This window comes from Pinus tabuliformis, chromosome 1_2, assembly GCF_031772625.1.
Source record: "Pinus tabuliformis cultivar Carrire ecotype Pingquan chromosome 1_2, CPIR1, whole genome shotgun sequence".
Taxonomy (NCBI): domain Eukaryota; kingdom Viridiplantae; phylum Streptophyta; class Pinopsida; order Pinales; family Pinaceae; genus Pinus; species Pinus tabuliformis.
The window spans coordinates 1,320,413,482-1,320,485,570 of NC_142298.1; the positions used below are offsets into that span (position 1 = coordinate 1,320,413,482).

The 72,089-nt window shown below is 40.2% G+C and overlaps 1 protein-coding gene across 1 annotated transcript; it reads left to right on the forward strand.

Annotated features, from left to right (window-relative positions):
* The first annotated feature begins 21,638 nt into the window (after window positions 1–21,638).
* Window positions 21,639–54,494, forward strand: LOC149211086 (uncharacterized). The gene is made up of 7 exons (XM_089399181.1): window positions 21,639–22,149; window positions 48,862–49,898; window positions 50,049–50,162; window positions 52,358–52,668; window positions 52,823–52,992; window positions 53,098–54,119; window positions 54,228–54,494. Exons 1-7 carry the CDS (start codon window positions 21,639–21,641, stop codon window positions 54,492–54,494), a joined length of 3,432 nt encoding a protein of 1,143 aa, XP_089255307.1.
* Window positions 54,495–72,089: the final 17,595 nt, after the last annotated feature.

Genomic DNA, 72,089 nt, shown 5'->3' on the forward strand with positions numbered 1-72,089 from the left:
CACACCATTCACCTTCGTCTATTTCGATGGACAAAGCAAAGGAAGAGTTTTTTGTCTGCCGACAGAAACAATCCTGCCTAACCACAGGGACTTCCATTTGGTAACCTGGAAACTCTCCTTTTACTGAAACACCTGGGGGCATGAAAATCTTTGTATGCAAGTGAAAAAAGACCTTTGATTTTCTTAGTTTGTAGGTTCTCAACCCTTTAACCTCATAGCTCGGTCATTTCTAGCCTGCATAGAAAGGCAATGAGCACATGTTATAGTAGTGTTCAAGCTCATTAAAATATAAATCTACTAAGAGACATCATCAAAAGAATGGTAAGAGAAATGTTCCCGTAAGGTTCAAGCTCGTTAAAAAATAAACCTGATACTGAGCATAGTTTCTCCTGATTCAAGCTCATTAAAAAATGAAAACACCTTTGGTAAATAACCTATGTGATCGCCATGCTATCAGCCCTCTTGAACCTTGGTTGTGTTCCTACCATCACCTCCATTCATTTGGCTGACCATACGCTTCCACTTGCTTGTTTACCCTTTTGAGGAACAACTGCGATGAATGATTCTGATTGCCACCCTCTTCACACTACCATGTTTTGAGAAGTTCCAAACTTACCTGGAACCGGTTGCTACCCGAAATACCACTCATTCCTAAAAAAACAAGTCCCTTTTAAACTCTTTTTAGACTCGTTAAATATAAAAATATTATCGAGCCATTGGCCTTTCCAGCTCGTTAAAGTAAAGGGAATGCCATCCCTCTCATATATTTTAATCTTTTTGGACCTGAGGGATTATTAAACAAAAAGATCGAGTGTTTGTCTTTGTTGGCTCGTTAAAATGATCGAAAAGTCATCCCTTTCATATCATTTTATACTTTTTTGGACTTAAGGGATTATGCCACAAAAAGGACTGTTGGAGTTTTCTTTTCGTCCCTTTTCAAACTCTCTAAACATGAAAAGGACCGAGTTATCTTTGTCATTAAACTCGTTAAAACAATAGTGACAAACTTGTCCACCCAGGCAAGAACGAGTCTCACTGACGCTAGGCTTGCTAAAAACAGAGAGATAGGTTTTCCCGAAGGGAAAATTATAGACCAAGTATATGTTATCCTCCTCAAGCTTGACAAAAATAAAGAGGTACTGGTCAGCAATGACTAGGGAAAAAGGGAAGGAAACTTGAAGAACTTTATTGGTAGCAGGTCGCTCTTGAACATGACACTTTCACTCCATCACCATGATTGAGTTGGGTTGGGTTTTTCCATTCACCGTCACCATTGGTCCTCCGTACCATCCATGGGGTTAATGCTACCAGTCCATATCAGTGTCGTCGACATGTTCAAGAGAAGTCATTCAGAGAATTCACCATCCAACAAATGCCTCATCCACTGTAATACCTACACCCTTAATTTTTCATGGCCGTCATTCCTGAATCTTATATCATCAGATCATTTTCACCTCCACAAAAATTATTTGCTCCGTTTCGCATCATAGATGTGGGATACATCAAGGCCCTCCTACGACAGGTCACTTCTTGTTGACATCAGCTCATTATCCGAGAAGTTGACTTAGAAACAACCCTTTTAGTACTTTGAAGCTTGCATGCCTCAATGGCAAGTTTCTCACTTCCGGCGACAGGTTTACATCAATGACCTTCGACCGAAAGATTTTGTGTTGTGTTTGACATCGGCTCATATATTCACACCACGTGAATTGCACTGTAGTACCTTTAGGGTCATCATCATTATCGGTGACTCCTCTCGTGTTTGTTAACAGCTTACATTATTGGCTGGTAATCAAGCGATGTCTTTCCATGTTCATCTTCAGAACATCTTTTCACATGGATCGACTTGTACATCGGGCGAAGACTGAACGAGTTTTGAATACCCCAGATCTAGTTTCATCCATCCGGGCTACGATATATTTAGGAACATAAAGACATCAAATGTGCACAAAATCTACACAGATAGTCATCTAAGCAAAAGAAGATGACTCTTCATGCGAAGAATCACCAGTCTGCAACAACAAACAATTGTCTGTCCTATGTACATGAAATTGAATTTATAAAGCTGAGCATGGGAATGCCCGCCTCATCTAGATCATGAAAAGAATATGATGATGATGTATTGTATTGTATCTTATACAGGTTACCTTCCAGTACAAATACCTCGGATCCTCATGATCAAGCATTTCACCTGACATCAGAAGATTTATGACCTCATGCTTTAGGGGGTAGCTGTTATAGAAATATATGGGCACTACAGCCCCAAACTCATATGTCCATAAATGAAGGGCTCTTTAGTCCCTAAAAGTGTTGTTTCATACCCTAAAAGATCATGGTCAACTGATTACATCATTTCCCAGAAGTTCCACCTGAAAAACTACTCAGAACTGGTCAAAATTGGACCATATTGACTGCTCCATGGTCAAGGTGCGATGCATACTGGCTGCAACACTAGCCAGGTGCGATACATACTGGAATGGCCTTTTGTGGGGTGCGATGAGAAAGAATAGACAAATGGCAGAGACAGTTTGCTAAGTGGATGATCATGGAATCTTCCAGAAACTTCTCCTGTGACACTTGCCTCTCTGAATTCGCCCAGGGATGAGTAAGAGATCAATGAAATCTCCAGGTGGAACCAAGAACTATCAGTGGAATGACACTAATCAAAAACCCAGAGCTGACTCACACCCTTTCAAGACATCTAGAAATGGATCCCTCATCTGAGAGATCTAAAGGCTGGAATTTTGTATTTTGTAAGGAAGTGCTATTGCTTTGTTGGTGAGAAGAGACATTGCATTGTTGGGTGATTTGCTTATTCATGAGGTGAAAAGGGCTTCTACACTTGGATGATGATGCTAGATCAGACAGCTGGGTTGTAATCCTCTCTTTCACTATTAATAAAGTTCTTTGAGTTTTCCTCCCTATAATCGCCTGTTTATGAATCTTATTGTTTATGAATGCAATTGTATGGTCAATGTGTTTCTAATTCCGCATTGTTTATGATGTTTTAGATGGAGATGCTTTGATGGTTTTCTATTACTTTGACTCTATAGGTACTCATTGAAACGGGACAAGTAGGAGAGGAGTGGCAAATTCTATCAAGGAAAGGAGAAATCAAGCTAGGATCAAAGCAGAAGATCCAGGCTGGTCCTCTTTTCTTCCCTCTAATCTTTCACACTTAAAGGAACTCTCGAAAGGCTTTCATTGTTTGTTTCTAAGATAGCTACCCATATTAGTGGGACTAGCAATTTGAATCGACACTAGTTTTCCCTAAAACACCTAGTTAGGGCTATGCGAAAGACAATTATAGCAGATCACGAAGGTATCGTAGGTCAGAACGGTGCACGAAGGTAGGCACATTTGGACTAAATCGACCCCTCAGACATCTCAAGGGTGCGGAAACTTGGTTCCAGCATCCCCCCATACTACTTTTGGTGAGACTTCAGTCCGCGCTCCGCGGCCTGATGTCGAAAGGGCCAGTAGTGTAGGGATTTGTTTGGCTAATTAACTCCGAACCTAGGTCAAGCCCCCTCAAGCCAACAAATGGTTCCGTTGTCGGGACTGGAATCTGAATAGAGATGTCTGATGTTGTATCATTGGAATCCTACTAAGAAGGAAATTGAAGGCTGGTTGGATAAAATAATTCACAAGTTTGCGGTGCAGGAGAACAAGAACTCACGACTGACAAAAGAAGAGTGGTTAGACTGCTACCTGTACATAGAGATCCACGAAATCTTCTTCGCGTCTTTCCCTACTGAGTTGTACGAGTGGATCACGAAGCTAGAAGATAGCCAAGGAAGGTGGAAACTTGAAAATCCTATTGTGTGGACACCAGAATTAGTACGAAGGTTGGAAGCCTCAGAGGATGAGATCGTGCATCCCATTGATCATTGGCTCGATCGAATTATAGGAGGATTCATTACTGAGTTCGCGGTTGACACCTCAGTTAGCTAGAGTGAGGCACACTGACGCTTTCTCAAGGGACCGTGGGGTAAGTACGTAAAGTCTCTGAATACTTGGATTAAAATGTTATTGTGCGAAAAGAGGATTATGCAATTACCTTGATGTTTAGGGCTATGCAAAGTGGAAAAACTTACAGGAACAAAGGAAATAAGGGACCATAAACTAGCCCCTTGATTCTACCTCCGCAAGGGGACAAGGAAGAGCTCGTGAAGGTCTCTCCGCGATGTGCGATCCATTTGATAAGACAAATAATTCCACAAATACCACCCCCACCCACATCGCCACCAGCGTCATCACCTTCACCGCCATCTTCACTCGTACCACCTCTGCCACCACCGCGAATCAATATGGCAAGCATGATAAAGTTGCCTGTGTTCAAAGGAGTGGGAAATGAGGATCCAAACCAATTTTGGTTCGCCGTACGAGCCGTATTAGAAGCACAGGGAGTTATAGATGACAATATAAAGAAAGAGACATTGGTTAACACCCTGCAGGACTGCGCAATGACCTGGTATATTAGGCACTCCAATGATAATCCAAATGTGGGAATCGTTGATATCCAAACAGCGCTAAACAGAGAATTTAGCAGGCCAAAGTCTGAAGCACATTCGATCACTGGATTCAAAGAAATCATGATGCTACCAGGTGAAACTCCTTGGGAGTTGGATTAGAGGTTGAAGTGTACGATTCGTGAAGCTAATATGAATTTGACGGATGGACAACATCGCGAATGGTTTGTAGCATCACTAACGCCACATTTAAGGAGTGCGCTATCGCAGCAGAAGTTAACGACTCAGGAAGAGGCCTTAGAGATTGCGATGAGGCTGCATGAGACCCCAATGCAGGATCCTAACTTAGGGGTTCAATAGATCCATGCGCAGCTGAAGAATTTATGCCTGGAAATGCAGAGTCTGAAACAGGATAGGACAACTCGACCAGAAGTGCATGAAGAAGTGTGGTGTGTAAAATGCAAAGGTCAAGGTCATGACAAGGACCATTGCCCAGTGTTTGAAAATTACCTCACGGGAGGAGGAATGATGCTGTTAAGGCCAGAAGCACAAGTAGGACCTAGCGTGGCACCTGCTTTGTGGTGTGCGATTTGTCAAATAGGTGGAAAACACGCTATGAACAACTGCCATTTGTTACAAAAGTATACACAAAATTTGCAGCAATTTTTCTATAACTTTTGTAGGTCAGTGGAACATGATGAGCGCACTTATAAAAGCTATGAGTTGATGATGGATATAACTCCCACCTATAGAGTTTAGGCTGAATCGCGGCCCCTAGACCAGAATACAGGAGTGGCACGAACATGATTTCAGGGGCATAGACAAGACTGAGGCGAAGGAGGAGCTCGAAGAGGTCGCACTCAGTTGATATGCTAAAATTGTGGAGGGCCAGGACATTATGCCCGTGATTGTACGAATCCAACACGATCGTCCTGTTTATATTGAACCTTGTTTGATCATGAGACGGAAGATTGTCCTACGTTGATAGCTAGGATACATGACAAAGGAGTGTTGCTGCCTCTGCCGACTCAAAACTTGCAAATGATGAGGTTTGAGCCGCACAAGGAAGATCCAAATGTGAACGTTGAGCTCCGAAGTGGAATCGCGATGGGAAATGATAAAGGCAAACAACCGGAAGATAGTACTTGGGTTTGCAAAGCCCCGGCAAAAGAAGCAGAGTTTGACATGGAGCGCGCTTGGGAAACCTTCATGGAAGCCAAGAAGAGCTTCACTGAGGCCCCCACTTCAAGAAGAAAAGATAGACCAGAGCCAGAGATGGACCCATCTATGCTCACAACATTCCTGGAAACATGCATGAAGTTATTACACGACAGTAAAGCTATAAAATGGTTACAGGAACTCATTAACAGATGCGTTGGGACCGCACTAGGAGAACCGCATGTGGTCAGAAAGATTGGAAAGCATAAGACAAGGACGAGAAGAGAAATGAGGTTAACCGCACAAATTGGAGAATATGAAATGGACCAAGTAATTTTGGATTTAGGATCAGATGTGAATGTTCTATCGAAGCAGACATGGGAGCATGTTGTTGGGAAAAGTATCCAATACGGAATGACCCTATCCCACTCTAAGGGTGATAGTACCTCAGCAACAATCAAAGCAAAGTTATTCGAAATTACTTCTTTATGAGATGTAAGAGAGAGGAGAAAGAGATCCACTAACCGTTGTCTTCTGCTAATGATTGATCCAATCTTCTCTCTTTGTTGCTTGCTCCCAGCTCCTTGCTCTTTCACTGGCCCAGCTACACCAAGATCCTGCAAAATCACAAGAGAGGGAAACTACAAGAAGCATACATTCATAATTGATTCAAGGATTAGAATAAATCAAATATACAAGAATCAATACGCCATTGAGACACATGCATATAGAAGAACCTCAAATGCTTTATTAATGGAAGAAGTAAAGTTCAGGAAGTAATACAACCATAAAAGGCCCAATCCAGCATCACCTCCCAGCAGAAAGAAATCTCCTCTTCACGTCCTTCAAGCAAATCACCCAATAGTTCTATACTCAAACCAACAGCACTTCCTTACATACACAAGATTCCAGCCTCCTTAGACCTCATGAGAGAGCTCTATATATAGGAGTTTTGGAGAAAGGATGAGTCAGCTTGAGGCTGGCATGAAGCTGACTAGTGTCCTCTCCCACTTCAGTTATTCTTCAGTTCTTGAGTCCACTTGGAGGTTCTTGCTTGCACTTGGAGATCTAGACCCTCTTACTCATCACTAGGCGAATTTCCTGATCCAAGTGTCATTTTGGAAGCTTCCTGGGCATTGACACCTTGAGGAATGACTGTGCCACTTGGCCAATCTCGCCCAGCGCAGGTAGCCTTCATTGGAGTTGACATTCAGCGCAGGTACCGAGTGGAGCAGTTGACATTCAGCGCAGATGCTCAGTGGAGCAGTTGACATGATCCAGAAATAGCTTGTTTTTGAGTGTTTTCAGGTGGAGAACTGATTTTCAGTGTTGTGGTTTGCTGACCTTGTTCCTCTAGGGGTAGGAACAACATGTTTAGGGACTTTGGATCCCTTAGATTATTGACATTTCATGCTCCATGCTGTAAGGCACAAAAATGTCTATAACATTTGCCCCCTAAAGTATGAGGTCGTTTATCGGGTGAAATGCTTTATCAGGAGGATCCGAAGTTCATTCAATCGCTGAGAGGTGACCTGTAATAAAATACATTATTTTTCATTCTGCTTTCATGATCTAGCTGAGGCGGGCATTCCCATGCTCAGCTTTATAAATTCATTTTGGTACATAGAACAGACGATCGTCTGATGGTAGACTGATAATTCTCTGCTGAAATTATCATCCTTTGAGTAGGATGATCATCTGCTGCAATGATGTACATGTCAAATGTCTTTATGCTTCCTGAATATATATCGCAGCCCGGATGGATGAAACTATATCCGGGGTCTTCAAACTCGTTCGATCTTCACTCTAAGTACAAGTCGATCCATGTGAGAATTGCGCTGAAGTCGAACATGGAAAGACATCGCTTGATTACCGGTCAATGATGTAAACCGTTAACAAGCGCGAGAGGAATCACCGATAATGATAATGACCCTCAAGGTACTGCAGTACAATTCACGTGGTGTGAATATAGGACTTGGCGTCGAACACCACGCAAAATCTTCTGGTCGAAGGTCATTGATGTATACCTGTCGCCGGAAGTGAGAAACTTGCCATTGAGGCATGTAAGCTTCAAAGTACTGAGGGGGGTGTTCCTAGATCAACTTCTTGGATAATGAGCTGAAGTCGACAAGAAGCGATCCGTCAAAGGAGGGCCTTAATGAATCCCACATCAGTGACACGGAACGGAGCTAATGACTTTAGTGGAGGTGAAAACAATCTGTGAAATATGATTCAGGGTGGCGATCATGGGTGGATGAAAGATGATGTATGGCAGTGGATGGGACACGGTTGACTCTTTCTGAACAACATCTCTTGAACATATAACGACACTGATGCGATGGATCGGTAGCATTACCCCAAATGTGGATGGTTTGGCGAAGACCATGGTGATGAGACCGGTGAATGAAACAACCCAACCCGATGTGATACGGAGGAAAAGTGTCATGTTCAAGAGTGACTTGCTACCATTAAAGCTTTGAGGTTCTCCCAATTTTTCCCCAGTCATTTCTGACCAGTACCTCTTTATTTTTGTCAAGCTTGAGGAGGATAACATATGCTTGTTCTATAACCTGCCCTTCGGGCAAGCCCATCGCTATGTTTTAACGAGCCTAGCGATAGGGAAACTCGTTCTCGTCTAAAGACAAGTTTGTCGCTATTTAATCATTTTAAGGAGTCTAACGTCAAGGAAAACTCGGTCCTTTTCATTTTTAGAGAGTCTGAAAAGGTACAGAAAGTTAACTCCAAAATTCCTTTTTCGTCATCTAATCCCTTAAGTCCGAAAAAGTATAAAACAATACAGAAGGGATGAGTTTTCGATAATTTTAACGAGCCGAATAAAACAAGCGCTCGACCTTTTTGTGTAATAATCCCTCAGGTCCAAAAAGATTAAAATCTAGAGGAGGGATAGCTCTTCCGGTCACTTTAACGAGCTAGAAGGCCAAAACTCGGCAAACTTTTCATATTTTATGAGTCAGTTGAAAAGAGCTCAAAGAAGACTCGTCTTTTGAGGAACGAGTGATAAACAGGGATAGCAGCAGATTCCAGGTACAGGTTGGAATTTTCCAATCACGGCAGTGTCACAAGGATGGCTAGGTGAAATCACTCTTCGCAGCTGTTCCTCAAAATGGGTAAACAATCATATGGAGGTGAACGATTGGCCAAATGGAATGGAGGTGGCAGGTGCAGAACACGACCAAGGCTTTTTATGGCTAATAAATTTACGATCACAATGGTTATTTACCGGAATAGGTTCATTTTTTAATGAGCTTAAACTCTGGAGGAAACTTTTGCTCACGCTTTTCTATTTTTTAACGAGCATAAATTCCACGGTAAAACTGCTCGATCTTATGTTTATTTTTTAACGAGCATGAACTATGTATAAAACTGCTCGGATCTCGCTTTTCTATTTTTTAACGAGCATAAATTCCGCGGTAAAACTGCTCGATATACCAGTCATAAGATAAGAAATGTCTCCTGTAAGACTCCAATTTTTATAGAGCTTGCGCCTCACATAAGCTATGCTCCCTCTCCTCCTTTCTTTATGCAAGTTCGGAAACGGCTAATCCCAAAAACAGATAAATAACCGCTCCTAGCTTGCACTCCAAAAGGTTTGCATGCCCCCAGGTATAAAGTACAATTTCAAGGCTGCCCCTACTTATCCGATAAAACATTTGTTTTAAAGGGTGAGGCTTGCCTCTTCCTGGTTACCCAAAGATTGTTTTGTTAACACCATCAAACGAAAACATTTCCTCGGCACTGTCTACCGAAGTAGACAATGGTGAATGACCTTTGTCAAACAAGTAACCTTATCAAAAGAATCATGTTCTAGAACAACCCCTCTTCCATCCACGGACGGGGTAAGGACTAGTCATATTCTTTCGCGGAAATTCTACCTTATACCCAAGGTTTCCTCTGCCCAAAGCAGACCAGGATGCATGCCCCCTGGGTTCCAGTCCCATCTTTCTGAATCACTCGCACTCATCGGGAAGGAGGACTGGGGGTGGAGACATTTCTTGAGTGAATAGACCATTGAGGGTTGGTATGTGACTATTTGCAATGCGTGATCCCGGAAATGAAAGTTGGTCTACGAGCTTGACCATTCTTCCTTCGTGTGGAAAACACATTACTCTAAAGAGTGAGGAGACTATAGCTCCCATGCAATATATATAGTCTCGTCCAAGGAGTAGGTTATAATCCAAGGGTCCTTGAACGACCATCACGTTCATTTGAACAGTCTTCCCTTTCAATGTAACAGGTACATTGGGGAGGATCCCTAATGGTCGACTGGTTCCTTTATCAAAACTCGAGAGATTTCTTATCTCAGGCAAAAGCGTCGGGGAACCCAGTGCTTTCCAAGCAATAGAGGAAAGGATACTCACAGATGCCCCTTCATCAATGATAGTGCCAGCCATTACCATTCTATAAATTTGGACTATGATTCTGAATGGTATACTGGCTGGCAACCGGGGTCTGCCTAGTTGGTTCCAATCAAAGGACACAACCAGGTTGCTTGGCGGTGGGACCGAATACACGGCCGGATATGATCCTGACGATGTTCCTTCCTGCGATAAAGGAATGGGCGCATTGCCCTGATGCTCATCAGAATCTGTGTTGATGAAAAGAATCTGGATGGTGTCATCCTTATTCTCTTCAGTGAGGGTGTCATTTGAAGATGAATCTTCAGTGACGGTGTCATTTGACGATGAAACCTCTGAAGGAAGAACCGGGTCAACTGCCGTATCGACCTTTAGACTTTCATCTGGTCTGGATTCAGTAGGTTCATTTTCAATGACTGACGCTTCAGCTAACCACTTGAGCGGGCCAGCTGTATTTTCAACCAACGAAGGACTTGGCACGAGTTTTTTGTATCCAGGAGGAAGTCTCAACAGTGAAACCGGGCGATCTTCCAAAACTCTCTTCACTTCGTCTAAGAAGGGACAACGGTGGATGGCGTGATCGCCTTCACACAGTCTACAGGGGGATCTTTCTCCCCCTCTTTGTCTTGAACCTTCACTTTCGCTGGTTGACGGTAAGCATTCAACATGGCTATCAGAGGTTGATGCTCCCGAATTGTGCAACCGAGGGGACCAGTCCCTTAGTATCCGGGGAATACAGGGACAATCTCTATGGAAGTGGTCTCCTCTACATATGACACATGGCGATTAAGGCCCGGTCTGTGCTGTGTGTGGATTTTTTTTAGATGTCTTTTGCTTGCCCCCAGTCGCCTTAGGCTCCTTCTTCTTCCTTTCTCTCTTCATCTTCTCCTTCTTCTCCATGGGAGCTTGGCTTTTGCCGGCTCTACCTTGCGAAGATGAAGGATTGGATGAAGAGTTATAGGAAGTAGAAGGCTGGTGGGTAGCTCTAGACTGATCTAACTGTTGACTCGACTGTTCAGGAACCATGGTGTTCTGAACTACATTGGTTGAGAATAGCCAAATAGGCAGGCCAATTGTCAGTCCTGGAAGCGACAATGTGGCCATGTGGGGCGCACCAACTTCTCCCCAAGAGGAGAAAGGACTAGGATTTCCATCATGTGGAATTCCTTGGTTGGGGCGTTCCATGTTCTCAACCTACAGATCAACGCGGGAATAGGAGGTGATTATGTTCTGTTTAAAATAAATTTTATAACGACGCTTTAGACACAACTTGCTTTTTCACTTTTTAAGAGTCGAGAAAAAGCTAAAGATGACTCTAGTCTCCTTCGATGTATTAATGAGCCCGAAGTGACAAATGCTCGGTTGGACTTTTTCAGTTATAGAGTTTGAAAAAGGCCAAAAGAAACTGCTCTGGAGATCTAGGCAGAGGGTGTACCAAACCTTTTGCAAAACCACAGAATACGTTTTACGGTACGAGTGGTCGATCTTCGTGAATGCTGTGTTCACTGCATTGCGATCAGTAGGGCGGCCGACACGGTTTCCTATGGATAAAGGCTTTGTTCCTATAGGGGTCTCCCAATATATACGCGACTGTACGTGGGAGCACAAGTCCGTATTGATACTTATCGCTTCACCGTGGAGGAATCACCCAACCACTCAATGCTAAGATATCACGTTTAACGATGCCGGAACACGTCTCTAGCTTAGACCTCTATGTGTTTGCGTTATGTTTCAATGCGTTGTTATGTAAATTCAATTTATTTTAAGGTTGATCTTGTTTAGCAGTTTGCCTTTATGGATCACCACGAGATGTATAGTAACACTCCTAAATGCAGTCTAAGATGATAAGCAAGCTTTTTGATCTTTCAACTTTGAAAATCTTAACTACTGAGGGAAAAGAAAGACATCATCTTTTCACACAGATCATAGAGCACACACTAATGCACTTTTTCCCTAAATCAACATGCAAGTTGTCAAAATGCACATGCACAATGCAAGTATTTCTTTTCTCTTTCTTAATGTTGGCGTGATACAAAAAGAAAGTTGTTGTATAACTTTGAATTCAATTTCAAGTGAAAGCAAACAAGCTTGTCCAAAATCAAAAGACACCTTAAGATTTACTTGTTTCGACACTAGAAATATATAAATTCAAACCATATGACGAAAGCAAAAGCTCAATCAGCTATGAACAGCAAACAAACTAACTCTTAAGATCAAAACGACACTTTATCACAGGTCTAGATCTAAGAGGCCACAGCAAGACTAGTTCACTTTCGTTATGGGAAACTGTAAATGATACAAGAAATACACAAAGAACAAACATAGTTTCCTTATACAACCGAGGCGGAATAGTGGCAAGGAAAGTTGGTTTCAGATAGGTACATTGACTGGTAACAGGCTGCAAAAACAAGAGTGAAAACAGGGCAATAAACAGGAGGGAACCCCAGTAGCACTAGGCAAAACTGGTCCAGCGCAGGTAGTACACTGGCAATTTGACCTTCAGCGTAGGTAGCCCCTTCGGGAACTGCGCTGAAATGCAGACTGCCTTCACAGTGCCTGCACTGAAGATTCAAACTTTCGTTTTTCTCAGTTTTCGGGTCACAGATTGCTAAAAAATTCACAGTTTTTGGCCAAATCAGAAGCTATCAGTCAAGTACACACTAAGGGATGAAAAGGAGGATGAAAAGCTATCACTAAGAGCTATTAAGAGTCCTTGTGAATAAGCTCTTCAAATCATAAACATGCCTAGAAACTGACCTAGAGTAGCTGCCCTCTACTTTGCATTTGAAAGATCCAAATGCAGTTCGATTCGGTACTCCCTGTGTTTATGAAATGAATAGCAAAAACACAAACAACCAACAAGATACGATCCCCAGTGGAGTCGCCAATTTGTTGTTGGGAAAAGTATCCAATACGGAATGACCCTATCCCACTCTAAGGGTGATAGTACCTCAGCAACAATCAAAGCAAAGCTATTCGAAATTACTTCTTTATGAGATGTAAGAGAGAGGAGAAAGAGATCCACTAACCGTTGTCTTCCCCTAATGATTGATCCAATCTTCTCTCTTTGCTTCTTGCTCCCAGCTCCTTGCTCTTTCACTGGCCCAGCTACACCAAGATCCTGCAAAATCACAAGAGAGGGAAACTACAAGAAGCATACATTCATAATTGATTCAAGGATTAGAATAAATCAAATATACAAGCATCAATACGCCATTGAGACACATGCATATAGAAGAACCTCAAATGCTTTATTAATGGAAGAAGTAAAGTTCAGGAAGTAATACAACCATAAAAGGCCCAATCCAGCATCACCTCCCAGCAGAAAGAAATCTCCTCTTCACCTCCTTCAAGCAAATCACCCAATAGTTCTATACTCAAACCAACAGCACTTCCTTACATACACAAGATTCCAGCCTCCTTAGACCTCATGAGAGAGCTCTATATATAGGAGTTTTGGAGAAAGGATGAGTCAGCTTGAGGCTGGCATGAAGCTGACTAGTGTCCTCTCCCACTTCAGTTATTCTTCAGTTCTTGAGTCCACTTGGAGGTTCTTGCTTCCACTTGGAGATCTAGACCCTCTTACTCATCACTAGGCGAATTTCCTGATCCAAGTGTCATTTTGGAAGCTTCCTGGGCATTGACACCTTGAGGAATGACTGTGCCACTTGGCCAATATCGCCCAGCGCAGGTAGCCTTCATTGGAGTTGACATTCAGCGCAGGTACCGAGTGGAGCAGTTGACATTCAGTGCAGATGCTCAGTGGAGCAGTTGACATGATCCAGAAATAGCTTGTTTTTAAGTGTTTTCAGGTGGAGAACTGATTTTCAGTGCTGTGGTTTGCTGACCTTGTTCCTCTAGGGGTAGGAACAACATGTTTAGGGACTTTGGATCCCTTAGATTATTGACATTTCATGCTCCATGCTGTAAGGCACAAAAATGTCTATAACAGAGCGAATGGGGAGACCTATGCTACAATGGTCTCCTATTCAGCTGTGAATGGCGAACCAACATAAGATAATACCCATGGGGTGACTGCAGGGAATCACTGTGGATATTGAGGGAGCGAGCACGCTAGCAGACTTTGAAGTGATAGAGATTGTTGATAACAATCCCTATCCCGCGCTCTTAGAAATTGATTGGGCCATTGACATGAACGAGGTGATTAATCTGAAGAAGAGCAAGATGACTTTTGAAAAGAAGTTTCTACGCGTAGTTATACCTCTAGATCCTGATGAAGGATCACACTATACAGAGCCGGTGCATGACTATGAAAGCGATGATGATTTGGACTGCATCTATAAGATAACAACACAAAACCAGGACGGGTGAATCCCAATGTGAATGGACGACTTGCATGGGAGCGCGAGAGCTCCTGTACTTCAGATTCAGATGAGGAAACGGAGCGATGGTAGAATTGGTTACATGAGGTGACTACACTGAATTGTAATATGATGACAAGGTCGCTGCACTGTGTATCGACAGAAGTAAGAGACCTGCCTACTTATGATGGCCTAAGTGAGGTAGATACCTTCTTGAATAAATTCGAAAGGGAGGTGCTGGAAATGCAACACTTCCAAGCCTCGGATTGGGTTCTGCGTGCTACGCTCGCGAGGTGGTGGGGTGCGTACAAAGTGAGCGTTGACAACTGGCGCGAATGTAGAAGGTTGATGTGCACACGATTTGGGAAGCCTAGGGTGTGATTGACAGCCAAATACAATGGACGAAATGATCCACATGCAAGTCTTGCCCGGTGGATGCAGGCATAAGGAAAACAACCTACACGAATGCACATGAACTTCGCGTTGAAAGGGATGGTCAATAAGTATGTGTTGGGAGGACAAATGTGCAAATGGCTCTTTAGGCTGGAAAAACAATATGTAGGAAGAAAAATCGAGCAGAAGGTTATCCACATGGAAGCGTTCAATAAGGTATGCAAGGTGTTGAACAAGGTATGTAACGTGCAACAAAGTAATTGGGACCTACGTATAACTGCGGTATTAAGGGATTATAAGACGATATGCGAGAAACTGACGGGACAAACACCTTTTAGGCTTATCTATGGAATGGAAGCCGTAATTTCGATGGAATATATCGTGCCTAGTTTGCGCATAGCAGTGCTCATAGGTATGACGGGCCGCGGAGCCCTGGAGGAGAGGCTCGCGCAGTTGGAAGAGCTCAAAGAAGAATGGTTGGGACTCGATGAAGAGATCTAGCAGGGTGATCTTAGGCTCCAAGAACTCATGGATGAAAGAGTTCGGTTGAGGGAGAAAAGCACCATGGCGGAAGTAGAAGTCAAGAAGCTTGAGGAAGGAATAAAGAAGGACTTTCTTGGTAGAAAGACCATGGTGATAGAGCAGGATGAGCTCGATTCCATTAATAGACTTGGGGACTACCGTCGAGAGTTTACCAGTGTGATGCATTGGTTGGGACCGTATGTTATTAAGGAGATCACAGATGGTGGCACAATGCAGTTGGTAAAATTAAATGGCAAACTCTTCCCAGGAAAAGTAAATGGCAGCCATTTGAAGCTATACACAGGCGGTCTGGCCATCTGACTAGCCATAGGAAGTACAATCTTAGTGCTCCGGGCAGCTGAAAGGATGTGTGGGACTAAAAACTACTTTGCCTGGGAGCTACACAGTGACAGGACTTTGCGCAGTAGCGAAGTATCACAAGGTCCGCGAAAGCGCGAGGTTAGTTGCGCTTCCATGTGGGTTGATTGGAAAGTGACCGTTACAGTCACTATTCACAATATGATGCCTGGTTTGAGTCCAAATGGAGTGGGCAACAAGCATTTAAGGCGAACTTTATGGGCTAGATTTGGGAAAATATACCGCCAAAGGAGCATTAATGGACCGAAAGTGGGGGGAACGATTGAATTAAAATTCAAAAGGCGCTATGGAGTGCAAAGGGTTGCCCAGCAAACAACACTTGGCAATTTGAGAATTGAGCTATTGCGCGCCCATAGATTCATGAGCCTCGATTTATTTGATATTTTGAAGTCGAAGGCATTGTTTGAGCACTTACCTAAGCCATTGAGAGAATTGTGGAATAGCAGTATGGCCGCACTAGAGGAAGCCATGGATATTGGAGAGATGACCGTTGAGGAGGCCGCACAGGCCATAACAGTAGGAGAAGCCCCAGAAAGCATTGGGATAGTCACAGAAATCCCTAAATCGTTGCACACCGAGACCCAAGAAAGATAAGCAGCCTATGGTACTGGTGTGCGTGTCCCCTAGGAATCCGTTAAGGACGAGGCTCACCATGGAAGAAAAGGGGAAGGCGATCAATTTGGAAGCCAATGAGGAGGAAGAAGACTTTGAAGAAATCCTAGTAGAGGAGGAGGACGAAGAAATGGAGGAAGAAACCCAGGGTGTGGACCCTCTGACCAGGCTGCCCGCGTATGTTCCTCTGCAGAAGGGGAAAGCAAGGGTGCCCAAGGACCTAGATGAGAGCAAGAGCTCTCTGCAGACTCCACTGCTCCCCGATGACATCATTTTTTACAGAGTGCACTTGGGATGGGTACCGGTTCTAAAATTTGAAGACTGGGATCTCGCAAACCATGAGAAATTCCCACATCTGGCAACTGCGCAGCTAATGCACCAGAAGAAAAACACACCAGCGGGAGTCATAGAGTTGGAACTGCACAAGTGGTTGCGAGGAGTAGAGAAAGCAGGATTGTTAAACCTACTCTGGGTGTCACATTACCATTGTGCCCCAGTGACTATTTTTGTCATTAGGCAGCTGCTCTGCCTGGTGCATGATGGGTGTTTGTGGTTGGAGGAGCCCATCCCCATCACGGATCATCTGATTCACAGAATTACCCGGCTCCCTTGCAAAGGGGAGGATCCAGCAAACATATCCGAGGGTAAAAGTGATGATTTGGCCATCGTGGAGGCCATGAAGAAGAAGTTCAAGCTGGAGAAGAAAAAGAGAGGGTACGCGATCTCCAGTATCAATAATGATGTGGTCAAAGTTGCAACGCATATATTGGCCGAGAAAGTTATGCAGAAGTGCCGCGTGGATGAGGAGCCCGCACCAATGGTTGCACCTGCCGCACAATGTGCAGAATGGGTCTAGTATAACTGGGCGGATTACTTGTGCAGAGAATTCCTAGAAAACTGTCGTGAGGCGCAGGAGCAGGGGAAGACTTTCCACTATGCATGCCTTCTGCTATCCATAGTGTTGATGGCTTGGGAATTACCTGAGGACAACCAGTTCCCAACGATTGCACGGGATCTTCTAGAGGCAGTGAAGTACGCTTCACTGTGGGAAACTAAATATGCGTAGTGGATCAGAGACAACAAAATATTCTGGGTGTTCATGGAGATGAACATCAGAATGGCGATTAACCACAAGCCGCAATTATCGCCCACTGTATATAATAGTATGCAGAGCTTCCCGGAGTTCAAGGCGGACTTTCATCACGTGTACATCGAGGCGAGGAAGGAACTCGTGAAGGCATGGAAGGAGCTACCTTATCTGGTGACAGATGATGTCATATTCGTTGTCCTTGAGTCGTGGCTGGTGGAGTGGCACGCTCCAGCTAGCTCCGCGATGGAAGTGGAGAAGTCTGCTGCACAAAGGAAAAAGGAGGAGGCAAAACTACGGATGGTGCAGTTGGCAGAGAAGAGAAGGAACAAAGCGATAATAACCAAGGTGCAAGAGGTGCGATGCTGCAAAGGCAACATAAGAGTAGCAGAAGGCAGCTAAGAAGGACTTTCAAGGGAGAAAAGTCACCTTCGCCCGCATAGGAGATAGATCCAGAGGAAGGTGGCATAGACCCGCAAACAGCGTTCACACAACTCAAATGACAGTGCCCGAGAGAGCAAGTGGGGCCACAGAAGAAGTCAAAGGCCTCAAAGACTTCTTACGATTGGATCACCCTCACTGAGGGGGATCTCCATGAAATTGGGGAGATGGTGCGCGACGTCACCGCGGAGGCCCTCCAACAGTTCATGAAGGAAAATCAGATAGTGTTGGGGGCCCTCCAGGCATAGATACAGGAGTTGCAGGTGCACACTCCTCAGGCTGGTACTTTGTCAACCAGCCTCGCAGTAGGCATGGCCGCGACTGAGGAAATGTTGCACGCCCGCATGACCAACACTATAGTGCTACCAGAGGGAGCACTGGTTACAGAAAATGAGGCTGACAAGCCTATGGTCAGTGCACTGAAGGGAGTTGGAATAAACATGGTTGCGCTCCCTCGGGAGACACTCTATGTTCTGCAGAGTTGTGAGCCAGGGAGGGTTACGTGCTCCAGGTCATAAGCGAGTAGCAAATCAATATGGAATAGTTGAGCTTACAGCTTGATGAGGTAGTGGTGCAGAACCAACAGATTATGCAGATGGTCTAGGACGCCTGCTAGACAGTCTTGGAGTTGGCTATCCTAGTAGAATACCCAGTGGAGACGTGCATCCGGAAACTCACATCAAGGGTACGCAAGGCAATGGAAGAGATGGCCAAGGTTCAGCTGGAGTTGAACCTTTAGATTGCCGAACTCCAATTGAAGGTGCAACCTTCAACTTCGCCAAAGGTGAAGGAACAGCGCGCCAGCTCCATTACAGCAGGAATAGTGGAGATCAACAATGCAGTGAAAGACAGCACCTGGTAATTTGAGGAGTCATTAGAGGTTCTCACTACTCTACAGGATGACAAGAACATACAGTGCTTAGAAATAGAGGCACGTGAGCTGCAGCAAAAGTAAGACGAAGTCAAAGGGACTGCGCAGACAGTGACCCTTACAGAGAGGCTCGTGCAGATGCAGCAGGAAAAAGCACTCAAGGAACAGGTAGACATTGCGTGACATAAGGAAGTCGTTTTGAAGGTGCACATACAATCGTGGATTGATGAGGCATTTGTCATTACTGCCTCGATTGAAGCAAAGCTCGCGTAGATGTAGGGAACGCAGGAACATATTGAGGGAAGTAGTTCAAATACAACGGTTTCTGAACAATGCATCCAGGAAGTGCAGCAGGCAGCTGCTCAGTGCATTACCGACCTTGTAACAGTCTAGGTAGAGTTGGGAGGTCTGCGTGCAAAGATCTCTGCACCGATAGAGTGACTTGAGGACAAGTCACGATATTTGTGTTGGGGCCCTGTTGGGCACGGGATCCCCCAAGGAAAGTTTTGGGGCTTAGAGCCAAGATTTTGGTCATAAATTATATCTTTGATGTAAAGACTTTGCATTTTGTGGGCGCAGAGTGCGTAGCTTGTAAATGAGTCATAGGGTTTTCCACCCTCACTTTTGTAATGTAATGTCAGCTATAGAGATCTACCCATGGTCCATGGACCATGGGATTGTATAAATAGAGCGAGGCTCTAAGTTATAAAGGAATAGAATTAGAATGACCATGGAATAGAAGCATAGCAGAAGATCTAAGGGTAAGGTTGAGTCTTTGGGTCGTAGAGTAGGAGAAGGCTTTGCAGCTGAGTGCGTAGAGGCCTAGTAGTCCGCAGTTGAGTGCACGGACCCCTGCAACTGAGTGTGCAGGGTGAGTCGAGTCTGTAACTATTGAAGCATTAATAAAGAGAAGTTTTACCTCAATTTTTTGTATTTATTTCCTGTTTTCTGTATCGAATATATTGGTTATAAATTGCATTTTTGTTGTCTATATGGTGTGCGAACATATATAACTGTGTAGATTAAGTGAATGGGAGTTGAAGTATCTGGCTACGTGAAGTTGACTAACATCTATAAGAGGATAATTAAGATACGCGGTGTAACTTAGGGAAATAGCTCGGATCACTACCATAGCAGCGCGAAATCACCTCAACCCCCTGGTTAGGGCTGCGCGAAGGGCAATTATAGTAGACCACAAAGGTACCACAGGTCAAAACGGTGCGCGAAGTAACCTGCGTGAAGGTAGTCATAGTTGGACTAAATCGACCCCTCATACATCTCAAGGGTGCAGAAACTTGGTTGCAGCATACCCCCATATTGCTTCTTCAGTCCGCGCTCCGCAAGCTAATGCCGAAAGGGCCAGTAGCATAGGGATATGTTTGGCTAATTAACTCTGAACCTGGGTCAGGCCCCCTCGAGCCAAAAATAACCCTCTTCATAATACACCAACAGAAAAACTGGTCTGGATGAAATTGCCCGGACTACCAATTGAATTATGGACCAAACATGCTTTAATTGATATTGGAAATTCCATCGGAAAATTTGTATATGTTGATCCGTACTGTTTGGGGGCATAGGAAAAGAGAGTCTCCTAGATTCTCATCGAAAAGGAGTATCGTGGGGGGTTTCCAGATCACATTAAACTTCACTGGGGTGACACCAATCTTCACCAAAGGCTATACTACAGGGGGGTTCCCTTCCTTAGCTATCTCTATCATCGGACGAGTCCTCTGCAGGGTCAGTGTCCTCTTTGACCGGGTGGTCGAAGCCTCAATGGACATCAGGCTGCGCCACATAAGCAATATTAACAGCATTTAGGTATGCTTCGGGACCCAAATTCTAATTTCCCTCATGCATTTGGCTCTTTTGTTTCATCTCCTATTTCTATTCCGTCATCCCCGAATGCCTCTGCCAAATCAGATTTCCCACTCTCTGACAGTCCTGCCCCATTCAAATGTCATCCCCCACCGGAATCGACTCCTTGTCAGGAAATACCTACCCCTTTTTCGGCTCCACACCCCTATCATGACATTCCATCTACCTTTCATTTTTCATATGTACCCTCCCCGTTACCACTGTGTCGTCAATTCAAGGACAAAGATCCTAGTCTTAGCGATACTCCCCCTAATTCACCTATTGCCTCGCCTACGAACTCTGTTAGTTTTGACCAGGACTTCCTCTTACAAAGAAAGACATTGGACCTACGTACTCTCACTATCCACAAATCGAGGGGTTCTACCTCCCCCCACATCAGCCCTACCTCGGCAGGAAACATTACCGTCTGACGGAAACAAAACCGAGGTAACCAACATTTTCAAGGACGTCCCAAGACAAACCCATTAACCTCCCCCATGGATCTTTTTTTGGTTTATGTCCCTATTTCTGACCTCCCTCCCTCACGGGCCCTTAGAGCACAATTTCCTGACAATGATCTCTCATGACTTGCATTATCTCACTTAATATCCGGGGTCCGGGGGCTGCCCCTAAATACTTGGCTCTCAAACGTCTTTTATCCTCTCTGCATCCTTACATCATCCTCATTCAAGAATCCATGCATAGTGTTTCACAAGCTATTCTATGTTTTCGGAAAATGTTTCTGAACTGATACATATCTGTTATTGTTGTTGCGGGTCTCTTTGGACGTTTGGTGGCCTTATGGGACCCTAGTTGGATCAAAATAAAAAGGCCTACAAGTGTTTTGTGGGTATCTTGCTTGAAGGCAGCATAAGAAACATGTCTAGCCATGTACACATCCTCAACATATATGCACCATACAGATATAGATACATCTTCTGGCACAAATTTATTTCTTCTGGGATGATGGAACTCGATTCACTCATCATCGCTTGGGACCAAAATTGTACTATCGGTCTGGATGAATTTTGGGGCTACCACAGGAAAATCGACCGCCTCACTAGGATGATACAAGATGTTATTCTTGTTCATAACTTTGTGGATATTTTCCCTAAAAATATTTCCCCCACATGGGACAATGGTTGTACTAGCATGACATATGTTACTAAGAGACTGGATCGTTTTCTGATCCACGAACAACTGTTGGTTCATCTTGGTAATATCCATGCTGACATCATTAGCAATTTTATATCTGATCACAGGCCGATCACATGGAAATGGAGGAAAATGGACATTCGCACAAGCATCCCCTTCAAATTCAACAGATCCTGGTTGGAGGATCCTGAATTTAACAAACTGGTGTTGGAGACTTGGGGTCGTAATTGTGTTCCCGGCCCTTCCCCCATGGTTAACATTCTTGATAAACTTGACTCCCTCCGTGGGAATGTAAAATACTGGCAGAAGCAGAAGCTGAGGGACCTTAGAAGTGAAATCATTGACATTCAACATGAACTGGACTCGATTCTGCCCATGATGTCCTCCCATTGTCTTTCTGCTACCATTCGGTCTTGTATTCATACCCTTGAACTTAGGAAGAATAATCTCATTTTTATTGAGGAATCCACATGGAGATTGAAAAGCAGGGCGTTATGGATTAAGGAAGGTGATCGCAACACCAGATTCTTCCATTGTTATGAAAATAATTGTCACAATATCAACACCATATGGTAGATTAATGATGTTGACAACCATATTCTCCGGTCACAAGAAGGGATTAGGAATGTTGTTGTACAATATTTTCAAAAGGCATATGACCATAATGAAAATATTATTGCTAAGGACCTAATTTGGGGGATTGATCCTTATCTGATTATGTTTGACACGGAGAAAAATGATGAATTTTATAAGGAAGTCACCGAGGATGAATTATTGGGCGTCCTTAAATCATTTAAGGGAGACAAAAGTCTGGGTCTTGATGGATGGACGGTTGAACTTTTCACCCACTTTTTTGAACTCTTCAAAGGAGATTTATTGGGCATGGTGGAGGAGTCGAGGACCATGGGCTTTATACATCATCATATCACCTCCACATATATCGCTCTCATTCCCAAACACAACTCTTCAAAGTGCTTCTCTGACTACAAGCCCATATCACTCTGCAATCTCATATACAAAATCATATCAAAGACCAATACTGGCCACATGCACAAAACTCTTTCTCGCTATATCACTCTTAAACAGCATGGTTTTCTCCAGGACAGACTTACACACGACATTGTTGCAAATGCACAGGAGGGCATGCACATGATCCACACTGTTATCACTCAGGTTGTTCCCCAAAAGCTGTGAGAAAAGGGAATACGGCCGAGGTAACCACTAACCAATCTTTTAGATGCAGATTCTAGCCAATCTACAACCAGAGAGGGCTCTCTCTTTATGATTTAGCTTTGTTTTGCTATATGTTAGGCTAGTTATGAAGCATAAGTATTTGTTTGATTTTGGGATGGTGACATTTGATAGAACAGGGCTATAAAGTATGAGAAGTTCAGACCATTGGGTTAATGGAGTCAATGAAAATAAATTTCTGGCTATGGTTTCTTTGATAAAAGGAGGGACTACAGAGCAAGGTAATTGCCCATGGAACAATTTTCAAGCTGGAATCAGGTGAAATGGATTCAAGGGATGAAAGGCAATTAAGAATCTTTCATCATGCTAACAGAGGGAAAGTGGGTAAATATTACCAAGGAGCAGCTAAGAATTCCTTAATTATATTCAGGGTGTAAGAACTAGGGAGACAGGAGCAGTCAAGAATTCCTGCCTATGCTAGTCCTAAAGAAAACATAAAAATGACAGGAATTGAACACAGAGTACAGCGAAGTAAATTCTGAGCTATTCTTTTTTCCTGCAATTTAGAACATGATATTTAGATGATATATAAAACACAGAAATAGTAAAACAAGAGTTAAAAAGACTTATTGATCCATGAAATAATTCAAGAATTCTACAACATGGGCTTTTGCCATCAATTCCATAACCAGAGAGTTCATCAGCAAAGCATTCCAGCAATCTTTATTCAGAAGAGTTCTAAAATTTACAGCGCAATTCCAAAATGATATTCACCAACCCCTTATACTTAGCTTGGGGAGGTATTTGTACAAAATGTTTACAAAATATCTTCAAGGAGATAAGATCTTGCAATAACTTCTTTCACCTACTCTACAGAAGGAGTAAATGCTCTTGGGAACAGAGAGAAATGAATGCAAAGTAAGAAAATGTTGTGTTGGCCATTTTGCTGGTGAGATGCATTGATTGTTTGCCCAGTAAGTCGGCTGATGGATATTTAGTGAAATCCCGCGCTACTGGCATTGCTTTCCTGGGTGCTTTTTCCTGCGCTTCAATTAACTGTTGTCCAGCGTGATTTTATCCGCTCTTTTTTACACTTTATGGCATCTGTTATGTTCTGTAAAAATAAACAAAACTTTGAAATCCGCCTACAGGATTTCCAACATACTCTACCACCATTAATCATCTAGTAATTGGTGCCTGCGCATTTTAATTAGAGTTTCATCTGCATCTATGTACCTGAAAAAAGTGGGCTGGACTGTGAAAAGATGCCTCACTTCATGTTCAATAAAAAACAAATTCTCCAAATTGTCATATAGGCTCTGTCCAGATGGGAGTGCTTTCTCTCCTGTAGAACTTGATGATGTTGTAGCTTGACTATCCACATATGTATTTAATTTGTGTACATAGGCTGCATGTGACATTAGTCTGTAGTCATCAGTTAACAAACTGGGTAGACCCTTTTCCTCCAAAACTCTAAATTTCTGTGTGAAAGCATTTATTTCCATTTGCATTTCCTGGCACTTCCTTTCCAGATTTTGTATGAAATTCCTCATGGTCAGGACCCTTTTAATTATTAAAATAGTGCTTGTCCTGTCCCTGATATCCAATTTTGCCAGATCTTCTTTGGTGTGGGTGTTCAAGAAATGTATTAGCCTATTGGCCTGTTCGGGCATGTTTCCCAATGAATCCCTGGCCTTTTGAATTTCTTCTTGAGCTGCTGCCACCAAATCAATCTGCTCATGAATTATCTGTATTGATTTCCACATATCAGTGATGGATTGGCTAATGTTGGCCCACAGAATGCTCCTGATTTCTGCCAGAGGTTTGTCTAATAAGAGGTCCTTTTCCAATGCCTTTACTTTGTTTTCCAATGCTTTCACCTCCCTTGTTTTTTCTGCTACAGTCATCTTGGATTTATCATAACTTACTTCCAATTTTTCCAATTTCTCTTTGGCACCTTTTAACTCTAACACCTGGAGTCTTAGATCCTCCATGGCCTTTATCAGTTCTTCAGTAGACATGGTAGTGTTGCTGCCTGCTACTGTTGCTGTTGAAGTGCGTGGTGTTGTTGATGTCAGGTCAGTAGGAGGGACTACTATTGTGACTGTAGAAGGAGAAGTTGTAACAATTGGAGCTGTTTGAGATGGCTCAGAGGCCAACTCTCCCTGTTTTTCTTATAGTGCTTCCTCTAATGCCTTCTCTATTTCTCCCAATCTTTCATTCATTTTCATCAGCAGTTCCATGGCATCTTCCTATGATTTTTGTTCAACAATCTCTGTAGTTTTGGGATGCATGGTAATGGGCAGCTTGAGCTGCTTCCTGAGAGCTACAATGTCTTCTTCTTTCTTTCTTATTAATGCTTGAATGCCTTTGGGATCCTTGGGATCATGTCCCAACTCTATAATAATTTCTTCTAAGTATTTAATTCTGTTATCCTTAGCCAAAGAGGAAGCCTTTTCCAATTCCAATTGGGTAGAAGTATTATTTAAAGAATTCTGCAATTTGTGGGCCAGCAATGCCTTGTTTGCCAATGTGGAGTATACCATTTCTCCGGTTTGCTTATGTAATTCAATTTGGTCCATTGCCTGGATATCCTTGGCCAATACTTCTAGATTGGTCCTGATGTAATCAGCAGCTGACTGTAGCTACAGCATTTTGGGCTTGAAATGACTTAGGATCATCTTCCCTTCTTGGATGTCATATGCTAACATTAATCTTTGTTGATTTGTGGGGGCCATCCTCAGTAAGTGATTATAGATTTGAATCCTTATTGGCTCATTCTTTGCTTTTATTTCAGTGAATTTTCTCTTAATGTCTGAGCCTTGCTTGCCTTGTGACTTGGTAGAAGAAAATTCCACATTATGTTGTCTGCCAATCTCCTGCCTGTGTGAACTGGCCAATGTTTCTGTGACTGGAGATGTATCCTGGCTGACTGCTCTCTCTTCCCTTGGACTGTCTGTGATTTCCTGAATGAATTCCTCCTCTGAATGGGGGTTCAATCTCTACCTTTTTTCCCCTGGTTGCTCTTCAGGACCGCTGATCGGTGTGTCTTCTTGCCTGTCCCTTTTCTTACCTCTCTCCTCATTTAGAGGAGTCTGTAGTATAGGGATTTCTGGGGCCTTTGTTTGTGCTGGGGGGACCTACCCTTGGCCTTGTTCCTTTGATGTAGCTGGCTAGTCTGTCATTATGTCTTGCTCTGAATCTATTACCTCTTTGCCCTTTGCTGACCCTGTGCTGGCTTTTTGTGTGGGCTGCTGAGAAGTCCCTGCAAAAGATGTATCACCTCCTGTGTGCTGGGGCAGTTTGAAGGATACCTGTCCAAAAGAGTCCAAGTCAAGCGTTTTTTCAAGCTCTTTCATGGCTTTTTCCAATTTTTCTTCTTCAGTAATCTCTTCAACTAATGTGCCTTCTACCCATTCTTGTTGGTTAGCATATTGTTGAATTTCAAGGATTTTGTGGTGAACATATGTTGTAAGCTTGTTTTTCACTTTCCTATAACTTATAAAATGTTTAGGGTCATATGGTTCCCAATAAAAGCTTTGTTTCAGCATAAGTTGCTCCCTTAAAATCTTATCGGCCTCTTCCCAGGCTTCCCTTTTGTTGAAGATAAAAGGGTCCAACTGATTTCTTATTTTAAGGTGTGCCTCTTTCCTAGCACCATAGAAATGAGTCAAATCTGAACTAATAAATTGCCTAAAGTATTCCAGGGCAAACAATCTCATAGGGACATACTTTGGCAGCTTGTAGGGGCATAATTCACAGCCATATATCTGGATCTCTGTGTGATTCTGGTAAAAGTACCAGTCACCTATACTGTAGTCTTTTGAGAGATGCAAAATTTTCTGCATTTCAGCAGAGAGCCTGGCAGGAGGAGTTGTAATCAATAAAGAGGTGGCTGGATATATGAACAGGTCAATGAACTCACAATATGTATAAGGAGAGTTATGGACTTCATGGAATACTGAGGTCCAGAAAATTACAGACCTCCTTTCTCCTTTGAGGTCCAACTTTCTAAGAGGAATTTGAAAACTATCAGGTTGATTGTACAACAGCAAATGATATATGTAGGATGTGTATTTGAACACTCTTTCTCTGTCCAAGCTCATGAATTGCTCATGGATTTTATTAGCTATGAAGGTGGCATAATCATATTTGACAGCGGGGGGCTGTCCGGGAGTAAATATGGACATCAAAACTAGGACAGTCTCATCAATATGCTCACTGGTTTTGAATCCCAAGATATAGGAAATCATATCAGTAATGAATATTCCAGCTTCATTGAACCAGACCTGATTAAAAGGAGGTGGCTGCTTGGGCTGGCTATCTGGTCTCATGAATAATTGAGCTATTTTGGTTATCTCTGAACTAGGCAGTTTGGCACCTTGGTCAAGCGAGAATTCCATAGTGAGAGGAGCCAGAGGCTAAGTTGGCTTAAAGTGCATCATCTCATTTATGGATTGAGGGGTAATATAGAAGAGGATAGTCCCAGATGGAGCCATAACTGCTCTTTGTGTGGGGTCATAATTGGCACAGCATAAGTGGATGAGATCAGGAAGCACACTTACTGAGGGGAGGTAGTAGATAGGCATGTTGGACTCCCAGGTAGTAGATAGGCATGTTGGACTCCCAAATTCCAAAGGCATCAGTGTTGCTTCGGTAGCTATTCCTAATTTCACAAAAAGCTTGAAGGTGAGACTCGTCACCAATCATATCCTTAATTTGGAAATCTCTGTCAGCAAGGGGTAACCATTCCAATTCTTTATGTGGTTCATTCAAGGGGGCAACATTGAGGGCCACTAGAGCCTCCATTATACAGCCTTTGGTGATTTTTGAATTTGAATTGTGGGTTTTATGCAACAGCAACAAGTAAAAAAGTAGTTTTGGTCTTTTCTGTGGAAATTGCAGGCCGAAACGAGCTTGAATTTAGCTTAATGGGCAATCTTGCAAAGGGAAACAGAGTTCACGGGATTTCTTTGAAAAAAATGGGTAAAACAGTGGCTATGATGCAGAGGTTTGAAGGCAGCACCGTGTTTTAATTTGAATTTCGGTTCTCCGGGCGATTTTTTATAGAGAAAGCTAGAAAAATAGGGTTTAGGAGCAAGATTCGAGCAAATACTTATTTTATGGACACCCTGTGCGAAATGTGGGTGGCAAACCGAGCTGAGGGACAGCGCTGTGGAGTGAATTTCTCTGGTTGGCGGACTGTGCAGTGTAAATTCCGCTTTGAACATAAAAAACCATGCAAAAGTCGCGCAGGATAAACAAACAGAAATGAACAAACAACGACATTTTATGCATTTTTAACAAAAAATTGATTTTGGCGGGTTTTTGGCGTGCTTTGGTCAGGTGATGTCAGCATGACGTAATCTTTGTCATGCAGTGAGGGTACGGAAGCTGACTTGGCGGTGACGTGGCAGACACAGCGGACGATACAGTGATGAGGTGGCAACCAACGTGGGTGATGACGTCAACGGCATGAAAGGAGGGCGGTATATGGTATTATCGCACCGGTTTTTGGACAATGGTGGTTTTGGGTGGAGCGTACGCGATAAAACAAGGTGGCGACACGTGTTTTTTGTACGACGGCGAAACCGCCAATTTCCCAGAGGCTATCGTTCGGTCATCGGAGGGGTTCCGATATCGACGTGGGTCGTTGGATCTACGTGTTGCGATCCAACGGATGGCGGAAAACAAAACGTGGTGGAGAGCTAGAGTATGGGACTCGCGCGATATTATTTATCATTTTGTAATGTTTTTGTGGGGTTTGCAATGTATTCAAGCTTTGGGTTTATGTTCAGGTTTGGTTATTCATTTAACCAGATGTTAAATGAAACCCATGTTTTACATGCGCACACGGGGAAGGGTTGTCCACAAGGTTTCGGATAAACCTTGGACCCCCCATAACATTAACATATGGCTTTAATCAAGCCCGGGGTGGAGTATTAAAACTTTGGGGTTTTGTGTATTTTATATATAAATAGGGGCGGGGAAAACTTTACATATGAGTTATATAATAGAGTTAGGATGTTAATATGAGAAATGTTTTCAAACAAAGCACTAAGCAAAAGGTGAAACTTAGGCTTAGGGAATAAAGGGATCTAAGTCATGAATGTTGGGGATTTAGGATGATAGAAGAAAAGTATTTTTACACAAGAAATGTGGCTTATTTCTCTTAAGTAAAACCAGGATTTCACTTAGTCTTCATCCTTAGTCTTTCAATGTCCTTGAGGGGAAATTAGTAAATGTTCTTAGAGGAATGGGAGGGAAATTAGTCATGCTTCAACTGTTTTGCATCCACCTTGCTATGGTACTTGTGATATCCATGAGATGGATCATATTCAAAAAGACAAAACTAATCACAAACTTGCTTCTGCAACACCAAACTGCCTACCCAGCTTAATACACCTAACATTTTTTCTTCCTTTTTGATTAGGTGCATTTGAACTAGCACACCCTTACTCTCTTCCTTTCTTTTAGCTACCCTCCTATCCAAGTCTACCCTTATCTCTTCCAATGGCTCAGATTTAGTTGTTGAGCACCCTTGCTTCTCTACCTAACTACTGATCTGCCAAGCTTAAACTGTTTGAATAGACCTTATTCTCTAGTGCTGGAACAAGAAATTTAAACATGGACTAGCCACGATTGAGTTGTTTGGCCATCCATCAGGTGTAACAGAAGTCATTGATTACACAATTTGAACATCTTTGCAAAAAAAAGTATAGTAGTGGCATTTTGACTAGCACACTTTCCTGGTCTTTTCTTTGGGGTTCATTTTCTTTCTTTTTGACCAATTCATTCTTTTTTCCCTTTGATTTTTCTTTTAGGGCATACCCTCTTTTTATTTTTTTTGAAAATATGGAACCTTTGCAGCATGGAAAGCATGATCATATTTGGCATTTTAACAGTCAATTATGAAATATGATACCTATTGGTATAGGAACCTAACAGTGGTTCCACTTGGGGATGGCTTTTCCAGGTGAAAAGCCAAGAACAGTAGGTCAGATGGCCTTACATTCAATCCTTGTTGCAACCTGAAATTTGCCTTTGCTGTAAACAAACCAAAACTATATCTCTGTAACATATATGCCTTTCCCATAAGCTAGTTTGAATAATTACAACTCTGTCTTTGACATTTTGTCTGAGTGTTTGTCATCATTTTTATCTCCCAAGGTTTTTTTCTTCATGTCTTCCGATAAACTCAAAATGTAATACAAAAAGGTGGCACAATTCCTTACCTTTTTCTCAAAACTTGTTGCATCTTATTCCCTATCTTATTGCTGAAATAAACTGCAGAAAATAAACACTATTATGTACAAATTACAGTCCTTCTATATCAACAAAGTGGATCAAAATAATGCTTGAGCATCCGACCATTGACTGGCCCATTCTCTGCTTCTGTACCATCCAGGCTTCTTAAAAAGTAGGTGTTGTTTCCTTGTACAGCCTGAATAGCAAAAGGTCCTTTCCATAGGAAATCAAATTTACCATGTTTTCCTTTATCTTCCCTCCTTGAATCCCATTTCAGCACTTTATCTCCTATGAAAAAATCCTCTGCATTTGTCCTCTTGTCAAATATCTTCTTAAGTTTCTCTTGTAGAATCTGAGACCTTTGATACATTTCTTCTCTAGTCTACTGTAAATGAATTGTTTGATTGATTCTTCTCTGAATGTCATTGGGTTCTACCTGTATTTCTTGCAGCAATTTTATCACAGGGATTCCCAAGGATGAAGGGAACACAGCCTCCATGCCATAAACCAACTCATAGGGGCTTGTTCCAATAGATCTTTTTGTGGTTAACTTGTCTGCCCACAGTGCATTAATAAGCTTTTTGTGCCAGTTCTTCTTGTTTTCCTCCAATACTTTCTTTACAATGTGATCAAGCTTTTATTGGATGACTCAGCTAGACCATTACCTTGAGGGTAATAGGTTGTGGAGTGGCCTAAGGTAATATGGTATTTATGACAAAAATTAATCATTCTTTTGGATTTAAAGGCAGCAGCATTGTCAGCTATTATCTTTTGCGGACGGCCAAATCTAGATAGTAAATTGGTTTCTATGAATTGCATGATGATTGAGTCATTGGCTTGTCTACAAGGGATGGCTTCTATCCACTTGGTGAAATAATTTGTAGCAGTTAAAATCCACTTATGCTGGCCGGAAGAGGGAGGGTGAATTTCTCCAATGAAATCTAAACCCCATTATTGAAATGGTCTCTCAGTAGAAATGGGTTTTAGGGGTAAAGGTAAAAGCTTTCTCTTGCCTTCAGAGATTTGACATTTATGGCAAGAAACTACAAATTTCTTTACATCAACAAACAGGGAGGGCCAATAAAAACCAGCTCTTAGGATCTTATCAGCAGTTGACTTCCAATACAAATGTCCACCACAGTCCCCTGCATGAAATTCCTTCAGCACTTTGTCAGTTTCATCTTTTGTTAGGCAGCTTAGTAAAATGCCTTCATGATTTTTCCAAAATAAAACATTGTCTATAATACAAAACTTTGAAGCTTTCATTTTCAAGAATCTCTTTTTGGTTCTGGATAACCCTGGAGGAGCCTGCAGGTTTAACAATACATAAATTATATCAGCATACCAAGGTGATTGTAAAAAGGCTTGATTGATCTGTGGAGTCGCCATCTCCTGTTCGTTATCCAGTTCATTGATGTCAAGGGCTTGAAAGTTGGTTTCAGTCATCAATTTAGCTAATCCTTGTCCTTTTATCAACTTTGTTGGTTTAATTTCAATGTCATATTCCAAGATGTTAGCTATCCATTTGCCTCTTTTTCCTTCTATTCCTTCTTGAGTTAAGATATCCTTGACCACAACATTTGGGACATAAGCTATTACATGAGAGTATAAGATATAAACTCTAAAATCCTTGATGGCCTTTACAAGGGCATAAGCCTGTTTTTCCATGATTTGATATTTAAGTGGTGCATCTCTAAGTGCTTTGCTGAAAAAAGAAATGGGCTGCTCACATCCTTGATCACCCTTTTGCAATAGGACAACAGCAATAGTATGCTCAGATGCAAAGGAAAAGATTATGAAGTCTCTATCAAACTTTGGGCTTGTAAGGATTGGTGTTTTGGTTAAAGCTATTTTGATTTGCTCAAAGGCTTGTTTAGCTTCTATTTTCCACCTTACTTTGGAATATTTATTCAGCATGTTATTCAGCAATCTTATCAGTTCAACCAAATTGGGAATGAATCTTCTTAGAAAATTGACTTTTCCTAGGAAGGCTTGTAGTTCTTTGATGTTCCTTGGGTGAGGCACTTGGAGAATAGCTTGTATTATGCCTGGCTCAATTCTAATACCATCTTTTGATATTATGTGACCTAACAATTTTCCCTCTTCTAGGCCAAACAATGATTTCTTTGGGTTCAGTGATATGCCAAATTTTCTGCAAATTAGGAACACTTGTCTTAAATGCTCTAAATGTTCTTGGTCTGATTTGGAAAGCGCAGTGAGATCATCAAGATATATGACTATAAAGTCATGGATTTCTTTTGCAAAGGCTATGTCCATGGCTCGTTGAAACGTTGCTCCTCCATTTTTAAGTCCAAAAGGAATTTTTACATACTTGAAGGTTCCCCAAGGTGTTGTAAAGGCAGTTTTATCTTGATCATCCGGGTGAACTAAGATCTGATTAAATCCTGAGAATCCATCTAACAGTGAAATCCTAGAAGCTCCCACTACCTTTTGTAAAATGTGATCCATCTTGGGTAAGGGGTAGTGGTCTTTGAGAGAAACTTTATTCAGATTTCTTAAGTCAACACACAGTCTTATCTCTCCCGTTTTCTTCCTAGTGGGCACTAGATTTGAAATCCATTCTGAAAATCTAATAGGTGCAATTATTCCAGCTTCGTACATTCTTTTGACTTCCTTTTCAATAAGGGGGAGGAGGACATGATTCACCCTTCTAAGCTTTTGTTTAAAAGGTCTTTGATTTTCTTTTAAGGGTATTGTATGCTGGATGACTAAAGTATCATATGACTTGAGGTCTTCATAGCTCCATGAAAAGACATCTTGAAATTCTCTGAACAACTCAAATATATTTTAGTTTTTGGTCGGGAGGCAAGACTTTGGACAATTTTATCATTTTAGGGTCTTCTGCAATTCCTATATTACAGTCCTCAATTTCTGCGTTTAAAGGCTGCATTTTTGGCTTTCTTGGAATATCATTCGAGTCAAAAATATCTTCCAGAGGAATCAAGCCTGTAGGTAAAAAATTATCTTTCAAATCAATTACTTCAGATTCTCCCTCAGCAATTTCATCAAGGTCCATTTGTTTCAGCTCTTGTAAATTTTTGCTGGTAAAGATTGTTGGATGCAAAATCTGATTTGTTGTTTCAGCTGATATATTAGTTTCTATTTTGTCTATTTGCTATTCTTCACAAATGGTGCTTGTGTCTATGTTTGTATTTGAAAATTCCTCTTTCAAAGTCAGGAAATTGTTGATTTGTGTGTCATTGTCAAATACTTGCCAATTTTTAACATTGTCTGGAATAGCAGGTCTGTGTTTAATTTCAGTAGTAAAATGATGGTTAGGCTCAAATGGCAGCTTACAAGTGCTGGCAAATGTTGCCAAACTGTGAGTGTGTAAATTGTGATTTCTTGAGATTTTGGTGAGCTGTGATTCTGTAAAGGAATCAAGTATTTCAATGGTTGCCCCTCTATAAGCCCTTAGCCTGAGATCATTTGTAACAAAGTTTCCCTTCATCTGTTGAATAATCAGATCAGAGTTTCCCAAAATTCAAATCCTAGCTGCCCTTAGACTTTTAATCAATTTGAGACCTAGCAAAAGGGCCTCATATTCAACCATGTCGTTTGCACATCTAAAATTCAGCCTATATGCATGTCCTTCAACATGATCATTTTGCATATTGTGTACCCAAATCCCTGCCCCTGCTCCTAATTTATTCACTAACCCATCAAATTCCAGATACCATAGGATTTGTTGATTACAACTAGCATTAGGAGTTTTGAAAACTTGCTCAGTGGGTAGATCTGGATTTTGTAACTCATCTGGTTTGCCTTGTGTATGTGTTACATCAATCACTTCAACAATTTCTAGATCTTAAGCAGTAGATTCTTCATTTATGTTTCTTGCTTGTGCTGATTCTATAAGATGAAAGAATCCATATCAGAATGCATGGAATAAATGGGGAAATTTTTGGGCTTCTCTTGACTGCTGACCACATATTTCATCAATGTTTCCCGGTACAATCTCTTTGGCTGGCCAAAGACTGAAATGGTGGCATAGGACATGTCTAATTGTAAAGATCCTTGGAGTTTTGCACCCCAAGATCTGGACAAAAGCATTCCATACTTTGGTGGGATATCAGCTACCACTACATCCATTAAAATTGTCTTGGCAGGGTACTATACTAGAGACACACACAAATCTTTGATTAGGCCTAGACACCTGACCTGGCTAGAATCAAATGAAAACAAGTCTTTATATGGCCTTGTGATATCTAGGTCCAATCTTTCCATCACAGACTTAGGCATTAGATTATGGGAAGCTCCCGAATCAAACATTGTGTTGTGGAGTACTTTGTCATGAATGTTTATGCTTACATAGAATGGAGGAACTCCTCCATCTACTAATTTACCATTAACCTCAGGGCCAAAGATTAATTCTGGTTGGTCATCTAAAAATTCATTGCGTCTCTATTCTCTGATATTTGAAGTGACCTGCTGATTTGTTATCTAAAAACCTCATGTTTAGCTAATTCGGATAGTGGAATGGCTATTTTTAACTTGCCTATTTCGGTTTCTAGGTTGAAAGGTTTTTCCACTTGGATTTTTACATTTCGGGCAGCAAGGTTTTCCTTTTCTGTTGTGTTTTTAGTGGTTTTTTCTTTATCAGGAGTGCTGTTATGAACTAAATCTGTTTTAGAATCAATTTCAGGGGATCCCTTTGCATTTTCTTTGGGAGGACAGGAGGTAGATGGTTGATTGTTTAATGGTTGTAAGTCTGATATGTCCTCAACCGTGGGCTCTCTTAGGTTGAGGTCTGTTTTAGCAGGGAGTTCTGTAGGGGAGGTTTTATCCTTTGCTTTTTTAGGCTACTTGGTGTGTTGGGTTCAGGAGCATCTATTGTTCTAGTTCTCTTCTTATATTGTTTATGAACCTCATAGATAGCTGCATCATATCCTTCTCTAAAATCAAATGATTCTCCTGATTTGGTTTGAAATTGGTTGAAAGTATGAGCCTCTTGGTCATCTTGGGTTAAAAAGATTTGTTGTTCGTTGTTTAGACCCATTAGGTTGATTTGGGTATCCTCTGTTGGCTCACTAGAGGTTGAAGCTTCAGCATAGTTTTCTTGAAATGGAGGTCTGATGTTCTGGTCAGGACCAACCTTCCCAATGTTAGGATTCTGATTCTTCCTGAAGTTTGGATTTCTTGCAGTGTTACTTGGTTGACCTTCCCAAGAAGATTTCCTTTCAATGGTTTCCACTCTATCACCCAATCTATCCAATCCTTTGATAATTGCATCGAGTTTTTGCTCAAATGTAGAAGGCTCTTCTTTGAAGGGAGTCCTTCTTTCAGCTCTAGCTCGTGCTCTCTTAGAGATCAGATTGGCCTCTACACTAACAGTTATGCTCTGCATGTCTTCTAAGCTTGGAGGAGCTCTTTCTCGCAGTTGATATGCCATGTCAGAACCAAATCCATCAGGGAATTTGATCAAGGCTAAGTCAGGTGGAGGTCTAACGTTCTGAGGAATAGCATTGTACACATTATTGAATCTAGCACAATAGTCTTGGACAGTTTCTTGTGGGCCTCTTTTCAAACTCTCATATCCTGATAAGGTATGTAATGGGTACTTCTTCTTTTCCCATCTATTCTAAAAGGTTTGATAAAGGGCATCTGGATCAGCAATTGTGTTTACAGCGAGTGCCCTAACCCAGGTCCTTATATCACCAGTTAAGCTTTGGAAAAAAAAATTCATCCTGAAATCATTATCATCAATTTCGTAGTTCTCAAAATAGTCCATCATTTTCTTAGTATGTTGTTGTGTTGTGTAGGTGCCAGTACCATCAAAGTAGGTGATTTTGCTTTGATAATCTTGAGGCATAGCCCCTGGATTTGCAGGCAACTGCAGAGAAGCATATCGATTTGCCATATTTGCAGGTGTAAAAGGGAAAGCTGGAAGCACAGGGATAACAGTCGAAATAAGTGCAGTGGATGGGGGAGTGGAAAAGATGCTTTGAAGTGATGATGGTGAACTAGAAGAAGCTGCAGCAATAGTAGAAAGGACTGCTGCTTTTCCGGGAGTCAGCTCAGTTTGGATGGAGTTCCGCTAAGGTGTGTCAAAGTTTAAATCAACAGAATTTTCTAGGATTTCTTGTCTTCTAATGTTCTTAGAGATCAAGTTTGGACTTTCAAAGATAGTCGGAGGATTTGGATTTGGATTCGATCTAGTGTAACAGACTTTCTTCTTTGGAGCCAGCTTCTAAATCTGTTTTTGGTTTTTTCTAGAAGTATTTGAAGAACACTACTTTGGACAATATCTTTCTAGGAAATTATGAATTGTAAGAGCCTTGAATTTTCCTGAATATCTTTTGAAAACAAGAGGAAACTGATCAAATTTTTGAGACAGTTGTTTAAGCCTAAAGCTAGACTAGAGATAGACTGAAGCAACTTTTATTTACTCCTGTAATTACATAGCAAAAACGGTTTCAAGGGCTAATTGGCTAACTTCAGGCTCCATCTGTAGCTTTAGAAAATAGACAGCAGTAACCAACACAGTCATTCAGCTCCCCAGTTGAGTCGCCAATGATGTTATCACTCAGGTTGTTCCCCAAAAGCTGTGAGAGAAGGGGATACGGCCGAGGTAACCACTAACCAATATTTTAGATGCAGATTCTAGCCAATCTGCAGCCAGAGAGGGCTCTCTCTTTATGATTTAGCTTTGTTTTGCTATATGTTAGGCTAGTTATGAAGCACAAGTATTTGTTTGATTTTGGGATGGTGACATTTGATAGAACAGGGTTGTAAAGTATGAGAAGTTCAGACCATTGGGTTAATGGAGTCAATGAAAATAAATTTCTGGGTATGGTTTCTTTGACAAAAGGAGGGACTACAGAGCAAGGTAATTTCCCATGGAACAATTTTCAAGCTGGAATCAGGTGAAATGGAGTCAGGGGATGAAAGGCAATTAAGAATCTTTCATCATGCTAATAGAGGGAAAGTGGGTAAATATTACCAAGGAGCAGCTAAGAATTCCTTAATTATATTCAGGGTGTAAGAACCAGGGAGACAGGAGCAGTCAAGAATTCCTGCCTATGCTAGTCCTAAAGAAAACATAAAAATGACAGGAATTAAACACAAAGTACAGCGAAGTAAATTCTGAGCTATTCTTTTTTCCTGCAATTTAGAACATGATATTTAGATGATATATAAAACATAGAAATAGTAAAACAATAGTTAAAAAGACTTATTGATCCATGAAATAATTCAAGAATTCTGCAACATGGGCTTCTGCAATCAATTCCATAACCAGAGAGTTCATCAGCAAAGCATTCCAGCAATCTTTATTCAGAAGAGTTCTCAAATTTACAGCGCAGTTCCAGAATGATATTCACCAACCCCTTATACTTAGCTTGGGGAGGTATTTGTACAAAATGTTTACAAAATATCTTCAAGGAGATAAGATCTTGCAATAACTTCTTTCACCTACTCTACAGAAGGAGTAAATGCTCTTGGGAACAGAGAGAAATGAATGCAAAGTAAGAAATGATGTGTTGGCCATTTTGTTGGTGAGATGCATTGATTGTTTGCCCAATAAGTCGGCCGATGGATATTTAGTGAAATCCCGCGCTGCTGGCATTGCTTTCCTGGGTGCTTTTCCCTGCACTTCAATTAACTGCTGTCCAGCACGATTTTATCTGCTCTTTTTTACACTTTATGGCATCTGTTATGTTCTGGAAAAATAAACAAAACTTTGAAATCCGCCTACAGGATTTCCAGCATACTCTACCACCATTCATCATCTGGTAATTGGTGCCTGCGCATTTTAATTAGAGTTTCATCTGCATCTGTGTACCTGAAAAAAGTGGGCTGGACTGTGAAAAGATGCCTCACTTCATGTTCAATAAAAAACAAATTCTCGAAATTGTCATAAAGGCTCTGTCCAGATGGGAGTGATTTCTCTTCTGTAGAACTTGATGATGTTGTAGCTTGACTATCCACATATGTATTCAATTTGTGTACATAGGCTGCATGTGACATTAGTCTGTAGTCATCAGTTAACAAACTGGGTAGACCCTTTTCCTCCAAAACTCTAAATTTCTGTGTGAAAGCATTTATTTCCATTTGCATTTCCTGGAACTTCCTTTCTAGATTTTGTATGAAATTCCTCATGGTCAAGACCCTTTTAATTATTAAAATAGTGCTTGTCCTGTCCCTGATATCCAGTTTTTCCAAATCTTCTTTGGTGTGGGTGTTCAAGAAATGTATTAGCCTATTGGCCTGTTCAGGCATGTTTCCCAATGAATCCCTGGCCTTTTGAATTTCTTCTTGAGTTGCTGCCACCAAATCAATCTCCTCATGAACTATCTGTATTGATTTCCACATATCAGTGATGGATTGGCTAATGTTGGCCCACAGAATGCTCCTGATTTCTGCCATAGGTTTGTCTAATAGGAGGTCCTTTTCCAATGCCTTTACTTTGTTTTCCAATGCTTTCACTTCCTTTGTTTTTTCTGCTATAGTCATCTTGGATTTATCATAACTTACTTCCAATTTTTCCAATTGCTCTTTGGCACCTTTTAACTCTGACACCTAGAGTCTTAGATCCTCCATGGCCTTTATCAGTTCTTCAGTAGACATGGTAGTGCTGCTGCCTGCTGCTGTTGTTGTTGAAGTGCTTGGTGCTGTTGATGCCGGGTCAGTAGGAGGGACTGCTGTTGTGACTGTAGAAGGAGTAGTTGTAACAATTGGAGCTGTTTGAGATGGCTAAGAGGCCAACTCTCCCTGTTTTCCTTGTAGTGCTTCCTCCAATGCCTTCTCTGTTTCTGCCAATCTTTCATTCATTTTCATCAGCAGTTCCATTGCATCTTCCTGTGATTTTTGTTCAACAATCTCTGTAGTTTTGGGATGCATGGTAATGGGTAGCTTGAGCTGCTTCTTGAGAGTTGCAATGTCTTCTTCTTTCTTTATTATTAATGCTTGGATGCCTTTGGGATCCTTGGGATCATGTCCCAGCTCTATAATAATTTCTTCTAAGGATTTAATTATGTTATCCTTAGCCAAAGAGGAAGCCTTTTCCAATTCCAATTGGGCAGAAGTATTATTTAAAGAATTCTGCAATTTGTGGGCCAGCAATGCCTTGTTTGCCAATGTGGAGTATACCATTTCTCCGGTTTGCTTATGTAATTCAATTTGGTCCATTGGCTGGATATCCTTGGCTAATACTTCTAGATTGGTCCTGATGTAATCAGCAGCTGACTGTGGCTGCAGCATTTTGGGCTTGAAGTGACTTAGGATCATCTTCCCTTCTTGGATGTCATATGCTGACATTAACCTTTGTTGATTTGTGGGGGCCATCCTCAGCAAGTGATTATAGAGTTGAATCCTTATTGGCTCATTCTTTGCTTTTATTTCAGTGAATGTTCTCTTAATGTCTGAGCCTTGCTTGCCTTGTGACTTGGTAGAAGAAAATTCCACACTATGTTGTCTTCCAATCTCCTGCCTGTGTGAACTGGCCGATGTTTCTGTGACTGGAGATGTATCCTGGCTGACTGCTCTCTCTTCCCTTGGACTGTCTGTGATTTCCTGAATGAATTCCTCCTCTGAATGGGGGTTCAATCTCTGCCTTTTTTCCCCTGGTTGCTCTTCAGGATTGTTGATCGGTGTGTCTTCTTGCCTGTCCCTTTTCTTGCCTCTCTCCTCATTTAGAGGAGTCTGTAGTATAGGAATTTATGGGGCCTTTGTTTGTGCTAGGGGGACCTGCTCTTGGCCTTGTTCCTTTGATGTAGCTGGCTGGTCTGTCATTATGTCCTGCTCTGGATCTATTACCTCTTTGCCCTTTGTTGACCTTGTGCTGGATTTTTTTGTGGGCTGCTGAGAAGTCCCCTCAAAAGATGTATCACCTCCTGTGTGTTGGGGGAGTTTGAAGGATACCTGTCCAAAAGAGTCCAAGTCAAGCATTTTTGCAAGCTCTTTCATGTCTTTTTCCAATCTTTCTTCTTCAGTAATCTCTTCAACTAATGTGCCTTCTACCCATTCTTTTTGGTTAGCATATTGTTGAATTTCAGGGATTTTGTGGTGAACATATGTTGTAAGCTTGTTTTTCACTTTCCTATAACTTATGAAATGTTCAAGGTCATATGGTGCCCAATAAAAGCTTTGTTTCAGCATAAGCTACTCCCTTAAAATCTTATCGGCCTCTTCCCAGGCTTCCCTTTTGTTGAAGATAAAAGGGCCCAACTGATTTCTTATTTTAAGCTGTGCCTTTTTCCTAGCACCATAGAAATGAGTCAAATCTGAACTAATAAATTGCCTAAAGTATTCCAGGGAAAACAGTCTCATAGGGACATACTTTGGCAGCTTGTAGGGGCATAATTCATAGCCATATATTCGGATCTCTGTGTGATTCTGGTAAAAGTACCAGTCACCTATACTGTAGTATTTTGAGAGATGCAAAATTTTCTGCATTTCAACAGAGAGCCTGGCAGGAGGAGTTCTAATCAATAAAGAGGTGGCTGGATATATGAACAGGTCAATGAACTCACAATATGTATAAGGAGATTTATGGACTTCATGGAATACTGAGGTCCAGAAAATTACAGACCTGCTTTCTCCTTTGAGGTCAAACTTTCTAAGAGTAATTTGAAAAATATCAGGTTGATTGTACAGCATCAAATGATATATGTAGGATGTGTATTTGAACACTCTTGCTCTGTCCAGGCTCATGAATTGCTCATGGATTTTATTAGCTACGAAGGTGGCATAATCATATTTGACAGCGGGGGGTTGTCCAGGAGTAAATATGGATATCAAAACTAGGACAATCTCATCAATATGCTCACTGGTTTGAATCCCAAGATATAGGAAATCATATTAGTAATGAATATTCCAGCTTCATTGAACCAGACCTGATTAAAAGGAGGTAGCTGCCTGGGCTGGCTATCTGGTCTCATGAATAATTGAGCTATTCTGGTTATCTCTGAACTAGGCAGTTTGGCACCTTGGTCAAGCAAGAATTCCATAGTGAGAGGAGCCAGAGGCTGAGTTGGCTTAAAGTGCAGCATCTCATTTATGGATTGAGGGGTAATATTGAAGATCACAGTCCTAGATGGAGCCATAAATGCTCTTTGTGTGGGGTCATAATTGGCACAACATAAGTGGATGAGATCAGGAAGCACATTTACCGAGGGGAGGTAGTAGATAGGCATGTTGGACTCCCAAATTTCAAAGACATCAGTATTGCTTCGGTAGCTATTATTAATTTCACAAAAAGATTGAAGGTGAGACTTGTCACCAATCATATCCTTAATTTGGAAATATCTGTCAGCAATGGGTAACCATTCCAATTCTTTATGTGGTGCATTCAAGGGGGAAACATTGAGGGCCACTAGAGCCTCCATTATACAGTCTTTGGTGATTTTTGAATTCGAATTGTGGGTTTTATGCAGCAGCAACAAGTAAAATAGTAGTTTTGGTCTTTTCTGTGGAAATTGCAGGTCGAAACGAGCTTGAATTTAGCTTAATGGGCAATCTTGCAGAGGGAAACAGAGTTCACGGGATTTCTTTGGAAAAAATGGGTAAAACAGTGGCTATGATGTAGAGGTTTGAAGGCAGCACCGTGTTTTAATTCGAATTTTGGTTCTCCGGGCGATTTTTACAGAGAAAGCTAGAAAAACAGGGTTTAGGAGCAGGATTCGGGTAAATACTTGTTTTATGGATGCCCTGTGCGAAATGTGGGTGGCAGACCGAGCTGAGGGACAGCGCTGTGGAGTGAATTTCTCTGGGTGGCAGACTGTGCAGTGGAAATGCCGCTTTGAACATAAAAAACCATGCAAAAGTCGTGCAGGATAAACAAACAGAAATGAAAAAACAACGACATTTTACGCGTTTTTAACAAAAATTTAATTTTGGCAGGTTTTTGGTGCGCTTTGGTCGGGTGACGTCAGCATGACATAATCTTTGTCGTGTAGCGGGGGTACGGAAGCTGACTTGGTGGTGACGTGGCGGACACAGCGGACGATACAGTGATGAGGTGGCAGCCAACGTGGGTGCTGACGTGGGTGACGACGTCAGCGGCGGGAAAGGAGGGCGGTATATGGTATTATCGCACCGCTTTTTGGACAACGACGGTTTTGGGTGGAGCGGACGCGATAAAACGAGGTGGCGACACGTGTTTTTTGTACGACGGCGAAACCGCCAATTTCCCGGAGGCTATCGTTCGGTCATCGGAGGGGTTCCGATATCGACGTGGGTCGTTGGATCTACGTGTTGCGATCCAATGGATGGCGAAAAACAAAACATGGCAGAGAGCTAGAGTATGGGACCCGCGCGATATTATTTATCGTTTTGTAATGTTTTTGCAGGGTTTGCAATGTATTCAAGCTTTGGGTTTATGTTCGGGTTTGGTTATTCATTTAACCAGATGTTAAATGAAACCCATGGTTTACATGCGCGCGGGGAAGGGTTGTCCACAAGGTTTCGGATAAACCTTGGACCCCCCATAACGTTAACATATGGCTTTAATCAAGCCCGGGGCGGAGTATTAAAACTTTGGGGTTTTGTGTATTTTATATATAAATAGGGGCGGGGAAAACTTTACATAGGAGTTATATAATAGAGTTAGGATGTTAATATGAGAAATGTTTTCAAACAAAGCACTAAGCAAAAGGTGAAACTTAGGCTTAGGGAATAAAGGGATCCAAGTCATGAATGTTGGGGATTTAGGATGATAGAAGAAAAGTATTTTTACACAAGAAATGTGGCTTAGTTCTCTTAAGTAAAACCAGGATTTCACTTAGTCTTTTTCATGAAATGAAGGGAACTAGGAACACTGAGCAGATCTCAATGTCCTTGAGGGGAAATTAGTAAATGTTCTTGGAGGAATGGGAGGGAAATTAGTCATGCTTCAACTGTTTTGCAGCCACCTTGCTATGGTACTTGTGATATCCATGAGATGGATCATATTCAAAAAGACAAAACTGATCACAAACTTGCTTCTGCAACACCAAACTGCCTACCCAACCTAATACACCTAACATTTTTTCTTCCTTTTTGATTGGGTGCATTTGAACTAGCACACCCTTACTCTCTTCCTTTCTTTTAGCTGCCCTCCTATCCAAGTCTGCCCTTATCTCTTCCAGGGGCTCAGATTTCGCTGTTGAGCACCCTTGCTTCTCTACCTAACTACTGATCTGCCAAGCTTAAACTGTTTGAACAGACCTTATTTTCTAGTGCTGAAACAAGAAATTTAAACATGGACTAGCCAAGATTGAGCTATTTGGCCATCCATCAGGTGTAACAGAAGTCACTGATTGCACAATTTGAACTTCTTTGCAAAAAATAGGATAGTAGTGGCATTTTGACTAGCACACTTTCCTGGTCTTTTCTTTGGGGTTCATTTTCTTTCTTTTTGACCAATTCATTCTTTTTGCCCTTTGATTTTTCTTTTAGGGCATACCCTCTTTTTTTTTTTTTAAATATGGAACCTTTGCAGCATGGAAAGGATGATCATATTTGGCATTTTAACAATCAATCATGAAATATGATACCTATTGATATAGGAACCTAACACATACCAAGCATTTAAATGCTACTGTCTTACAGATTGACCTTCAGAAGGCATATGACTGCCTGGATTAGGGCTTCCTCTGTTTTTTCCTCATCAAAATTAGATTACAACCTAGATGTGTTGATTGGATTATGGCTTGTGTTGACAATGTCAACTATGTTGTTATCATTAATGGATATCCAACAAATTTTTTTCGTGCTGGTCGGGGTCCTTGGCAGGGATGCTCTCTCTCCCCACTACTCTTCATCATGATGATGGATGGTTTAAGCTTGCACATAAAAAGCACGGTTCTGGAGGATCAATTCCAGCCACTGAAGATGGGAAACAACATCAACATTTCACATAATCTCTTTGTCGACGACATTCTCATCATGGGTATGCTATGTCATTTTTCTTGGTTATGTCTCTTTCACATTTTCAGTAGATTTGAAAATGCCATTGGCTTGCATATGAATCTTAATAAATCTGTTTTATATCATGGACAATGTGACATGGAGTCTATTATATATATCAAAGGTATATTTTGTATTGAGGCAATGCCAATATAAAATGGTATGAAATACCTTGGAAACCGTATCAAACCCTGTTGGTACAGAATTGTTGATTGGCAATGGCTTGTTGATCGTTTCTACAAAAAGATACCTGGGTGGGAGTTTATGTGCCTATCATTGGGGTGTAGGGTTATACTCACCCAAGCAGTCCTATCTCAGATGGGGGTTTACTGGGCACACCTATTTTACATTCCTACCTCTATTATAAACTGTCTAAACTGCTTAATGGCTAACTTCATCTGGGGGGGAGCCACGAAAGGAAAAAAGACCACTTGCCCAAATTATCCAACATCACTTTCCCTAAGGGTATGGGGGGATGGGAAATCATGGACCTCCGTCACTTTGGGGGGTCATTGCTGATTAAATCCCTTTGGAGGGTTTTATTTGGATCTGGCACATGGAATAAGATCATACAACACAAATATCTTAAGGATAAAGACTTCATATTTTGGTATAGGAAAGGCACCATCGGCATCAAATAGGGATCGACTATCTAGCTTAGTTTTATGAAAATCGGAAAAAATATTTATTCATCATCTTGCATGGAAGTTTCAATTGGGCAACCACATTCTTATTGGTATAGATCCAATCCCAGGTGTTGGAATTGAAAGTTTTCTCTCTGAGAGGCGTATTCATCTCCTTAATGGATGTGGCATATATTTCTAGTGCCAAGTCATTAATGGTTAGCAAGGACCGGTCCCCATATGGAGAAATGCTCAGGAGATCGAGTTCTATGGAAAAATGGATTTGGAGTGGAATCAGATAATTTCTGCCATGAAACACCTCGACATCTTTCGTTCAGAAACACAAGATAAAATCCTATGGTCGTGGAAGAAGGCATCGGATAATATCATTGTGGTTGACACATATTCAACCCTTTTCAAATTGGACACTAGACAGGGGGAGCACCAAGTTTTAAATGCATTCTGGAAAACAAAAATTCCATTTAAAATTATCATCTTCACATGGTTGGTCTACCACAATAGAAATCTTATTTGGGAGAATCTATAGAAAAGGCAATGGCATGGTCCTCAAATGTGCTCTATTTGCAAAAGAGATGTCGAAAATAACAATCACATTTTTCTTCATTGTCTTCATACTGACTACAGGTATGGAAAAAGTTATCATCTCTCATTGGTTTCCCATTACATCATAATTGCATTGTGGACTCTCTAAAATGGTGGAGTACTCAGAAATCTTCTTGGAGAGTCGTTCCACTTTTTCGTTTTTGGGCACTCTGGAATTGGAGAAATAGGTATATTTTCCAGAACTCTCCAGAAGGTTTCCATATGGTTGTTGATAGAATCATCACAAATCTCTCTATATATTCTACTCAATCCTCATGCACTAATATCACACTACATAAGCAAATCAATATGCAGTTCTTATATTCGATGGGGTTTTTTGATGGATCAACACAAAGGAATTCTTGTGCATGTGGTTTTTGGATTGCTATGTCTGTTGATTTGTCTTACAGGGTCTATTGGAATGGAGGTTGTGGCACCAACACCAGGGCGGAAGCATTAGCCCTATGGGGACTCTTATGGTTCAACAATTTCCTTGATAACCCCCACTTACATATATATGGAGATTCAAAGATCAGCATTGATCAGGTCTCGGGGAAAGCCTCCATAAACAAGATCCCATGTTACAAGGTTGGCTGGAGCAGATTGATCTTCTTTGGCAACTCCTCGGAGGCTCCACAATCTAGCATATTGGCAGGAACCAGAACAAGGAAGCAGATAGACTATCCAAAAAGGGATTACAAGGGTTGATCGGCAAATGGTACTTGGAGATTACATGTGAACATGATATTTTTGATATGGGGGACTTCCCATTTCCTGGATAATTCTCTCTGCTCTTTCCTCTCTTTTTTGTTAATTTTTGTGTATATTTCTTTTTTTCTAGCTATACAGATGCCTAGACCCATGGGACAAAACTGCCAAGATTGCATGATATGATAGTATCATGTGGTTCCAAGTTTCTGAGTATATCATTGCATTTCAGATGCTTTGATCATCACTTTTGGGCATATGGCTTGTGAGCTTATATAGCATTACATGTCCTTTTTATTGGGATTGGGTAGCACTATGCTCTCATACATTCCTAGAATGTCGATATGATGTGAACTATCATGTATATTTTTATCTGATAATATAATATCCTGCTTTTTTCTTCCTGGAAAAAAAATGTGATAAATTGATATCTTTTGACCATATAAATTAAAAAAATAATTCATATTCATAATTATAATGATCAAAACTTTATATTTAAATTTAATGAGTAAATATATAAAAATTCAATATTTACAATGATTTTTTTATGTTGAGTTATATATATATATATATAATTGAAAAATAAATTATAAAATATGTTAAAGACAAATGATATATATGTGTGTATCAAAGACAAATGATATTTTAATAAAACTAACCATAATTATTTTATTTTATTTTTATGTATAGAGAAGAGAAATTTATATAATATAAATAATATTATTAAGAATCATGTATACCTTAACTCTTCTACGAGGTGCCCACAGGAATCAATTCTCTTGAAATGTAAATATTTTCTCAAGTTTCTAGAGGTTTGCATATTAAGAGATTTGATCCTTCTCGACACTTGGTAGATTTGAATTTAAGATGAACCTATGTTGGTTATATTTTTGATGAGTTAAAAAATAGGAAAATTGCTATTATAACAAATATTTTAAAATTGAAATTTAATGTGGATGTATCAAATACATTTCAAAAGAATTGCTTTCATTTTTGGTGTTACTATTATTAAAAAGATACAAATTGGTTGAACTTATAAATGTTGATTTTTTCTATGTGTTATTGAAAACTAAGAAACACTTTTGTAATTTTATATTTGGGTTGATCACCTCTTTAGTATATATAAATTTTCATCTTATCCTTTAATTTTCTCCTCTCCTGTTATTTTATATGGATGTGAGGTTTGGGGTTGCAGTATATCTAGAGTCATGGAGGAAGATTAAATAAATCCAAAAGCAGTTTATAACTTACAACCTCAAGAATAAAGGAAATACTCCCTACACTATCATCCTTATTGAAGCAAGTATTTCCCCCATTGAAACCATGATTATGACTATGTATCCGATGTATAAGAATAAATTATACAACATGGATGACAAGAGGTTTCCTAAATTTTGACTCTAGCTAGAGCCCCCCCTTCGACCCAAGAAAGGGTGGCATAAGGATGCTCAGTCTTGGAGATCATCTTGCAAAATTCAGATAATATTAAAAATATTATTACTTCCAAATTTAAGGAGAAATTGGGTAGAAATAAAGAGTTGGAGGGAAAAAAGAAACTGTGATATTATAAGGAGGTTATCAATCCCAATCTAGAAAATCAAAATTATTTATCTTCATTGACTAGTATTAAGAAGAAAATGAGCTTTGCAAAGAGTAGAGCTAATTTTGATGAGCTTCATAATGAAACTAGGTGTTGAACAATTCCTAAAACACCATGGGATGAAAGAGTTTGTCAATTGTACAATCATATGAGGGTTGAAGTTGAAAAACACTCTCTTAGATTGTCCATCTTTTCGATCTAATTTTCCAAATATATGTCAACTACCAACCACCTTGACCTTTTAACTCAGCAAAACTATGTTGAGTCTAAGAACACTTCTCTCACTTCTTTTTGAGCATATAAATAAAATATAAAAAAATCTATTTAATCTCCCACCTTCATATGATCCAGTATACCATATAAATTTTAGTAAAAGTTTCTTCATTATCATCATCATCCTAAAATCAATATATTATTTCTTTTAATTAATTTATTTTATATTAAATTTATCAACTTTTTATAATATTTTATTTTTTCCTTATTCTCTAATTATTAATAATATCATGATTTTTTAAAATTTAAACACAACAATATTTGTAATAAATTATTACCATTTTATAAAAATTCCTTTTCATCCATTCTTTAATAATTTAATCAAAATTTAACATCTTTAATATACTACATGCAAGCTTGGCCTTCAATACATCCGAAAAATCATAAAATATAAAAACAATAAACCTTCTTTGATAACAAATTAACAATCTTTATAATTTTTTATTTTCAAACTTATAAAAAGCAAATTAATCTCCAGAGCGAAGGATGGTTTATAAATATTATTTTCATCATGAGATGCCATCTATTACCAACAAGAGAATAATCTTTTAGCTTTTCTAGATGTTTAGTTTTCCTTTAGTTATTTTAAATCGAAAGTAATATGATTATAAATATTTAAAATAAAATACAAAATTAGAATATTTGTAAATGAAAATGAACTCTTAATAATAATAAAAATATGTTTTTTCCATTACTCGTGAAGTGGTTTAGAATAAAATTTTAAAAATAAAAAAGTGATATGATTGGTTATTCTTTAATTATATGATACGATAGACATCTTCTATTAAAGAGGGCGAAATTGTAAGTCATAAATATTCGAGCTTACTTTATTTATTAAATATTATTTTATTATTTTTAAGATGAAAAATATTGCTTAATAATTAAGATATTATAGTGTATAAATATAACATACATTTCCGTTTCAATACACAATATCAGTCAGATTAGCATATTACTAGACCCATTACTATCAGTTTGTTTCAGGAGTTACAGCCTTGCTTCTCTCATATAGGTTCTACCCTCATTGCTTCACTAACAATGGGCTCTTTATGTTCATGTTTCTCAGGAAAGACGTCTGACTCTAGTCCTACACCTAGTGCCTTTGCAGAAAAGAACACTGCTCCAATTGCAGAACAGGAGCCTAGTCCTCCTACACCTAGTGCCCCTGCAGAAAAGAACACTGCTCCAATTGCAAAACAGGAGCCTAGTCCTCCTACACCTAGTGCCCCTGCAGAAAAGAAGACTGCTCCAATTGCAAAACAGGAGCCTAGTCCTCCTACACCTAGTGCCCCTGCAGAAAAGAACACTGCTCCAATTGCAAAACAGGAGCCTAGTCCTCCTACACCTAGTGCCCCTGCAGAAAAGAACACTGCTCCAATTGCAAAACAGGAGCCTAGTCCTCCTACACCTAGTGCCCCTGCAGAAAAGAAGACTGCTCCAATTGCAAAACAGGAGCCTAGTCCTCCTACACCTAGTGCCCCTGCAGAAAAGAACACTGCTCCAATTGCAAAACAGGAGCCTAGTCCTCCTCCACCTAGTGCCCCTGCAGAAAAGAACACTGCTCCAATTGCAAAACAGGAGCCTAGTCCTCCTACACCTAGTGCCCCTGCAGAAAAGAAGACTGCTCCAATTGCAAAACAGGAGCCTAGTCCTCCTACACCTAGTGCCCCTGCAGAAAAGAAGACTGCTCCAATTGCAAAACAGGAGCCTAGTCCTCCTACACCTAGTGCCCCTGCAGAAAAGAAGACTGCTCCAATTGCAAAACAGGAGCCTAGTCCTCCTACACCTAGTGCCCCTGCAGAAAAGAAGACTGCTCCAATTGCAAAACAGGAGCCTAGTCCTCCTACACCTAGTGCCGCTGCAGAAAAGAAGACTGCTCCAATTGCAAAACAGGAGCCTAGTTCTCCTACACCTAGTGCCCCTGCAGAAAAGAACACTGCTCCAATTGCAAAACAGGAGCCTAGTCCTCCTACACCTAGTGCCCCTGCAGAAAAGAACACTGCTCCATTTCCATCTAGAGATGCACAAACAACTGCTGCAATTGAAGATGTTGATCTTGATGGCCTCATCCAACATATATCTGGCCTCCTAGAACGCATCAAGGTAAGGGAAATTTTTTATTATTGGTTGAACTCCTCTGCTTAAAAAATTTCTAACAATGATTCAGGTTCGTAGCCCCCAACAAAATGTAAAAATTTAAGCAGTGTTTGTTTGTCACACTAAATTGAGTATGTTTCCCCTTTTTATGCTCAGAAAAAGTCATCACGTCCAACACCGTCGACTCGCCAATACTGGCCTACCAGTTCAACCGGCTTAACGAGACTGAAGGAAATCCTCACAGAGGGAACAGAGGGTGCTTCTACTTGGGTACGCATTCACTTTGTGTTTTATTGCTTAAATCTCAAAACTCAATCTCAAGTTCGTTTTATTTTGATTTAATGAATATTGATACAAAATAATAACCTAATGGAATTTTTAAAATTTCATTTTTTTTTTGTTGTTGTTGTTTTTTTAAAGTTGGGAGTGTTATAAATATTTTGAAATTTAGATTTAATTTTAGATATAAGATGGACAGTTTAAAAGAAAGTGTTTTGTTTTTCATTTTTAATTTTCTGGGTATTACAAAGTTCACAAATCATTTTATTTTGAGGTTTTGGGAATTGATCAACATCCAATTTCTCTATGAAGCTCGTAAGAATTTATTTTTATTGTAACAATCTTTATTTTTTTCTTTGCACTAATAAAAAAAATGTTTTTTTATTTTTTATTTTGGGTTGCTCACCTCCTTATAATCAACATTGAACATTCTTATGCCATCCCCACTTGAATGAAAGGTGGTTTTGGCAAAAATTTGAAACAATTTTAGGAATCATCTTTTCTTCCATATTATTTATACACGATCATAACCATAATCTCAATAAAGTAAAAACTTATTTTAATCAATAAAATAAGATAACATATATCTCCTTTAATTTTAAGATTATAATTTTTTTATAAATAACTTTTAAATATTTTTTATTTTCTTTCACAATTCTTTAAAAATATTTCAACCCTAAATTTTATATTTCTATAAAATAAATAAATATTTTTATGTTTCATAATTTTCAATAAAATATAATTAGTTTAATTGAATATATACCTTGTGATTCAATATACTGCCTTTTAAATATAAATCAATTCCAAATTTCAAATTTTTGACTTCTTAGATTAAATCAATTAAGATGAAACCTAATTGCATAGAAATTTATAAAATTAAAAATATTCCAATTCTAATATAAATTTAAATTAATATATAAAATGTTATTTTTTATTTTTGACAGTCTTATAAATATATATTTAATGACTTCCAATAATAAGTATTGATTTATTTAATGTCATTTATAATTATTTCATTCTCATATAAATTGAAATTATTTCAATTAATTTTATTTTTTTTAAGTTAAATTTTTGAATAAATTATGATGATTTGATAAATGATGTTGATGATGATGATGGTGGTTAACGTCCGTTGAGACCAAGCATTGGTCTATCGGACCTAAAGAAACAAATTATTTATTTTGATTTAAGATTTTATTCCTATGCTCAAAAAGCTTGGAGAGAAGCCTCCCGAGCTCACTATAATTTTGACATTGTAAAAGGCTCGGAAGGTCAGTATTGTAACTAAGATTTTGAAAGTGAGATCTAATGTGGTTGTATGCCGGGCACTCTAAGAGGAAGTGGTTCACTATAATTTTGACATTGTAAAAGGCTCGGAAGGTCAGTATTGTAACTAAGATTTTGAAACTGAGATCTAATGTGGTTGTATGCCGGGCACTCTAAGAGGAAGTAGTTTTCATCCTCAATGTTCTTATTCTCACATATATGGCACATCCTTTCCATCCATGGCATTTTAGGAACTGCCCAACCACATGTTTCACTATGGAGCTCATGAGAATTAGTTCTAATTTTTGCTATATTAATTTTCTTCTTTGAGCTAGTTAAAATAGAGAGATACTTTTGATCTTCTAGGGTGGGGTTGATGACCTTCTTATAATAACTTAATTTTCTTTTAGCCCCTAAATCTTTCTCACACCACATTTTTCTTTGAATTTAGAAGTAACAATATCTTTAATGTTATTTATGTTCTGCAATAGATCATTCTCATTGATCTCCCAATAGTTTAACCAGGCCCTTCTGTCTTTATGCCAACCCCGATTGAGCCTTAGGTGGTTTTGGCTGGAATTTAAAGCTAGCTTAGGAAGTCTATGATCGTCTATGTTATTGAGTTTGTGCTTGTACAGCAGAAACCTAATCATAGCTAGGCTCTCAATAGGGGAAATACTTGCTTCTATAAAGAGAATAGGATAAAGTGTATTTAAAATTTAATTTTTTTAAATAAATAAGGATAATTTGATAAATATTATTATAATTACTCTAAATTGTAGACTGCTCTATTACCAACAACTTCATACTCATCCTGCATCCTGAGCTGATTTTAGATTAAAATTTAATCTATAATTTTCAATCAATCAGAAAAATACTACTTATTTCATCTAAAATTTTCTCCATGTTATTGCCATCAGAAAGATATTGCTCCAGGAAAGATGAATATATTTCGGACCCTTCTGAATGGAATATCAGAGCTACACTGGGCTGCTGCATGTCTTCTTGTGGTCGCAAATGTTTTGGAAAGATACGAAACCATTTCTGAGAATAAACATGAATGCTTGTGTGTTTTGGAGGAAATGTATAACTTGGCCCAACATGTTAAGAACCTTAAAGCACGACCCAAGTTGAGGGAAGAGATGGAAGCTTCTATACAAAATGCAACTGAGCTGATATTGGAAGGTTCCTTCATGTGCTGCGCACAAATCGATTCCTCAAAATTTTCCAAGTGAGTACCCTGCAACACCATCAATTAAATTAAATTAAATAAATTCCTGTATGTATTCTGGAGGTATCCTTGTTAAGGCCAACTTTTATGCTTAAGTTATATTTCTGTACATGTGAAAATAAAATATATTACGACTGAAATGCACTAATTGCAGGTTTTTGTTAACGTATGTGAATAAGGATGAACTGCTTAAATTTCAAGGTAAGTTAAAGAGAATGTCAAAGCGTATGGAGAACGAAATGGGTATATGCATCTACGATGCCATTGAGTGTAGGATGGAGCGTCCGCAGAAAGAACGAGAGCGAACATATCCTGAATATGCAGGTAAATTGTGAGGCAATTGGTTTTTGAAAAGAAAATATTAATATCCAGAAATTTGTGATAGTTATATTCTAATTTTTTATTTGTGTTCTACTATTGTGGAAATAGTGGGAATTGAAGAACCATTGCATGAAGTTATCCAACTTTTAGATTGGAAAAATGAAAAAAATGCACTGGCAGTTATCTTGCATGGTTTCGGCGGAATTGGAAAAACTGTTCTTGCTGATGCTGTGTTTGCACGACTTTATATAGAAGGTTGTAAATATTCAATGGTCAGATTGGATGATATAACATCAAATCCAGACATAGTAGAGCTACAAAAATGCATATTAAAAGATTTGAGCATAAAAGCACCTATGGGGATGACAGATAAACAAGAAGAAATTGGGCATCTAGTGTTGGAGAATATTAGAACATTTGAGGATGGACAAAGAGAAATTGGTCGCATGTTAGAGAAAGAGATTGCATTCATTTATATCGACAATGTTGTGCACGGAGATCGTCTAGAACAGATTTTGCCTAGGGACATGAAATCTGCAAAAAAGTTGAGATTACTTATTACTGCAAGAGACATAAATGAATGCACAGGGTGCAGAATGGAAAAGAAAGTGTATGCTACAAAATGCCTTTCCAAAACAGAGGCCATGAATCTTTTGAGGAAAGAAATGAATGGGGATGACATGAATGAAACCCAAATGGAGCAGATAGTAAAGACATGCGGTGGAGTTCCAAAACTGTTGACACTGGTAGCAGGATTCATACGTTCCGATGAGGACAAACTGAAAGCTTTTCGTATAGTGATGGAAGACGCAGAAAAATTGAAAGGTAAACCTTTTGGGAATATAGATCGCTATGTCTTTGCATTTGACAATCTGCCTGAAATATGCAAGGATCCATTTCTGGACATCTGTTTCTATTTCAGTGGATGGGATTGGGACACAGTGGCAGATATTGTGGGACAGTCTGAACTGGATATGCTTGAAAAGAGAGCTCTTGTCACCAGAGACACAAACAGGACTGTAAAGATACATGATATCATTTTGACAATTGGCCTCAACAAAGGAAATGGAACGAGACACACATTCACTGGTGCAAGTGCACATCAAATTCAGGAGTTTTTAATGATTAAGGTAACTAATCTTTCTTCTTGAAAATATATCATATATACAAATCTATTTCCTAAAATGTTTAGGTCAATCCTTATGATTCACTCGATTATACTTATCAACTGATTGCAGGACCTCCAAGGAATCAAAGGTCTCTGGTTTAGTAGAACTAAAGATCCATTCTATATATCTGCACAGAAATTAAATTTAATGTATAATTCACTGAGAATTCTTGCACTTGGAAATTCGACAAAAGTGGAAGAAACATGTAATAAAGCATTTGAGAAGCTCGTATTTTTCCAAGGAGAAATTCCCTATCTTCCTTTCAATGTGTCATGGTCAAAGGAGTTGAGGTATTTAAAATGGCAACCCCAAGATTTGAATTTACTAAAGGAGTGAATAAGTCTTCTTCACATATTTCATCCATTGTTCCTTTATGTTGATGCCTTGGAAAACGCTGCAACAACATAGAGGAAACCACCCGGTCCGGACCTTAGTATAGCTCATTTTCCATTTGGAATAGTGGCTCCGACTGGGGATAATGGGACCAGTTTCCCAGAAATAGATAAAATGGGATGGATGAGTGACTTATAGATTATGCTAGCGATATGCGAACAACTAAAACTATCGGAGAAATATACTAACTATAATCTAATCCCGGGACTTATCAATTTTCAAAGCGTAGCGTTTGATAATCTGTGCTTCAAGGCAGGCATATAGATGACTCTAACGCTAAAACATAGATGTTTAAATCATTCAAGATTGCTCTGCATAATTAGTTATGCAGAGCGATAACAGCGAATTACTACACTTTGTCATTCATATCATTGATACATGCATGATTAAAAGAAAAGGCATATCACAAAACATCCAATAGTGGAATGCAATGGAGATTTGCTGTTACAGCGCATACATATATTCAATAATAGCAAAAATAATAACACAGCAACTCATATAAGAGAAATGAACACAGATGCAGATAAAAGTACCATGTAAGCTGTTTATCACTCCAGTATATTAATCGCTACGTCGCAGTCCTTCCTACAACTCAGAAAGCATTCCAAACAAGAGACAATAGTGCGCAATTGCATAAAACAGCTTTCCCGTTAAATTAAGAACCATTGGTCGAGTTTCACAAAAGAATATAGGCTGAAGCACAGTAGTGCAAACTTCAGCCTTTAAGTCTATTACAAAATTTTACAACCCTTTCCAAAACAATGAAAGGGTCTATAAATACTAGTCTAATTAAATATCTACAAAACGGAAATCCTATTAAGCTGGTATCAATAACTATTAATCCTGATTTGTCTGGCGATCTGGCAAGCGGGAGGGTGACTCATTAAGTCGGCTGCTTTCCTTTGAATCTGAGCTGATTAATTGCAAGCATTGGCTCAACTTCCGGAGGTTTGTTGAGGCGCGAACTGAGCTGTGCAGCGTAGGTGGCATCTTGGATATTGGGAATTATACACCCGATTGCGTCTGTAAGGCAATTTAGGGCAGATCTCTGTGTATGTGGTTTGATTAAAAAGAGCCAATATGCATCTAAGGATAAACTTTTAACTCCAGCGATTAATCTTCCTTTTTCTTCTAATTCAGGGTAGCATGTTTGCTCTAATGTATTTGCAGTTGTTATCTTTCTCGGTGTACATTGAGAAATCATATTGCCCAGGTAAAGAGTGTTATTGATATTGACTAGATCCACGAGATTGCTGGCGGCCGATTTACATCTTGAAGCCGCCCTTTCTGCTTTCATCACTTGAGTGTGCCATTCTGTGAAAAGTATATCTTTCTGTGTTTCCATAATCCTGGGCAATTTTGCTGCTTTTCCCAAATCAGAATCTTGCCAATCAAGATATGCAGTAATGGCTTCGTCTGCTTGATCTAGTTCAGTTCTGGCGTTTTCTACCTGTTGATTAACTGATGTAGTTAGCTCACATAGTGACTCAGCTTGAGCGATCTGTTGACATAAGAGTCTGACCTGAGATATCAACGCATTGTTTATTAATAATGCCTCTGGCTTAAACTCTGTTACCTGCGACGCGCCCTTTACCTTTTGTAGCTGCAATGACATTTGAGCAATTTGCTCATCTTTGGTCTTTATCATTTGTTCATTCGCTGCTCTCAAATTTGCCAATGCCTCCGACAATTCTTTTTGTTTCTGGATCGCATCCTGATCGATCCTTTGCTTTTCTGCTTGCAATTGTTGAGTCAACTGATTGTTCTCTTGCTGTTGCTTCAGCCACTGTTCTTCTGCTTGTGCTGCCCTTTGCTTTGTTTCAACCAATTCCGCTTGTAACGCAAAGATTTCTTGGTCTTTATTCTTCAATAGAAGGCTCACCTCCGATGCTTTGTCAATTGTTGCCGCCGAATAAGCGCCTGCATACTGTGATAGCTTCGTTAAGTCATCGGAAGGGTCCAATTCCTCCTTCCATACTACATTGCCCGTGACTGTTTGCTCAGGAAAGATAGAAGGTTGATCAAGCTTTCGTCTCTTCCTTGATCGCTTAACAACTGCTCTATGCCTTGGGCTGTAGAAAACATCCAGGGGAGGAATATCTTCCACCTGGAGAACAATTTGATCAGAAGGGTCCTTAGTAATTACCTCAACATCCTTTGAAATGGGTGGGCCGCTGGTTCCGCTTAGAACCTGAGAAGAAGTGATATCTGGTGTATCGCTTGTTTTAGAGGTGTCTGTATCCTTGGAGACCTCCGTTCCTCTGATAATGGAATCGAATTGGTTCCATTGTTTAAGCAATTCGGGATCAATGGAGGTCTGTTTATGTTGCTCTGTCTGGGATTTGCTCCGCTCTTTTTCTTGTTCTAACCTCTGCTGCTCCTCTAGTTCTTTTGTCTGCTGCTCTTCTTGTTCTTTCTTTTGTTTCTCTTCCAATTCCTTTTTCTGCCTATCTGCCAGTTCTTTATTTTGTTTCTCCTCTTCTTCCCTCTTCCGCTGTTCCTCTATCTCTTTCTGCTTTCCCTGTTCTTGTTCCTTCTGCGCTTTCTGATGTTTTTCTATCTGCTCCTTCTTTTGCCTCTCTGCTTGCTCTTTTCTTTGCTTCTCTGCCTGCAACTTCTTTTGCCTTTCCTCCTGTTGCCTCTTTTGTTCTTTTGTTGTAACAGGAGGTTGGCTCGTCTGTTGCCGACCAGGCTCGCTTGAAGAAGATGCTGGGGTTGTTGACAATAAATCTAGAGGCGGAGTTTGCAACCTCTGCTCTCTAAGTTTATTGAACTCAGTTAACTTCTCATCATTGTATTTCATTCTAGCAAGCTCTTTGGCATGGCCTATTGTTTCGGAGGCGACGAACAGGTCATCAAACACATCTTCTTGATGGTCAATCTTTGTCAGTTTGGCCTGTTCTAAGGCAGTGTAAGCAGTTTTCTTTGGATCATAGAGTCTGCTTGGGATAGTGGCCAGGGATAAAGCTTGCATCTTTGTTGCCTCCTTTTCTGCATGCTTGAGATCATGCAGAGTAAAAACACCAATTCTCAAGGGAAAAGAGGGCCAGCCCCTCTTCTTTTCTTTCTTGAGAGTTTGTGTAACACTCTCGGCCATAATCTGGTAGGAGATTTCTCGGGCTAACAATTTGTCTGGAACATATAAAGGGAGAACATGCGGCTTGGCTTGACTCCCGAAAACCCTAACATAGGTAAAATGCTCTTCTCCGAACCAACTTGCTACAGCTGGTAAGTCGAAGGAAGCCAGATAGGAGATTTTGGGAATGGGCCTATCAAAAATGGAATAATGAATGGGAACCATAAAACCATTGCAAATTTGATACAAATGGTCCTTGTAAGAGGACTTCCACAATTTCTGGTGGTATAAATGAATGGGTGAGGGGTCTTGGGCGGTCCACCTCCAACCGAGGATGGGAAACTCAGAATTAAAACATAATGTATCCATAATGTAAGCACTATAATAAAATGGTGGGATTTTCCTTTCGATGACTACGGAATTGGCTCTAAAGTCACGAACAGCTACGGCCAACTTATCAGAGAGAATGGTGGCCCAATCCATGATTATACTATTAACAGCTGCTTCCATTAGGGGAACCATATCTATGTCAAAATTAGCCGAGTCGTGTAATCCCCATAGCCTACACATCATAATCCCCGCATAGCAATAGGGAGAAGCCAAAGAATCGACTGAGTACTTACCAGAGGTTTCGTGCTTGTGTTTGGCTGGATTCTGCCTCCAATCCCTAATGGGCTCGGATTGCACTTCATTGTCGGATGCAAATTTCTCCACGAAAGCTTTGTTGTAGATTTTCTCTGGCTCGGGCAAATGATACATTTGCCTTAGATGCTCTGGCTTGAATGACCCGAAAATCCTCCCATCCCTTTTGATAAACGTTCTGTCGTGGATTGGGATTTCCTCAATTGCCCATCGCACTACATCAGTGTAGGGAAGAATTTGTTCTCTGGCCGCTATTCTGTGAAGGAAAGAGTCGGCCAGGTCTTTAAGAGTAGCATCGGACTTCCTTAACACGTCCACACTAGCTTCCGTCACCGTCACTTTTGGTTGCTCGGGCTCTAATAAATTATAAGTGCCCTGCCATGTAGTCCTGGTAAGACTAGTGCATGTAGTGTCTGAAATTAAACCTTTCTTCTTATCTACAGCAGCTTGACTTGCAACAGATGTAGCAGCGGATCCCGCAGTCCTTTTGGATTTCTTCCCCATCTTGCTCAAGCTTCTCTCGACAGATGAATTCTACACAAATGCAAGAGAAATCGTAACAAAGAAATATAACAATGACAATCCATAGCGGGAAAGATATATCATTTGAAGCGTGCTGAGATTAATTCTCAAAAGTGGCTGCGGATCCAATCACTGGGAAGATATTGCAGATGCATTAATGGTCGTTTAAGGCCTGCTACTCATTAAATGATTATTACACCGTTATCCGGCTGAATGACCCCCTTAAGCGTGCAATAGATATTTTGGCGGTTGAGCGCAGGTGTTCGTTAATCGAAGGGGCAAAGTTTTAAATACAAATACATCACCTTATCCCTGCATTTAACGGCTTTTTTGAAATTCGCGCTTTATCAATCGGATAACAATATAACTTTTAGATCCTTACGTGATGACTTTTCGGGAACGCCGATCGCCGATAACAGATATCGCATCGCTTCGGGGAATAAATGTTATACAATCATGAGCAAAGGATCCTGCCGATCGCCGATTGCGACATCGCATCGGACTAGCGCAAGAGGGTGCATATAAAGTGATTCCCCGACTTCCCGATCACCGATATCACATCGCATCGGGGCTTAGGTTATGCGCGTTTATAAGGTGTGCATGGAATATCGCCGATCGCCGATAGCGATATCGCATCGGCGGAGATCAAGATACCACTTTAATGTGTTTCTCATGTCATTGCGATATGCGATCTTGCGATCGCTTTATCGCAATAACAAAAGATTGTTTTATTATTGGAACACAATTATTCAAAAGGCTTAAATACATAAACTCATTTGATTATAAGGCCTTTTTGAATCAACAAAAGATTTTGATGCCAATCAAACTTTAAAAGGGACCCATTCCATATGTTAACATTTGTGAATAAAAATGATATGAAATGGGGGGTTGTTGTAGAGCACAACAATTGGCGATTCGCTGGAAGAACCAGTTATCTCTGAAACTGATAAAAATACTTAAGCTTTTCCAAAATAGAGTCTCGATCAGAAGTGGAAACTTCTAATATAACTGGATATCTGTGCATTCTGAACAAAGTGAACTTATTTTGTTAACTTCCTCCCCTTTTAGTTTCAAGAAAATAAATACATTTTAAGTTTTTAAAATAGGCCTTTGTTGGTTTATAATGATAAAACAAAAACTTTCCCAAATCAGCTTTTATAATTAACCCCTCTGTCATAGGTAGAGCCTCTGTTGCCAGCAAACGTTTATAGTCTCGACAGGGATACCTTTTAACCATATTATTGTCCACTTTTCCATTCACATAAGAGTGTAATTAGCAGAATGAATCCAAAACAATTTTTCATATTTTGTATTTCATTTCCTTTTTCTTCTTTGTCCTTGATAAGATAAAAAGCCATTGTCCTGGTTTGGTGGCCAGCTGTTGACAATGCCATTCACTGGTAGTAATTTAACTGAACAAGCTGGCTCGTGATGAGACCCCTTGTCTTGTAATTTCAAGCCATTACCCTGTTTTGATAGGCAGTATTGGTAATGTCAGTCAAACTATTTTCCTATGAACATGGTAAGCAGGCTTGTAATAAGACCTCTTATCTTTAATCTTTTATATTTTAGAATTACACTCTGAGTAATCATAGACTTTAGTGAATGGGGTGAACAATCTTCTCCTTAAGAGCAAATGGATGACAGGTGAAGAGTTGAAGATGCTGAAAATGGGTTAGTTTCTATCTTAAAATGGATAACCTTTGGAGACCAGTTTTGAAAACAGAAAATGATTCACAGAACTTTTACATTTTTGAGAGGAGTCTTCAAAAGTTGGATTGTCATTTTCAGAACACAAAGATATCTAATTTCCTAGAAATTATCCCTTTAGGTTGAGGGTTCTATTATCTAAAAGCAAATATTCATATTATTTTTGTGAGACAACTTTCTCAAACACAGCAAAAGGTCAATGGAAGCTATTCTACAATTTTATTTCCTGCAAATCCTACAAACTACACAAATCTACAAAGAGGAGAAGGGATTACCTTCTCAATTAAAGAATTTCTTCAAGATCAGGCCATTAACAGGGAGAGAATCTCTCAACCCTGATAAGTCTTGCAATATAAAGGTTGAATGGCCTATCTTTTCACAGATCTGAAATGGTCCAAGCCACATTTTCTGAAATTTGGTATGCTTACCTTTATCTTCATGGGCCTTGTCCCATTTGAGAACTAAGTCTCCGACTTGAAACTGTTTTGAACCGGATGAGGCTGAGTCAAAAGATGCTTTGATGATTTGTTGATGTTTGGCATGAGTGATTCTGGCTTTTTCCCTTTCTTCTTCTAATTTGAGAATTTGGTCATGTCTAAGCTGGATAGAAGAAGAAGGAGTCTCTTCAATGTACTGTACTAGGGCCAAAGAGGGCAGAACAAGATTTGTAGGCAATACTGCTTCTTTTCCATATACCAGATTAAATGGGGAGGAACCTATAGAAGCCTTTTGTGTTATTCTATCAGCCCATAATGCAAACACCAAAGATTTGTGCCAGTTTCTATGATTCTGTTCAACAGTTCGCTTAATGATTTTGATGAGATTCTTATTAGTAGATTCGGCTAAACCATTTCCCTGGGGATAATAATTAGCAGAATACTTCAGTTTAAACCCCCTCTTAATAGCGAAATCATATATAGCGTTTCCTGAGAAATAGGAAGCATTATCAAAAACGAGAGCGTTTGGGACACCAAACCTGGTAATGATGAATTGGTCTATGAATTCAATGATTGCTTCAGAGTTTGCTGTCTTTAAAGGGATTGCCTCAACCCACTTTGTAAAGTAATCGGTAGCAGTAAGGATATACTTATGCTGTTTGGAAGATGCCGGAGTAATCTCCCCAATGATATCCAATCCCCATTGTTCAAATGGCTGTTCAATGTTGACTGGTTGCAGAGGGAAAGCTGATTTACGTTGTCTTCCGCTAGCAGTTTGACAATTTAGACATTTCCTTACATACTCGTGAGCATCTTTAAACAAAGTAGGCCAATAGTAACCAGCATGAATAATTTTGTGAGCTGTTGTGTCAGCTCCGAAATGTCCTCCTGCTGGTCCGTCATGGAGCTCCTGCAAAACCTTTTGGGCTTCAGATTTTTCAAGGCATCTCAACAAGATAGAATCGTAATTCTGTCTAAAAAGCACGTCATCAATGATGGTAAAATTCTTCGCTTTTAATCTAATAGCTCTTTTGTTTTTGTAAGACAAATTTGGAGGTGCATAACCATTCTTTAAATAAAAGATTAAATCTGCATATTGAGATCCAGAATCAGTAACACTTATCTGACTAATTTCTTGAGTTTGATCTGTGTCGCTTGATTCTGGAATGTTGGATGCTCCTGCCAATATCCTGCAAAAACCTTGGCCCCTAACAATCTTTGCTGGCTTAATTTCTAAGTCATACTCTTGAAGCGCTGTGACCCAATTTGCCCTTTTTTCACCCAGTTCTTTTTGAATTAATAGTTGCCTAACTGCCGGGAAAGGAACTATTATTTTTGTATGGGTTTTTAAAAGAAAGGGTCGATAATGTTTGACCGCTTTGAATACAGCAAAGGCTTGTTTTTCTACATCGGAGTAATTTAATTCGGCACCCTGAAGATTTGAACTGAAGAATGATATGGGTGCCTCTAAATTGTGAGCATTTGGCTGCGTGAGAACTGCAGCATAAGATACATCGGACGCAATGGTATACAATGTAAAATGATTAGAAAAATTTGGAGTATTCAAGGCCGGGGCATTGATTATTGATTGCTTGATAACATCAAAAGCTTGCTTTTCTTCTGATCCCCACTTGAAGACTGAATTTTTCTTGATCATTGTCTGAAGTGGTAATACAATTTGAGAAAAATCTGGAACAAATCGTTTAACAAAATTAATCTGGCCTAAAAATGACTGCATCGACTTTTTATTGTGTGGGAAAGGGATTTCAGAAATTTCCTTGATCCTATCAGGATCAATATAAATGCCATCTTTGGATACTATAAAGCCTAAGAGTTTTCCTTGATCAAGAGCAAAGAAAGACTTCTTTGGGTTCAGAGAAATACCATATCTTTTGCATCGTTGAAAGATTTGATTTAAGTCATGCAAATGATTATATCTCTTCTTAGAATATACAGTAATATCGTCTAGATAGACGACTACCGTTCGATTAATCAATCCTTTAAAGGCTATATCCATAGCTCTCTGAAATGTCGCTCCTGCATTTATTAGTCCAAAAGGCATTTTCTGATATGCATAGGTTCCCCATTCCGTTCTAAATGTAGTTTTGAGCTGATCATCAGGGTGAACAAGAACTTGGTTGTACCCTGAAAAACCATCTAGAAAGGACATCAATTCAGAACCTGCTACTGATTGGAGGATTTGCTCCATAGTAGGTAATGGGAAGTTGTCTTTTAAGCTCGCTTTGTTCAAGTTTCTAAAATCAATACAAATACGAATGTCGCCATTTTTCTTCCTGACCGGCACCATGTTAGAGACCCAGTTAGAATGTCGGACTGGAAAGATAATCTTGGCTTTCAAGAGTTTGTTAAGTTCCGACTTAATCTGGCTTTCTAAGTTTGGGTGAATCTTTCTTAACTTCTGTTGAATTGGTTTCTGCTCGGGAAGCATCGGAATGGTATGTTGGATAATAGATGTATCATAAGTCTTCAAATCATCATATTTCCAAACAAAAACTTGTTTATTCTTCCTTAACAGTTTAATGAATGCTTCTTTTTCTTCTAAAGAAAGTCCTAATCCTAAGTTCACATTTTGAGGAGCTTGCTCAGTCCCCAAATTAATCAACTCAAATCTCAGGGTAGAGCTTTGGATCTTTGCATTGGTTACAGGTTTAAATCTGTCTTTGATATCATAAAGATCTTCTAGCTTTACCACAGGCTTAGGAATTGCATTTTCCTGAGGTGTATCTTTCATTTGGGAATCATGCTCATCTTCTTCAATGATTTGATTATCATAAGACTTCTCAGAAGTTAAGAATTGCAAAATATCAACATCATGATTAAATACTCTCCAATTAGTGACATTGTTGGGAATTGAAGGCCTAAAAAGTAATTCTACAGAAAATCTATCAAGGCTATAGTCTTCAGAAGGTAGAAGCTTAGAGGCTACATTGGCTAATAGGTCAGCTGCCGAGTTTTGCGACCTAGGAATGGAAGAAATGTTAAATGCTGAAAAGTGTGAGGTAAGATCTTGTACTAGCGATTGATAATGCTTGAGGTGACTTGAAAGACAATGAATTGCATTCCTCACCTGTTTAACAATGATTTCCGAATCGCAGAATACTTTTAGATATTGCACTTTGAGGCCGATTGCTTTATATAATCCCTGGATTAAAGCTTCATATTCGGCTGTGTTGTTAGTGCAGTCAAATTCTAACCTACAAGACAGCATTGTCTTTTCTCCTTGCGGACTAACCAAAATGCAACCTGCTCCTGAGCCCTCACTGGACTTAGAGCCATCAAAATATAATGTCCAAAATAAAGGAGTATTAACAAAAATATTTACATTTTCCTCAGTATTATTAAAACATCTGGACTTATCAGTTTGTGAAAAATTTTCAATTTGAGACGCAAAATGATTGACTGAAAAAGGAGATGGTTGGGCAACAAAGTTGCCAAAGAATGACTCTGACGAATAGTTCCCCAAAATGTTGTTGTTGAACGCTACAGGTTGGTTTTCTTGCTCAAATTCAGTAACTGTGTGGGTCATATGCTTCTCACAATCGATCCTTATTTGATTTGGCTTTCCCTTGTAGGGAAGCCACATATGTGACCAATCTGTGGAAATATACCCATGCAGTTTTTCGGACCAATCTCTGCTCAAAATTAAACCGTAGAATTCAGGTATGTCAGCAATTAAGATATCAATTCTCTGTACAACCCTGGGATCGGCAGACAACCTGATGGTTACGGAATTAATTTCTCCCACAACCTGCACTTTGGTCCTGTCCAACTGTACAATATGAATAGCGGACTTCTGGGGTTCAATATTCAGTTTAGAACAAACTGAAGCTGGCATTATATTAGATGATGCCCCTGAATCAATTAAACAGTTGTGCAGGTTTCTATTATAAATCTCATAGGTCAGCAGGAAGGGTGGGGTATGAGAATTCGATCTATCTCCAATCAGAACTGAATCGGTAGCTTCAACCATACTTGGAGGGGGCTGGCCTGAATCATTAGCAGCTTTAGCACTAGGAAGAGGTGTAGAAGGAACAGCATTCAATTCTTTAAGAAGTAACTTTTGTTGATGTTTTAATTTACTAAGCTCAAACATGGTTATGTTTGCTTTAGTTTTCTTCATGTCATCGACAATGTTATATTCCATTGAATCGGATACCACTAAGGTTTTAGATGTTGAAGGAGAATTAGAATTTGAAGGCTGGTTTTGAGGAACTACCGCAGGTGTTTTCTTTGGAGGCACTTTTTCTTTGGTTGTGGTAGCCCCTGCACTCCTTTTCTTCGAAGTAGCCTGGACAGGTTCGGAAGTACTCTTACTTCTAGTGGTCACTGGGAAGGCTTCCTCTTCGTTATCGGTATCGGAGTTAGGGAGTATGAAATCCCACATTCCATGGCATTCAGCTACTTCTTCTTCATCATCTGTTGGAGTGGTTATCTCTTCTTCCTCCTCTTCTTGCTCTGAATCTGCGTTAGATATGACATTAGGTGGCTTTGATTCAGTTTTCCTATAAGTCCTAAATGGTCTTTTGTTTGAAGTTTCAGCTACCTGTTTCTTTATGTCAACCATTTCATTAGACAAAGTCTTCAGGACTTTTTGCAATCCCTCCATGTCATATGGATCTTTTGGGGTTTTCTTCTTAGAATCCTCTTTGAAAGAGACTTTTTTGGCTTTTCTGTCTTCCAAGGCAGCCTTCTTTTCTAAAGCATTTATGCGCTTTTCCACAGCAAGTGCTTCCTTCATGTTTTCGGCTAAGGTAGGTTTCCCAGCTCTATCTACAAAAATGGCTATATTAGCAGGTAGGGCAGTGATATACCATTCGCTTCGAATTTGTTCACTTGGTTTAGAAGCTGTAGGGATTTTGTTCAGGAGTTTATTGAATCTGGCATTAAACTCCTTTATTGGTTCCCTATGCTCTATTCTTAGATTGGAGAGGTCATTTATTAGAGTAGCCAAAGACCTATCATCTCCATATTTGGTAAGAAACTGCTCTTGGCAAGTGTTCCAACTAGTAATGGAACCAGATGGCAAAGAGAAATACCAGGATCCTGTTGATCCTTGCAATGTGTAAGGGAAGAGTCTAACAACAACATCTTGTTCTATCACTCCTTTCAAGTTGACTGCTAACATAAAATTATTAATGTGTTCTTTAGCCTGGGTCCCGTCATCTGGATTGAATTTGGGGAGCCATTTTTCAGGATAATCTGGTAAAGGATGCAATGGTGCAGGCATATTGACTGCACCTGGCCTAGTCCATGGGTCTGCCATTATAATAGCGACAGTGGTTGACACTACTGTTGGGATTCCAGATGTTTGGGGAGGGGTCAAAGATGAGGAGTGAACAGGTTGGGATATTGAGGCTTCTGATCCTTGGTGAACGACAATCTGTAATGGGGGAGTGGATGGTTGACTTCGCAGAGGGGAAAATGCAATGGAGGACGTGGATGAGAGCTCTTCACTATCAGATCCTTCAGTAATTTTCTTCGCCTTTTTCCTTTTGGGTAAAGGGAACTCAGTGGGTTCAATACCGAGTTTTTCGCTCTGAAGTCTGGTGAGAGGATGAGTCAGATTGAATTGCGAAGTCGCACTGCTTTCTGATACCTCAGATTTCTGTGGTGAAATCGAGAAGCTCTGAAGTTTATGGATTAGAGACTGGACTTCAGGTGATTCAAGACTTAATTGTTCTGGGGTATGATGGGTTTGAGCAGTGGTAGTTGATTCCCCTTCTCCTTGTTTGGATACCGGCGAACCAGTGTGCAAATGGGGAGGTCGAGGGGATTCGGAGGGAGAATTACTCTTAGAATGGCTTATAGGTTTGGACTTATGTGCCATTCACAGTTGATGGCCCTCCTTCTAGCGCCAATTATGTTGATGCCTCGGAAAACGCTGCAACAACATAGGGGAAACCACCTGGTCTGGACCTTAGTACAGCTCCTTTTCCGTTTGGAATAGTGGCTCCGACTGGGGATAATGGGACCAGTTTCCCAGAAATAGATAAAATGGGATGGATGAGTGACTTATAGATTATGCTAGCGATATGCGAACAACTAAAACTATCGGAGAAATATACTAACTATAATCTAATCCCAGGACTTATCGATTTTCAAAGCGTAGTGTTTGATAATCTGTGCTTCAAGGCAGGCATATAGATGACTCTAACGCTAAAACATAGATGTTTAAATCATTCAAGATTGCTCTGCATAATTAGTTATGCAAAGCGATAACAGCGAATTACTACACTTTGTCATTCATATCATTGATACATGCATGATTAAAAGAAAAGGCATATCACAAAACATCCAATAGTGGAATGCAATGGAGATTTGCTGTTACAGTGCATACATATATTCAATAATAGCAAAAATAATAACACAGCAACTCATATAAGAGAAATGAACACAGATGCAGATAAAAGTACCATGTAAGCTGTTTATCACTCCAGTATATTAATCGCTATGTCGCAGTCCTTCCTACAACTCAGAAAGCATTCCAAACAAGAGACAATAGTGCGCAATTGCATAAAACAGCTTACCTGTTAAATTAAGAACCATTGGTCGAGTTTCACAAAAGAATATAGGTTGAAGCACAGTAGTGCAAACTTCAGCCTTTAAGTCTATTACAAAATTTTACGACCCTTTCCAAAACAATGAAAGGGTCTATAAATACTAGTCTAATTAAATATCTACAAAACGGAAATCCTATTAAGCTGGTATCAATAACTATTAATCCTGATTTGTCTGGCGATCTGGCAAGCGGGAGGGTGACTCACTAAGTCGGCTACTTTCCTTTGAATCTGAGCTGATTAATTGCAAGCATTGGCTCAACTTCCGGAGGTTTGTTGAGGCGCGAACTGAGCTGTGCAGCGTAGGTGGCATCTTGGATATTGGGAATTATACACCCGATTGCGTCTGTAAGGCAATTTAGGGTAGATCTCTGTGTATGTGGTTTGATTAAAAAGAGCCAATATGCATCTAAGGATAAGCTTTTAACTCCAGCGATTAATCTTCCTTTTTCTTCTAATTCAGGGTAGCATGTTTGCTCTAATGTATTTGCAGTTGTTATCTTTCCCGGTGTACATTGAGAAATCATATTGGCCAGGTAAAGAGTGTTATTGACTAGATCCACGAGATTGCTGGCGGCTGATTTACATCTTGAAGCCGTCCTTTCTGCTTTCATCACTTGAGTGTGCCATTCTGTGAAAAGTATATCTTTCTGTGTTTCCATAATCCTGGGCAATTTTGCTGCTTTTCCCAAATCAGAATCTTGCCAGTCAAGATATGCAGTAATGGCTTCGTCTGCTTGATCTAGTTCAGTTCTAGCGTTTTCTACCTGTTGATTTACTGCTGTAGTTAGCTCACATAGTGACTTAGCTTGAGCGATCTGTTGACATAAGAGTCTGACCTGAGATATCAACGCATTGTTTATTAATAATGCCTCTGACTTAAACTCTGTTACCTGCGACGCGCCCTTTACCTTTTGTAGCTGCAATGACATTTGAGCAATTTGCTCATCTTTAGTCTTTATCATTTGTTCATTCGCTGTTCTCAAATTTGCCAATGCCTCCGACAATTCTTTTTGTTTCTGGATCGCATCCTGATCGATCCTTTGCTTTTCTGCTTGCAATTGTTGAGTCAACTGATTGTTCTCTTGCTGTTGCTTCAGCAACTGTTCTTCTGCTTGTGCTGCCCTTTGCTTTGTTTCAACCAATTCCGCTTGTAACGCAAAGATTTCTTGGTCTTTATTCTTCAATAGAAGGCTCACCTCCGATGCTTTGTCAATTGTTGCCGCCGAATAAGCGCCTGCATACTGTGATAGCTTCGTTAAGTCATCGGAAGGGTCCAATTCCTCCTTCCATACTACATTGCCCGTGACTGTTTGCTCAGGAAAGATAGAAGGTTGATCAAGCTTTCGTCTCTTCCTTGATCGCTTAACAACTGCTCTATGCCTTGGGCTGTAGAAAACATCCAGGGGAGGAATATCTTCCACCTGGAGAACAATTTGATCGGAAGGGTCCTTAGTAATTACCTCAACATCCTTTGAAATGGGTGGGCCGCTGGTTCCGCTTAGAACCTGAGAAGAAGTGATATCTGGTGTATCGCTTGTTTTAGAGGTGTCTGTATCCTTGGAGACCTCCGTTCCTCTGATAATGGAATCGAATTGGTTCCATTGTTTAAGCAATTCGGGATCAATGGAGGTCTGTTTATGTTGCTCTGTCTGGGATTTGCTCCGCTCTTTTTCTTGTTCTAACCTCTGCTGCTCCTCTAGTTCTTTTCTCTGCTGCTCTTCTTGTTCTTTCTTTTGTTTCTCTTCCAATTCCTTTTTCTGCCTATCTGCCAGTTCTTTCTTTTGTTTCTCCTCTTCTTCCCTCTTCCGTTGTTCCTCTATCTCTTTCTGCTTTCCCTGTTCTTGTTCCTTCTGCGCTTTCTGCTGTTTTTCTATCTGCTCTTTCTTTTGCCTCTCTGCTTGCTCTTTTCTTTGCTTTTCTGCCTGCAGCTTCTTTTGCCTCTCCTCCTGTTGCTTCTTTTGTTCTTTTGTTGTAACAGGAGGTTGGCTCGTCTGTTGCCGACCAGGCTCGCTTGAAGAAGACGCTGGGGTTGTTGACAATAAATCTAGAGGCAGAGTTTGCAACCTCTGCTCTCTAAGTTTATTGAACTCAGTTAACTTCTCATCATTGTATTTCATTCTAGCAAGCTCTTTGGCATGGCCTATTGTTTCGGAGGCGACGAACAGGTCATCAAACACATCTTCTTGATGGTCAATCTTTGTCAGTTTGGCCTGTTCTAAGGCAGTGTAAGCAGTTTTCTTTGGATCATAGAGTCTGCTTGGGATAGTGGCCAGGGATAAAGCTTGCATCTTTGTTGCCTCCTTTTCTGCATGCTTGAGATCATGCAGAGTAAAAACACCAATTCTCAAGGGAAAAGAGGGCCAGCCCCTCTTCTTTTCTTTCTTGAGAGTTTGTGTAACACTCTCGGCCATAATCTGGTAGGAGATTTCTCGGGCTAACAATTTGTCTGGAACATATAAAGGGAGAACATGCGGCTTGGCTTGACTCCCGAAAACCCTAACATAGGTAAAATGCTCTTCTCCGAACCAACTTGCTACAGCTGGTAAGTCGAAGGAAGCCAGATAGAAGATTTTGGGAATGGGCCTATCAAAAATGGAATAATGAATGGGAACCATAAAACCATTGCAAATTTGATACAAATGGTCCTTGTAAGAGGACTTCCACAATTTCTGGTGGTATAAATGAATGGGTGAGGGGTCTTGGGCGGTCCACCTCCAACCGAGGATGGGAAACTCAGAATTAAAACATAATGTATCCATAATGTAAGCACTATAATAAAATGGTGGGATTTTCCTTTCGGTGACTACGGAATTGGCTCTAAAGTCACGAACAGCTACGGCCAACTTATCAGAGAGAATGGTGGCCCAATCCATGATTATACTATTAACAGCTGCTTCCATTAGGGGAACCATATCTATGTCAAAATTAGCCGAGTCGTGTAATCCCCATAGCCTACACATCATAATCCCCGCATAGCAATAGGGAGAAGCCAAAGAATCGACTGAGTACTTACCAGAGGTTTCGTGCTTGTGTTTGGCTGGATTCTGCCTCCAATCCCTAATGGGCTCGGATTGCACTTCATTGTCGGATGCAAATTTCTCCACGAAAGCTTTGTTGTAGATTTTCTCCGGCTCGGGAAAATGATACATTTGTCTTAGATGCTCTGGCTTAAATGACCCGAAAATCCTCCCATCCCTTGTGATAAACGTTCTGTCGTGGATTGGGATTTCCTCAATTGCCCATCGCACTACATCAGTGTAGGGAAGAATTTGTTCTCTGGCCGCTATCCTGTGAAGGAAAGAGTTGGCCAGGTCTTTAAGAGTAGCATCGGACTTCCTTAACACGTCCACACTAGCTTCTGTCACCGTCACTTTTGGTTGCTCGGCCTCTAATAAATTATAAGTGCCCTGCCATGTAGTCCTGGTAAGACCAGTGCATGTAGTGTCTGAAATTAAACCTTTCTTCTTATCTACAGCAGCTTGACTTGCAACAGATGTAGCAGCGGAGCCCGCAGTCCTTTTGGATTTCTTCCCCATCTTGCTCAAGCTTCTCTCGACAGATGAATTCTACACAAATGCAAGAGAAATCGTAACAAAGAAATATAACAATGACAATCCATAGCGGGAAAGATATATCATTTGAAGCGTGCTGAGATTAATTCTCAAAAGTGGCTGCGGATCCAATCACTGGGAAGATATTGCAAATGCATTAATGGTCGTTTAAGGCCTGCTACTCATTAAATGATTATTACACCATTATCCGGCTGAATGACCCCCTTAAGCGTGCAATAGATATTTTGGCGGTTGAGCGCAGGTGCTCGTTAATCGAAGGGGCAAAGTTTTAAATACAAATACTTCACCTTATCCCTTCATTTAACGGCTTTTTTTTTAAATTCGCGCTTTATCAATCGGATAACAATATAACTTTTAGATCCTTACGTGATGACTTTTCGGGAAGCCGATCGCCGATAACAGATATCGCATCGCTTCGGGGAATAAATGTTATACAATCATGAGCAAAGGATCCTGCCGATCGCCGATTGCGACATCGCATCGGACTAGCGCAAGAGGGTGCATATAAAGTGATTCCCCGTCTTCCCGATCGCCGATATCACATCGCGTCGGGGCTTAGGTTATGCGCGTTTATAAGGTGTGCATGGAATATCGCCGATCACCGATAGCGATATCGCATCGGCGGAGATCAAGATACCACTTAAATGTGTTTCTCATGTCATTGCGATATGCGATCTTGCGATCGCTTTATCGCAATAACAAAAGATTGTTTTATTATTGGAACACAATTATTCAAAAGGCTTAAAATACATAAACTCATTTGATTATAAAGCCTTTTTGAATCAACAAAATATTTTGATGCCAATCAAACTTTAAAAGGGACCCATTCCATATGTTAACATTTGTGAATAAAAATGATACGAAATGGGGGGTTGTTGTAGAGCACAACACTTTACTCATTCTTTCTTGAAAAGAAAAATATGAATTTATTCATCGTCATGGTTTTGACAATTGAATGCGTTATTTCCAGATGCCCTCCAGTCTGAAACACATGGAAT

Excerpts from the sequence above, each read along its gene's own strand:
- LOC149211086 (XM_089399181.1), top strand. The coding sequence starts at position 21,639 with ATGACATATGTTACTAAGAGACTGGATCGTTTTCTGATCCACGAACAA. Across the intron at positions 49,899-50,048 it reads GCCTCCTAGAACGCATCAAG|AAAAAGTCATCACGTCCAAC; the intron begins GTAAGGGAAATT and ends TTTTATGCTCAG. Across the intron at positions 50,163-52,357 it reads CAGAGGGTGCTTCTACTTGG|AAAGATATTGCTCCAGGAAA; the intron begins GTACGCATTCAC and ends TATTGCCATCAG.